The sequence below is a fragment of the Psammomys obesus genome, unplaced genomic scaffold (genome assembly GCF_907164565.1).
Source record: "Psammomys obesus unplaced genomic scaffold, mPsaObe1.curated_primary_1811, whole genome shotgun sequence".
Lineage (NCBI taxonomy): Eukaryota > Metazoa > Chordata > Mammalia > Rodentia > Muridae > Psammomys > Psammomys obesus.
In genome coordinates, this window is record NW_026596152.1 from 8,211,735 (window position 1) to 8,283,540 (window position 71,806).

Genomic DNA, 71,806 nt, shown 5'->3' on the forward strand with positions numbered 1-71,806 from the left:
TTTTAAAAGAAATTTGGCTCTGGTGGTTTTTCATGTTTTAGCAAACAAGCCAAGAAGCAAAATTGGCAAATTATTAAACCGCTTTAATAATATGGCTAAGACTCCAGGCTTTGGTTCCTATTTTAACACACCGGTTAATCGGGCAAGTTCCCTCTTCTGGGCTTGCTTCTTCTTCCGTCTCACGCAGACCAGTGATCCAACACAAAAACTAGTGACCAGCCACCCAGGGCGCTAAAGGTGGGGAGGCTTTATGTGTTGAGGGAAACCAGAAGATTCATAGGAAGATGGCATTCGAATAAGAACAGAAAAATGGTTCCCTGTCGAGGCTTTTAGTTTGCTGGCTCTTTGGGTTTTGAGCATCTGCAGGGATCTCATCTGAAAATGAACCTACTACTTCCTCCTTCCTCCCCCCGAGGTCACTCTGAGGGACGGAGCATGAGCCACAGAAGAGCAGATTACTGCCCTCGATTCCCCGTCCTGCTGGCTCGCCTGCATCCCCGGGAGACCTGGCAGGGTAAAGCTGCCAAGTCAGCCCGCACCACTTAGCAAAATTCCGCGAAAAGGCTGCGCGGCGGTGCCGGCCCCGGCTTTCCGAAGAGAAGGCTCAGCGGAGAGCCGACACATCCCGGAGCCTCCAGAGGGAAAGGCTGGGAGGGGGGACGCGAGGACGCCGGGTCACGTGGGCTGGGCGGGCGCGCGCCCGGGCCCCGCGGGAGGAGGTGCGCAGGAGGGGGCGGGGCCGGGGCCTCCCGTGAAGCCCCGCGCGCCGAAGGACCGGAACTCTAAGCGGGTGGCTTGTTGATAACATGGCGGCAGCAGCTGCCCGGGCATCCCGAGGAGGCGGCGGCGCCCACACCCGGAAGAAGGGGCTGTTTTCGGGCTAGTGCAGCGGTTCCTGCGGACCCGGAAGTCCCGGCCAGCTGCTGAATGAGGGGAGCCGGGCCCTCCCCGCGACAGTCCCCCCGCGCCCTCCGCCCCGACCCGGGCCCCGCCATGTCCTTCTTCCGGCGGAAAGGTAGCCGAGGGGTCGCCGGCGGGGGGCGAGCCGGGCCTCGGGCGGCGGTGGGGCGGCCAGCCTGCAGGGGCTTGGTCAGGGCGGTCGCCAGGTTCTCGGGGAGCCGCTCGGCCTCCGCGCCGACACCCGCGGAGCGCTGTGCTGCCCCGGACTCCGCAGGGTGAAAGGTGGCCTCCTCGTGCGAGGTCGGAGGAGCATTGTCGCGCTGGGCTAAAGTGCTTGCTTAAACCCATAGAAGTTAACACTTGTTTGCTGAAGGATGGCTTTTCTGGTGTGTTTGGTTTCCAGGGGTTTGTATGTGAGTGTTATCTGGGTGCACGCGCGCGCTGTGGATCGAGATCAAGGAAATCCCTTTACTTATAGGAAGTCTGACTTTTCCGAATTTTGAGGGGCTTATACCTGAAACCACGTGACACTTGTTTCTTTAAGTAGCGCTGTTTTCTAGTTTCCTCTCTGGGGAGCAGGGGTGGAGAGCGGAAGGGGCCCCACTGTCATTCCCAAAATAAAATTTCTTACTACTGAAGTTCCGTATTCAGAAGACTGCTGCTTTTGATGATTTAGCAAGTTTACTAATTATTGGAACCGTTGCTGTTTTTATTAATGAGCTACTTAGATTTCTGATGTTCAGTTTTTAAAAAGCTTCCTCAGTTTTAAAGTAAGAGGCAGGGTGATTTTGATCCTGGAGAAGGTTGTTGCATTTCATTAAATATACATACACAAATTGAACAAGTGTATCTCTTTAGATGGTGTTGGTTTTATCTGTCCATTCTTGTTGCTTCAGAGAAGATGTACCAAACATTTTTTTCTTTCTTTTTTAAACATTACACTAAATCAGACTTCATTCACATGATAGCTTTTTTCATAAACTCTGTAACCTGGAACAGCCAGCCAGTTAACCCACTTTTCTCCCAGCTGAGAATCAGGTGATTCCTAAAGGCCTCATAGGACTGAAGCCCACGGTTGATGCTAGATGATGGATGAATGAAACTGGTAAATGGGAGGAAGCTTTATCATTAGAGTATCTTAATTCGTCTGGAGTTGGTAACTGTACCTAGCTTGACAACGTCGGGGTGTTTTGTTTTGTTTTGTTTTTTTTTTAAGGGGACTAATTTAATGTTATACAACAACAGACTGTTGTCTGTTTATTGAACACTGTCAAGTGTCCGGTCGGCCAGACGCTGTCCTAGGGTGTCATTGAACAGTCATCGGGACAGAGTCTCTACCTATGGAGCTCATTGATGCTGTAGGCAGATAATAAATAAGCAAAAAATAAAATTAAAAGTATGTATATGCTCACAAACTGAAAGATGCGCAATGAAGGAGTACTTGATGAGGAGAAACCTATTTTGGTTGGGTGTTACGTACTCAGTATATAACCTTGAAACATAAGGCTAGTGGTAGAATGTAACTGTAGAGAGGTCAGAAAAGACACTGTAGGTACCAGGAATAAGGAGCTGGTGCCTTTTAGGAAAGGCAAGGCAGCAGCTGTGACTGAGGCTCCGAGAGGTAGGGGGGCAGACACCACATTATCGAGAGTTTTAGTCCAAATAGAGAATATATTGTAAAACTTTTGAAGAGGATGTCCTGATAGTAAAAGAGTGGTTTGGTTATTTGCTTAGAAAGCTCATTCTGGAGCTGCATGGCTCAGCAGAAAGAGGGTCTTGCTGTGGAGCCTAACTCACCACCTGAGTTGGAGCCCCTGGACCGCAGTGGTGGAGGGGGAGAGGGAGACTCCCGCAAATTGTCCCCAGACCTCCACACATGTGCTGTGTTGTGTCCATGCTCACAAAATAAATACTTGCACTTAAGAAAAAAAAAAGACTATTCCACATGAATTTTGGAGACTGGATGTGGCAAGAAAAGCTAGAAACAACCATTTTGGGGAGCAGGAGGTGAGACAGTCTGGCTTTGTAGTCCTGATCCTAGCATTTACAGGGTACCCTCAAACTTGTGGCCATTCTTCTGCCTCTTTTAGTATTTGAATAACAGGTACCAACTATCTTCTAAAAAAGTCTTGCAAAGATCCTCATCATTATTTAACTTTTCTTTCTTGGTAAAGGTTTATTATGTTACAATTTATTTAAAATGGTAAATCTAGAAGCAGAAAAAGGAGCCAGTCGTGGTGGCACATGCCTTTAATCCCAACACCCAGGGAGGTAGAGGCAGACAGATTGCTATGAGTTTGAGGCCAGCCTAGTGTACAAAGTTAGTCCAGGACAGCCAAGGTTACACAGAGAAACCCTGTCTTGAAAAAACAAAAAACAGACTCAGAGATTAAGAACACTGGCTGCTCTTCCAGAGGGCCTGAGTTCAATTCCCAGCAATCACATGATGGTTCACAACCATCTATACAGGGATCTGATGCCCTCTTCTGGCCTGCAGGTGTACATGCAGATAGAACACTCACCTACAATAAATAAATACATAAATCTTAAAAAAAGAAAAACAAGACAACAATAAAGCAGGAAGAGGTGGCTGCAGGGTGGTCAGCCCTTAAGAGTGTATGTTGCCCTTGCACAGGGCCCGGTTCTCTAAATCCACATGGCAGCTTATAACATATCTGTGACTCCGGGTCAAGGGAATTCTGTACCCTCCTCTGGCCTCCTTGGGCTTGTTAAGAGTTTATTTTGTATCTGAGTATTTATTTGGTTTTTGAGTTTTCAAGTCATTAACCTGACATGTAGCCATAACTGGCCTTCAATGTACAGCAGTCCTGTTTCAGTCTTCTGAGCACTGGGATTGCAGGAATTTAGCGCAGCCTGGCCTGTCTTCCAGTATACCTGCCCTGGGAGGGATGGAGTTACAAGATGCTCATGTGTCTTTAAGAGTATCTCCTCTTAGATCTCTGTCATCTTATTTCTACTTTCACCTAGAAATGTCTCATAGGAATTAACACTGAATTTTTTTATTTTATTTCATGTGTATGGGTGTTTTGCCTGTGTGTATGTATGTGCACTATGTGTATGCCTTTGCCTGAGGAGCCAGAAGAGGGCATCCAGTCCTCTAGAATTGGAATAACAGATGGTTGTGAGCCACCATATGGGTGCTGAGAATTTATTGTAACTACGTAAGTCCTATATATATATGTATTTTTCTTTACCCATTTTTCTATTTATTTAATTTTTGCTTACAAATATTAATGTTGACGATCATTTAATTAGGTATCTTTTTATGCAGCTATGCAAGAGTATCACCAGGCTGAGATAATAAATGCAAAGTGGTTAGAACAATTACCGTGGCCATGCTTTCTCTGTTCTCCTCTGTGCTATTTTAACTGTTGCCAGCTTTCTCTTTCTGAAATGTTATTATTAATAGGCACGGTTGTACACTGGGAAGCCAAGATACAGCTCCCAGAGCATAAACTATCACACCTGGCCACTTGGCCTTATGCTTCTAACCAGCTGAATAGTTCATGACTCTGAAACTCCGAAGACACAAGCAGAATGGGGAGTGCCTTCATCAATGCAGTGACCTCAACCTCCAAGGGCTGCTCAAAGATCCTGCCTGCATTTGCCGGACCTACCCAAGAGCAGCAAATGTGTGAACTAATTTCAGCCCACCCCAGGACACTCAGAAACTGCATTTGGGCTGGAGCCCTTTTCTTCTAGAAACTTGTTTTTAAAAATCTTCACATTAAAATGGTGTGAGTTTGTATATGTGTGGGGGGTGGCTGGGTACAGGTGCCCTGAGTGCAGAAGAGTGTCAGATCTCCTGGAACTAGAGTTAGAGTCAGTTGCAAGCCTCTCCACATGAGTGGTGGGATCCTAACTGGGTTTTTGTTTTTTTGAGACAGGGTTTCTCTGTGTAGCCCTGGCTGTCTGGAACTCTGTAGACCAGACTGGCCTGGAACTCAGAGACTCACCTGCCTCTGCCCAAGTGCTGGGATTGGAGGTGAGCACCATGACAGGCAGTAGTGTGTACTCTTAACTGCTGAGCCTTCTTTTCAGTCTGTTTTCTTTAAATGCCATTCTTTATCCTAAGATCAGATTTTTTTCTCTCTAAGTCATTTCAGATTTTGTTTTATTCACATGTGGTGCTTTCTATTTAGAGATTTTTATATTTGTGTTTCTGTGTACACAAGTGTAATTGGCATGTAAGATAAAGGCAACATTGTGGAGTCGGTTCCCTTCTCCCACCTTAATATGGGCTCTGTAGATCAAATTCAGGTTAATCAAACTTATGTGGTAAATACTTCATGGAATTTGATTAAGCCATCTCTCTAGTCTTTGGAGTTTATTTCTCTATCTCAGAGACAAGATATAGACCATTCATCAAATCTCCCACACCACCTAATTTTTGGGTTTATTTTTAGATTTAAGTATGTATATGAGTGTTTTGCTTACATGTATGTATGTGTATCATGTGTGTGCCTGGTGTCCTAGGAGGTCAGAAGAGGAGGTTGGGTCCTCTGCAACTGTAGCTGTGATGGCTGTGAGCCACGTTGTGGGTGCTGGAAAGCAAACCTGGTCTTCTGAAGAACAGCACATTATCTTGACCACTAAGCCATCTCAACAGCACAGTCACCACCAGCTTTTGAAACAAGGTCTTATTGAAACAGACATGTCTGAGTGTTTGATAGTGTAAACAGGCCTCTGAGGTCATCTCGACTTAAAGTAGTTATAATTTGGGACTAATGGAATGGCTCAGCAGGTCAAAGTGCTTGCCGGGCAACTCTGACAACTTGAGTTCAGAATCTGGAAAGTGAAAGGAGTCCCTTACTAGTAAAGGAGAAAGGACTCACAAACATTGTGCTCCACACATGTATACTGACATAGACACACACACAATGTGTCAAGTAAAATAAAACTTTGAGATAAAAAAATGTGTATGAGTGTTTGCCTGCATTTGTGTTTATGCACCTTGTAAATGCTGTGGCCCTGGAGACCGGAAGAGACTCGATCGCCTGTAACTGGAGTTCCAGTCAGTTGTGAGCCACCATGTGATGCTAGAAATCACACCTGGGTCCTCTGGAAGAGCAGCTAGTACTCCACCACTGAGCCATCTCTCCAACCCCAAATGAAGATTTAAAAGATACTTATACTCTGGCCCTTTTCAGAATAAGTTTGTAGCCTTTAATATAGGTATAGATGTATAGATGCAGATATAGAATAAGAGGCAGATGTGGAATTTTTTCTTTCAGCTGTTAACCAGTTATTTCATAAGCAAGGTGATAGCAAAATACTGCTGCTTTCTCCATCCTTAGAAAATTAGCTCCCTCTTCACATTTAAGCTGAAATTCAATTAACATCTCAGAGGACTTCCATAGTCTCCCTGCCTAAACTGAGGTGACTGCTTCAATCAGTGTTGTCAAAAGGGTGATGACACTGGCTGAATTTAGGTTGTGTGCTGGGAGAGATCCCTTAGAGACCTGCTGACTTATGGTATACGGAGTAGGAGAGATAGCTTCAAGGATGGAGTGAAGTGTTATTCCTAGAGAGTAAATACTAAAAACCTGAGGCTAGGTCTTCATGTGCCAAGTTAAGTTTCAAGTCAACCTGTCAGAGATAAAAAAAAAAAAAAAAAGTGGACCAACACTTAGCTACACCAGTCTGGACTTAGATAAGGAGCAAAGCTGTAAAGTTGAAAGTTAGAAATACACAGGTGACGTTAAAAATGGTATTGGCCCTGACTATCACGAGGTACCTGGTCTCCACCACTTTCCTACCTGTTTTACCTTTTCACGAGCCCGCAGCAACAGCAAGCAGTGGGCTCCAACCTCTGAGATCAACTTCTCAACGGAAATGACAGGACAGAAAGAATCATGGTGACTAAAAATTGGTGGTGCATGTCTACACATACAAACACATACTCTTAAGAAGCTAGTTTTATGGGGTACTTCTGTGTGAGAGTATACGGATTGTCGCGATAGACTTGAAGATAGTATTGAAAAGAGAAATGAGAATCTTGTAATTCCATCCCCTCCAGAGCACAGGCTTCACTGTCTATCAGAAGAGACATAGGCCACAGTGGGGGTACAATTGCAGCACTTGGAAGGCTGAGGTAGGAGGACTCCTGTCAGATACTGGTCACTCAGTCACACAGTCCTGACAGCAGTGGCTACGTTCCTGTTTTGGTGCCTACATGCTTGGAAGTAAATTTGCTGAAGGCAAGGGCGCGTTCTGGCGCAGGCGAGTTGGCACACGGGAGATTCAGGTTGTTGGGTTGATGTTAGGGAGCTACTTGAGAGCTAGCTATTTTTTGCTGCTGACATTTCAACTTTAATACTATTTCAGAACATAGAGACATGGGCACATTCTGAGATTTCTTACTTTGATAAGCCACTCAAGATGAGTTCAAGGAAATTTAATGTTAAGACAAAACACAAGAAAAGTAAAGATTAAAAATAACCTCTTGTCAGGTCTTATAATAGAATCCACACTTGCCTAGAGCAGCTTTGCAGCTTTCTTGCTGTTGTGAGCTTATCTGCTATAGAATTTTCACTGTTTTGTGTAATAAAGGAAAGATTATGTAATCATTTTAGAGACAACTTGTTAGACCTTAAGCTTAGGAATTGAGGTTGTAAGTTTGGGATGTTTGTGCCCAAAGCTAGGGAGGGCATACAAAAGAAGTAAGATGTTACATATAACCAAGAGGTCTTTTTCTTTTTTGTGGGCAGCATAGGGGTGACTCGTGGTATTAACATTCATCCTAAATTCATTTCAAGTGCCTTTTGCAAGTATTTTATTTTTCATCAGCAACCCTCTTAAGTTTTATTAATGACCTGTTTTACTACTTGAGGAAATTAACATTCAGTGAAATAAAATAACTTGTCCAAGATTACATGGCTGATAAGTAGCAAGAGGCAGAACTTGAATATAGATGTTTTGAAGGTTGGCTCTTCAGAAGCCCTCCCAAAGGATTGCTGTTCAAAGGTTATTTTCTCAGAGAATTTTTTTGAGAACTGACTCCTCCCCCAGGGCACAGAATTCGTTGTTCTGGAACTCAGAATACTCATTCTGTTAGATTCAAGTGTCTCTGATGTTGACAGTGTATAGAATGGATCTCTTTCACTGCAGAAGTTGGTCATGATGCCCTTTTGTGTTCTAGTGAAAGGTAAAGAGCAAGAGAAGACCTCAGACATCAAGTCCATTAAAGGTGAGTGATTCTCCTTTGTATTCAGGGTGATGCCTGGGCTTTGTGGTTGTAAGTGCTCTGATTTTCATTTCCTCTTTTGTGATGACAGTGATCATTCTCCGTTATTATTAATTGTGATTTATGTCTCTTCTTAACATGTATATTTTAACAGGCTTTTACTGAGCATTTGCTGGCTGTCCTAAAATGAACTGGTTCTTTTTTATTAATCACACGTTTGATTGGTCCCTAACAGTCATTAGTTGGCTTTTTCCAGTAAAACAAACACTGAGCTGTGACAGCTAGAGAGACTCCCATTTACAAGGCTGGTTTCTGTCTGTTCAGAAATGTGAATGAGTACAGTATTCACTGTATTACTTAGGATCAGTGGCCTTCATTTAGCTTATTTATGGTACATGGTAGACATTAACACACTGTTCTTATTTATGGGTTCAAGTGTGCTTTTTTTGGTTATCATCTCTTTTTTTTTGTTATCTTTTATTCAGTGTCTAGTGTTCTGAGATTAGAATGAGAACACTTACAGTGGAATGTTATTTACATAGCCAGTACACAGAACATTCATTGTATAACATTGTAAAACTATGCAGACTGCCACGTAGATTGTTCTTTGCTAGTATTTTATGAAACATGGCCGGAATTGAGTGTTTACTGGCTGCTTAATTCGCCAGAGAGTTTAATTATAACATTTGCAAGATTAGAGGAAAAAAAAAATGCCTGCATAGTCTTACTGTAAACTTGATACTGGTAATTTAAGGTAAGTTTAAACTTCTCTCTTTAAGACAGGTGTTACTGGTATTTGGTAAAGGTCCTGAGCGGAGGCTTATGAAGATCTAACTGGTGGAAGGAAGGGACTAGAACTCCATGCCATTGAACTGCAGTCACTCAAAACTGATACTAGTAGCTTAACTTTGGAAAGTCATGGAACTTTCTTCAGATTCTTGTACAGTGAGGAGATTGTCCTTGTTATCTAGTGGGTTTATAATTCTCTAAACTAAAATCGAGATTTAAAAATTTCATGCTAGGAGGGTAAGGTGAAACAGGCCTTTAATCATAGCACTTAGGAGACAGAGGCAGGCAGAGCCCTTTGAGTTTGAAGCCACTCTGGCCTACATAGTACATACCAGGACCGCCAGTGCTACATAGTTAGACCCTGTCTCAGAAAAACCAAGTAAATAAATTGTCCCACAATAATAAATCCACAAATAATATATAAAGTAAAATAAATTTCATACTCATAATCTCTGCTTAGCAGTTAAGATCTTGACCGAAATATTAAAAGAAACAGTTCTTCAAGAGGTTTACACTGTGAGGGTCCTTGAGAGGCTCAGTGGGTAAAACAGCTTGTGGCAGGAGAGAACTAATTCCTGATTCCTTTTATTTCCACAAACACTCCCTGCCATGTGTGTACCCACACGTTTGCATGTATGAACATGCACACATATGCACATAACACAAACATACGTAAGGGTGAAAGTAAAAGTTGCAGTCTGATAAACAGGACCTACTTAGATGTACACCAGCAAAAATAGTAATGGCCACCATTTATAAAGTACTTTTTAAATTGTTGGTATTTTAAAAAGTTGGCTGTAACAGAAACTGTGAAAGACTTGGATATTGCCTTTATGGGGTTCATGGATTGGTAGGAGAGAGGAAAATTTGCTAAATAATTTTACAGGTAGCTTGAACATGTGATGGGAATAAAGGGATCAAGACAAAATTGAAAGTCAAGCAGGTAAAATGAATTGAGGTTTGTTATTGATTAAATCTGAGACATGAGAGACATGGACGTAATGATTTCAACTTGCTACCTTTCTGGCTTGCCTCACAGAAACCAGCTGGGAAATTCCATGTTCAGTTGTGGTATATTGAGTGGGAAGTGCTTTTGAGTCATTCATTTGCATATGTTTCACACCTAGGAATTTTAGGGTCTGAGGTTTTAACCAAAGGTATGAGACTCTAGGCGACCTGGGCTGGAATTCTGCCTGTTGAAGTGCCTCTTTCCGAGTTCATAGACTTGGACAAAGTATTTAACGTTTCTGTGTGTTCACCTTTACCTATAAAATTGAGGAAATGCCAGTCTTGAAAATTTGTTCAGAGACCCAAACATAAGTGAAAACCCGTGGTCAAAGCACTGGAGCACCTGGTGTTCTAGTGGTAGTGATTACTGCCCAGAGTTAACATACTGAGCTGAAGTGAAATATTGCAAGGAGCCCAGAACAGTTAAGGTCAGCAGACAAAGGGAACAATTCATGGAAATGATAAGGCTTGAGGATTTGAATGAGAGAGAAGGGTTGTTTGTGTGTGTGTGTGTGTGTGTGTGTGTGTGTGTGTGTGTGTGTATTAGTTTTTGTCCTTGCTGGCCTTTAAATTTTTTTGAATAGATATATGAAGCAAAGGGGCCTTCAGATAAGAAGGGAAGTTTTTACCAAAGGATTGAAATGAGGTTATACAGAGCCATAAAGGCCAGTAAAGAGGCCCTGGTCACTGAGTCGCTGCCAAGGACTCAGCTGCCTCTCCCTCCAGCCCAGTCGCTTCCTGATGCTCCTCTGTCCACCCCCACCCCCACCCCTGCCCTCTTCTGCAGCCGCTTTCAGCAGGCATTTCCACTGAGGAGAAGGATTGTATCAAATTCCTGCTGTCCAGAACCTTCAAATAAAGGTGATGACCTACTTCCGGCTGGCTCTGAGGATTACATATCCATGTAAGAATTCCACTGGCAGGAGGACCCTTACTACTCATTACTGCTCATTATTAATGATAAAAAGAAACTAGTGAGGCATTTAAGAAACTTTCCTTTGTTACCTACTGTTGCACTGAAATTGAGCATCCAGAATATGGAGAAGTAGTTTAGCTACAAAGCATATACCAGTTCCTGATAGAGATTGGACTAGCTAAGATGATGACCTGAAGGTTCCTGCGTTTAAGTGCTTATTGCTCTCTGAGGCTTAAGTAAGGATTTTCTTACAGTGAGCGAAATTTCCCTTCTGTCCCTTGTCACAATTTAAAAAAATACTCATATCTTGTGTAATATATCTTACAAATCTGTCCATTTGGGGGTCCACTTACTTTCAACTTGTACTAGCGTAACTCCTTCATACAATAAGCTGAAAAGAGCCATGACCCTAAAGAAAAGAAAACAACAGAAAAAAAAGTTGAATCAGAGAAAATAGGGAGCCACTGTGGGCCTTTTAATAGACTACTGACACCATAAGGTTTGTTTGTTTGTTTGTTTTTTGTTTTGTTTTATTATTTTTGAAGGGGTAGTCTGGAAGGATTTTAAGGTGGAGACTCAAATTCTTTTGTACTATAGAAAAAGAGTTTACTCTTGAAAATAAATAAGAAAGTAAAGAAACAAAAAAAATTAGCTAAAGAGTAAGACCAAGTTTTTGAGCTTTGTAGACTGGTGGATTTGAACAGACAGGGAAGTTAGAAAGAATTGGTTTAGAAGAGGTGATATTTTATGTTTGGACAAATATGGCTCAAGGAGGCAAAGCCAGAGTAGGAATTCCCAGCAATAAATAAGAAAAGAAGTAAGAGCAGAGCCCAGATAAAGGACAGGTGAGAGATCGGGTCAGGGGCTCACCAGTTGCTCTGCAGAGGCTCCCCCTAGCTGTTGCCTGCTTCTGTTGGTTTTGTAGATATAATGGGGTATGATTTGTATTATTTTTTTAAATATTTATTTATTTAATTTATGTATATAAACACTCTGTTTTCATGCACACCAGAAGGGGAAATCAGATTCAATTGCAGATGGTTGTGAGCCACCATGTGGTTGCTGGGAATTGAACTCAGGACCTCTGGAAGAGCAGCCAGTGCTCTTAACTGCTGAGCCATCTCTCCAGCCCCCGATTTGTATTATTTATTTGGGGCAGGGAGAAGAGCTTTAGCTTAAAGTTTGAAAACTGTTACTCTAGAAGAATAAATGTACTTTCTAGAAGAAAACATCCTTGTTAACATCTCTTGTTAAATTCTCTTGTTAACATCCTTAACAAGAGAAGTCAGGGAAAGTCTGATAGTGGACATCTAAGAGATAGGTTTTAGAGTGACAGGGACAGACTCAAGATGAATTAGGGAGTGTAGTTCCATGGAGACCAAAGAAAGAGACTGTGAAGAAGGAACAGGTGGATTCGAGGCATGCATTCTAACAGGGTACTGAGTGTTTTCTCTGCATGTATATGTGTGCATTGTGCATATAGAGGCCAGAGAGGGTATGGGGCTAGTGCTAAGATGGTTGTGAGCCAGCATGTGGGTGCTGGGAACCTGGATCTTCTCCAAGAGCAATAAGTGCTAACTGGTATACCACCTCCTCAGCCCCTAAAAGTACTACACAAATGAATTCATAGCGTTTTTATTATGATGGACATCTAACTAAGATATAATTAGAAAGCTGGGCATGGTGGCACATGCTTTAATCCCAGTACTCAGAGAGGCAGAGGCAAGGCAGGCAGATCGCCATGAGTTCAAGGCCAGCCTGGTCTACAAAGCGAGTCCAGGACAGCCTAGGCTACACAGAGAAACTGTCATGAAAAACAACCACTCACATAGAATTTTCTATGTAGCTATTGTCTGTATTAGAAAACTAGCCAGGGATGGTGAGACAGCTCAGTGGCTAAAATTGCTACCTGTGCAAGCCTGGAGATCCCAGGTTTGATCCCCTGGGACCTACATAAAGTTGGAGGAAAGAATCAGTTCTACAGAGTTGACTTCTGCTCTCTATGTGTATACTGTGGCATATGTACTCATATACATACTTGCAAATGAACGTTTTTAAATCTAAAGCTGGCCCTGTGCATACCCATAATCCCTACATTCTTGAGCCTAAAGCAAGGAGGATTGTGAGTTTGAGGATAGCCTGGCCTACGTAGTCAGACCATGTCTCAAAAATAACAGCTAAACAGCAAAACTGTTGTTTATAAACTTGCTAAAATGGCTTTACTTTCTTCAATTTAATATGAAATAAAAACTAAGACAACTTAGTTTTAAGTTAAGGGAGTAAAGGCATGGGACACTATGTCCTGCCTAAGAGTATTTATTTTTAAGTTTCTTAAACTTCAGTCATCATTGTCTTTTATTAGGTGGAGAAACTTTGTTGTTCAGTTAAAAAAGTATTATAATGAATATTTTTCTGATTTTTTTTTTTTCATGAACTTATCCTAAATTTCAGTTTTGTTGTGAAGTAAGCAAAGATTAAGAAATTGAAAAGGACCGCATTTCATAATGCTTTCTAGATTTTTATACTTCACCCTTTTGGGAGACAAGTTTTGCCCTGTTGTCCAGACTAACCTGGAACCTGACTTGCTTCCTGACTTGGCTCCCTGTTGTGATTGCAGTTGTGGAGTACCAGACTCAGCTCAGCTTTGCTCAAAGTGTTCAGAGAAAGATCTCTCTAAGTTATATTTTGGTGCAGTGCTTTGAGAGTTATAAATAATAGAGTATCTTCTTTCCATTTTGCTACTGCTTGGTAACCTCTAACTATTTATTTGGTTTTTGGAGGTGGGCTATGAAGCCCTGGCCATCCTGGAGCACTGTCAGTAGGCCAAGCTGGCCTTGAACTCACGGAGATCCACCTGCCTCTGCCTCCTAGTTGCTGAGATTAAAGGCATGTGCCTATTTTATTTATTTAATGTGTATGGGTGTTTGGTCTGCTTGTGTGTCTGTCAGTGTGCAACTTGTGTGTCTGTGCATCATGTTAGTTTCTCGTCCCCACAGACTCCAGAAAAGGGCACCAGATCACTGGAACTGGTGTTGCAGATGTTTGTGAGTCTTTATGGGGTTCTGGGCGTGAACTTGGGTGTTTTGGAAGAACAGCTACTGAGCTAGCTCTTTAGGCCCTTAACTAATATTTGAGTGTTGCTTAGGTATTAGAAAAGTTAAATTTTTAAAGTTTTCTTAAAGCCTGCCATGGGTTTTAAGTCATCAATTGTGTTTAACTTTAAATATATATTTTTTTCAAATTTTATAGCTTCAATAGCTGTACATTCCCCACAAAAAAGCACTAAAAATCATGCCTTGCTGGAAGCTGCAGGACCAAGTCATGTTGCAATCAATGCCATTTCTGCCAACATGGACTCCTTTTCAAGTAGCAGGACAGCAACACTTAAGAAACAGCCAAGCCACATGGAGGCTGCTCATTTTGGGGACCTAGGTAAGTGACTGCCACTTCTTGTTATCTCCTAATCAAGGACAGACATGATAAAACACGTAAAGTTTCAGTGATAGGATACTGAACTGTATGTCATTGAAAGACCTATTTTGAAAAAAATACATTAAAAAAAGCTGCAAGTGTAATGAGGAAGTGCTGTATTGTGTTCATGTAAGTAAGTAATAGGCAGGACCAATAAAAAAAATGAACAGTTTATAGGAGAGATGCATTTGACCACTTAATAAGATTGCACACAAAAAGATTGCTCCGTCATTAGTTCTCAGGGACATACAAATTGAAATACTGAGTTAAAATACTGAAATACGAACAGAGTTTGCTAATTTGAATATTAAGTGGGGCTGAGGGAAGTGGCCACTGCTAGTTGTAAATGAAGACCATTTTGGAAAGCAGTCAGGTTGGTAGTGTGGTCTGATTGTGCTGTTAGAAAAGCTGGTGGGCTGTCTTTAGATAGGAAATTGTTAGCATATGGCTGATTCATTTGAGTCTGTCTTTTAGGAAGATCCTGTCTGGACTATCAAACTCAAGAGACCAAATCAAGTCTTTCAAAGACCCTTGAGCAAGTCTTGCGTGATCCTGTTGTCCTCCCATATTTCCTTCAGTTTATGGAACTTCGGAGAATGGAGCACCTGGTGAAATTTTGGTTAGATGCTGAAAGTTTTCACTCTACAACATGGTCCCGAATAAGAGCACACAGTCTAAACACAGTGAAACAGAGTTCACTGGCTGAGCCTGTCTCTCCATCTAAAAAACATGAAACTACAGTGTCATTTGTAACTGAGTCTCTTGACAGGAGGTTGGGGGATTCCAGCTCGGCCTCGCTGCTTATGGCTCAGTCAGAAGGAATTGACCTGAGTAGTAGAACTCAGAATCACTTGCTGCTTTCCCAGGAATGCCACAGTGCCCATTCTTTCCATCTTGAAATGGCCAGAACAGGAACTCATCAAATTTCCATGGACACCCCAGAATCCTCTTCCAGACTTCCAGTAGCCAGTAGAAATAGTTCCTCTTCTCCATTGCGAGAAATATCAGGAAAACTAATGAAAAGTAAGTATGTGCTGCCTGTGTCTCATCACAACACAGAACAACTCCTCCTCCTCCTCCTCCTCTTCTTCCTCCACCTCCTCCTCCTCCTCCTCCTCCTCCTCCTCCTCCTCTTCTTCTTCTTCTTCTTCCTCTTCTTTTTTCTTCCTCCTCCTCTTCCTCCCTTTTTTTTTCAGGACAGAGTCTTTCTGTGTAGCCTTGGCTGTCCTGAACTCCCTTTGTAGACTAGGCTGGCCTTGAACTCTTAGAGATTCACCTGCCTCTGCCTCTCACTCCCTGAGTGCACCAGTGCCGGCTTAGGGTAACTCACTTTTAACTCTTTGTGTATGTGTGTATTTTTAGGAAGCTTCTAGGTAGTAGTATTCCATAGGACTTTTTCAACAGGCCTTTAGTGGAGCTCATCCCTCCCTATCCCCTTTTCTGCCTTTCCCTCCTTAACTCACCCAGTTTAACCCTTCCTGTTATGCCTCTTAAAACACTGTATTCCATCTCTTCTCCCCTAAAAGCACCTATTCCTCATGGCTCCTTATTCATTTTCTGACATTTGCATATTCCAGATGAAATACACATATATGCAGATTGAACGCTAATAACCACAAATCACAGAAAGCCTGCATGCGCTGTTTTCTTTCTCAGTCTGGGTCACCTCACTGAGAATGATTGTTTCCTCCTCCATTTACTGGCAAATTTCACTTTTCTTATTAGCTGAATAATCTTTTCTTATGTAGATGTACACATCTTCATGCTTCATTCAGCAGTTAGATCTATAGAACATTCCACCCAAAAAATACATGTTCTTCCAAGCAGCCTATGGAACTTTCTCTAAAATAAACCATAAAGTAGGACACAAAACAAGTCTCAACAAATGTAAGAAAATTGACTCACATCTTGTATTCTATCTGATCTCCATGGGATAAAGCTGAATATCAACAATAGAAATTCTAGAAAGTATACAAATTGAACAGCACTGAGTCAAAGTACAGCGAAATGAGAAATTCAGAAGAAAGTTTTTATTAAGACCAGCCTGTTTGGAAGCCAGGGAGAGCTCTGTTAAACAGAGAAACCCTGTCTCAAAAAAAACAATAAACAAACAAACAAATAACCTCTGGAAATGAAAATACAGCATGCCAACATCTAGGAGGAACAGTGAAGCCAGTGCCAAGAGGGAAGCTTAGCCACCGTGTGTGATACTTTGTTCTAACTTAATGATGCACAGGAAGGTCTCAGAAAAATAAGAACCCTCAATAGCCCAAACAAGTAGACAGGAAGAGATCAAAATCAGGCGTGAGAGGTGCAGAGAAGGTTAAGGGTTATACCGAAGTCAGGGCTGAAGTCAGTAAAAGAAATACAAAGAGTCAGTGAAACAAAGTTGGTTCTTAGGGCAAATTAACTAGAAGAGAGAGAAGATCCAAATTAATAAAATTAGAGATGAAAAGGGAAACATTACAACAGACATTGAGGAAATTCAGAGAACCTTAAAGATATACTTTAAATATCTATTCCTCTGAACTGGAGAACTAAAATAAACCGTGATGATCTACCTACCAAAGTTCAATTATGATGAAGCAAACCGTTTGCTTTCATCTTTCTAACAAGTGCTTGACAATACAAACTAAGGAAGAGATGGTCTGTTCTAGACTCAGTTTCATTGGGTTAAGACCATGCTTCCTCCTTGACTCTGTGTTTAAATGTCTCAAACATTATAAATGTAGATTTATAAAGATTTTTGAGCTTCTACGGTTATATTACTGTATAGATACTTTAGGCAGAGACTCCAGAGAGGAGACACAGAGAACATGTTTGCATCATTGTACCTAAGAAGCTTAGTAGCTCAGACAGTGGAAGAAATAAGTGACACAAGGTTTTTCTGTGCTGTGACCACACAGTGAAAGGATAGCTTTCCGGTGGAAGTTGACTTGTAATGGTACCTGGCTGTTAGGAATGCAGTTCATTTCAGTGATCCAAATTGCATTTTGATTTTGAAGTTGCCCTCTTCTTCCCTTGCAGGCATAGAACAAGATGCAGTGAATACTTTTACCAAATATATATCTCCAGATGCTGCTAAACCAATACCAATTACAGAAGCCATGAGAAATGACATCATAGGTAAGTCATGCTTGAAATCATAGGGAAAAGAACTGGCTAGTTTGGTTATTGAATAGGTGATTTTTTTTTTTCTTTAATTGTCATTATTATTGGGGTTTTTAATTTGTTTTGTTTTGTTTGTTTTTTTCAGACAGGGTCTCACTAGATAGCCATGGCTAGCCTGGAACTCTGTGAAGAGAAGGCTGGCCTTGTAGAGCTCCATTTGCCTCTGTCTCCTGAGTGTTGGGCTTAAAGGCGTGTGTCCCCAAATGTAGCCCCCCCAATTTTTTTTTTTTTTTTTTACTATTCTTATGTCTATATACATGTGCATGCATGAATTGATGTAAGTCACAAGTGCAAGAGCTCAGACTCAAAGCATCAGGCTCCTGGAACTGGAGTTACTGGCAGTTGGGTATGGTTATGTAGGTGCTGGGTACCAAACCCAGGTTCTCTGCCAGAGCAGCAAGTAGTCTTAACTTCTCAACCATCTCTCCGGCCCTAAGAAGATTGTGCAGTGTCCATGTGTGCATATGTGTGTGTATGCGTGCGTGCCTGCTTGAGTATGCACCATGTGCATGCAGGAACCTGCAAAGGTCAGAAGAGAGCATTTGATCCCCTGGAATTGGGGTTGTCGGCAATTGTGAGCCTCAGTGCGGGTGCTGGTAACTAAACCTATGTCGTCTGCAAGACCAGTAAGTACCATCTCTCTAGCCCTTCAAGGTAATTTTCTTTTATCTGATTTTAGCTCACTTTCTCTCTTGTATGTTGACCCAGATTCTTGGAGAGGGACCAGTAGTAGCAAGCACAACAGTAACATTTTTATTGACTACTCTGTATGTCCCAGACAGTATTCTGAGGACTTTCCATGTATGAATGTATTTAATAAGAATCTCTTGTGATAAATACAGTTGCTATTTTGTAAATGAGGAAGCTTGAGAATAGAAAAGTTAGGTTCTTTCAAGGATATGGCATGGAGGGTTTGTTTGTGCTTTGTTTCATTTTTGTTTTTGTGGACGGTCTCACTGTGTAGCTCTAGTAGGCCAGTAGTTGTTACGTAGACCGGGCTAAACTCAACAATCTGTCTTACTCTACCTTCTGAGGGCTGAGATTAAAGGTGTGAACCACCGTGCTCTCTGTGACAGTATTTTCATTGTGTAAGTTGACATTAGCCTTCTCTTAATGACCTCACATCCCTGTTCCCCCACCCCCCAAAAAAGACTAGACTATAAAAATCAAGTGTTTCAGAGTTGTTGAGAAAAACACTTCGAAAATGTATTTCTATCATACATATGTATGCTTAGATAAAACTGTGTCAATAACTGGATTCTCTCTGGCTCAAACTTTTAAAATGAGAAGAGGCTCTGGAGAAAGGACTAAGTGGTTAAGAGCTCTTCCTGTTCTACCAAAAGACCCCATTTCAGTTCTCAGTACCCTGTAACTCCAACTCCAGGGCCCTGTATCTTCTTTTGGCCTCTGAGGTTACCTGCACACATGTGAAACACACACCCCCACAAAAATAAAAATAATTTAAAATGAAAACTGTGGGGCTGGAGAGATGGCTCAATACTTAAGAACACTGCTCTTACCTGGGCATGGTGACACACACTCTTAATCCCTGCACTGGGGAGGTAGACGCAGGTGGATCTCTGTGAGTTCCAGGCCAGCTAGGGTTGCTACACAGAGAAACCCTGTCTTGAAAAACAAAAACCAAAGGGGGGAAAAAAAATAAAAGCACTGCTCCTCTTTCAGAGGACCTGAGTTTGATCCCAAGCACCCACACAGTGGCTCACAGTTGTAGGGGCTCTGGTGCCCTCTCTGGCCTCTTGGGCACCAGGCATGCATGTAGTACACAAAAATAAATGCAGACAAAACACCTAGTCACATAAAAGAAATTATTAAAAAAAAAAGTTGGGGGAAGATCTCTGTGTGCCTGTGAACAGCTCTGAGAGCAGTGTTGGGGCGGTGAAGACAGATTAAAATACAGTTTCAGGGAGAGAAAGATGTTAAATGATGCTGGTGGTTAACTAAGATGGACACTAAGAATTCAAAGGATTTGGCAGCCCTGTATACACTCCTCATCTTAGTGATAGTAGACTGTAGATAAAATTTAATTTTAAGCCAGGTGCAGTGGTGCACAAGAAACCCTGTCTCGGGGAAAATTAAAACAAAACAACAACAAAACACCTTAATTTTGAGAGTCTTTACAGAGCTGGATATGGTGGCACAGACCCTTAATCCCAGTACTCAGGATGCAGAGGCAAGCGGATCTCTCTGTTCAAGGCCAGCCTGGTCTACATAGTGAGTTCTAAGACAGCCGGAGCTAAATAGTGAGATCTTCATCTCAAAAGGAAAAAGAAAATATTTAAAGAAAATTGGAAGAGTGGAGCAGCAAGTATTGAAAATTCTTCTGAGCCATAATGGTGTGACAAGTGTGTTAAGTCAAGGGGCTTCGTTTTTAGAGTAAATGTACTGCAACCACTAGAGTTTGTTATCACATTTAAACCAGAGCGTGTGCTTAGTGTTCCTCAGGCGGCTAATGGAAATGAGATAGTAGTGGAACAAAAGTTGATGGAAAAGCCTTGCAGAGGCAAAAAGGATGGAATTTCAGAGCTGCAATAGAAGGTTGCTCAGATAGGACCAAGAATGGTTCATCTGGGCTGAGTGTGGGTGGCTTAGTGGTAAAGAGTACTTGATGCTCTTACGGAGGACAGAAGTTCAGTTCTCACTCAGCATTCACGTGCCTGTTCACAACTGTCTGTGACTCCAGTTGCAAGGCCTCTTCTGTCTCCTTGAGCGCCCGTCATGCACACGGTGTGTCTATAGACATGCAGGCAAGATATTCATACACATAAAATAATTAAGAAAGAAAGGTTCTTCTGTAGTGATGGGGACAAATGCACCCTGTGGGGGTGAAGGGGGACGTAATCTCGTTCTCTGGCCTTTTCAGTGCAGTAGGAAGTGAAGTTCTCAGCAGAGAGAATAGAAGAGGTGTTACATGCATGAGGGGGAAACATTTAGTTTCTCTTGCTATGATTTCACAATTGTGAGACTGGTCTGTGACCCCCAGGCACGTGGGGCTTTCTCCATCGACAACCAGTGAAGCAAATAATTCTCTAGTAGATGCTCCTTATATGTCTTTGTTGTCAATTCAGTTCTGTCACTGGCTTCCTAGAAATAGCCTCAGATTTTACAGATTGAGTGCTTGGTCCCACAGGACTTCCCGCTTCTAAGAAGGTTGGGGCTTCTTACTCACCCTCCTTGGTTTGATTAGTTTGCTGGAGCAGCTTGTAGAATCTAGGGGAATATTTATATTTTCTAATTTATTATAAGGGATATTTAGGAGGGATACAGGTCCATGGTTAACGGAAGGCTATGGACAAGGCAGGTAGGAGAAGGAACATGGAGCTTCATGCTTTTCCACATGTACACCACGTCTGTATGATCATTAATGTGAAACTCCTCTTTCTTAGCCCCGTATGTTAATGAAAGTTCATTCTGTGAGCATAGCTGAGTATGATTATTGGCTGTTAGTCATTACCCTGCCTTCAGTCCCCTTCACTGAAAATCCTAGCTGTCTCACAGGCCGTGGTCATAAACTCCAGGCATTCTGGTCATCAGGCCCCTTTCTGACTGCTTTCTAAGTGTTCATGACTCCTGGTTATCTCATAAGCATATTTTAAAGATTCATAACTCCAGAGACTCCAAGAAGTTTAAAAGCTGACTGCTAGGAAATTGGTAAAAACCACACACACATCCATATTTCAGCAGAGTATTGTCTGGAGAGGGTGAATAAAGGATCAGGATGACTGACCCTTGAGTTTCCTGTAGCCTCTTTAAAGATGGACTGGGCAGAACTGACCGCTATGGGTGTTTGAGAGTTTTTCTGGTGATATTTATTAGTCAGAGCTCTTTATAACTCTCACTTCTAAAATTTTAAGTCTGTAATTCATTAGGTCACAGTCTCTTAAATAAAATGGTTGATGAAACATATTTTGTTTTTCCAGAAGCAGGGGTAGGTGGATCTCTATGAATTTGGTCTACAAACAATTACAGACCAGCCAGGGCTACATATGCCTATCTCCAAAAAAAGAGCTAATATAGAAACTGCCATAATGCCCTGTAGAAGATACACTAGTGTATACTCCTGTTAGTAGTGTCATCAGTTTTTCTCTGCCCTAGCTAGCATAGGCATATCCTATTAAATAATTATTATATATGTGTATATATTACATATTATCTTTATGTATAATTGCTGAAGCATTTCATATATATGTGTATATGTATTTGTTATATCTATAATCACTGTAGCAGTTTTGCGCTGATTTCTTTTGCTTCATTTGATAACTCAAAAGTTTATGTATCTCTTCATAATAGTCATTTTATGGGTTTTTGTTTTTTAAATAGAAGAAAGTAGGTTGGTGTCTAGGTACTACCCACCTCTGTTCTTTTGGAATTATCTGTCTTGTCCTTGGTTTAGTTGTTATTTGGGATGCGAGCCATTAGTTAATGGTAATCTTTTTAATTGTCATAAAGTCCTGACTTTTTGGTTTTTCGAGACAGGGTTTCTGTATGTAGCCTTTAGAGAACTCAGTCTGTAGACTAGGCTTTGAACCCAGAGATCCACCTGCTTCTCCTTTCCAAGTGCTAGGATCAAAGGCATGCGCCACCACTGTCCAGCCATGTCCTGACTTTTAAACAAGATTTTATTAATTTAAATTTTGTGTGTGTGTGTATGTCTGTATGAGAGGTGTGCATGTGAGTTCACGTACCTGTGGAGTCAGAAGAGGTCATCATGGCCCCTGTGGCTGGAATTATATCTCTCTGACATGGGAACCAAATTTGAGTCCTCTGGAAGAGCAGTATGTGCTGTCAACCACTGATCCACCTCTTGTCTTATGCCCATTTATTTTATTTGCCTTTTCATTTTGTTTTTGGAGCAATTTAATGTATGCTTGCCTTGTTCAATGTTTTGGTGTGTTTTCCATATGCATCAAAAGATTTTTTTCTTTCCCAAGATATTACCTGTATTTTCTTCTCATTCTTTTATTTACACGGCTATTTAGTTATTTATTTGGGGGTGGTACATATGCCAAAGTAAAGGTTTGATGACTGTGGGAATCGGTTCTCTTTTTCTACCAAATGCATGTGGTTATTGAACTTGTGTCACATCATCAGGTTTGGAGCAAGTGTAACTGAGCCATCTTGCCAGCCCTTTTAGTTCCATTGGAAACCTCGTGTATGCCTTAACTATTACTTCCCAATTTGATTTAAAGTGGGTATAGCTTGAATTTAGTAGAAATTCAACTGCTATTTCTTTCACAGCAAAAATTTGTGGAGAAGATGGCCAGGTGGATCCCAACTGTTTCGTTCTGGCACAGGCTGTAGTCTTTAGTGCAATGGAGCAAGAGTAAGTCCATATTCTCACGTTAGCATTCCTGGGGATTCTGGCTCCTGGTTGGAAAATAGACTTCGCTCAACTAACACTGCACTTCTGAAGATTTAAGTCACTGGATAAAGTCATTTGGGGTGATTGAGACTGTAGTATATGATGAAGAATTTGTTAATTTAGTAATGCATGTCTTCAGACAGGCATCTCATTTGTTTTTTGCCTTCAGGTTATGCTCTATAACTAAATAATAATAACGTACTGTCTCCAGACTTCAGATCATTGTTGTGTGCCTTTAGAAAGCTATGTATTCATTCTTTCGCTCAGTATTTATTACGTGTTTTATACAGGGCCACAGATACTTATGGTATCTGCCTTGAAGGAAGTCACAGCTTAATAAAAGAAACAGGCCGTGTCCTTTGGTTACTGTAATATGAGGTAGCATTTGGCAACTATCAGGAGAAAGCCACAGACTCATTGAGCTGAAAAGAATCAGGAACAACACCTTGGGAAATAAGGTAGCCTTAAGCTAGGCCTTTAAGATTTTGTGGGAATAAAGCCAGGCTGTGGTGGTGCATGCACGCCTTAAATCCCAGCACTGGGGAGGCAGAGGCCAGTGTGATCTACAGTGGAAGTGCCAGGGCAGCCAGGGCTACACAGGGAAACCTGTCTCAAAAAACCATTAAAAAAACAAGAAAGATTTACTAGGAATAGTTTTGGAAAGAGTATTTTTTTTTTCTCCAGTTGTGCTCTTTCCTTGGTCTTTTCCTCAAATATTTTCTTTTTGTCCACATGCAGGCACTTTAGTGAGTTTCTGCGAAGTCACCATTTCTGTAAATACCAGATTGAAGTGCTGACCAGTGGGACTGTTTACCTGGCTGACATTCTCTTCTGTGAGTCAGCCCTCTTTTATTTCTCAGAGGTAAATTTTGCATTTTCTTTTATATTCTGCTAGAGCACTCCTGGGGCTCTGTCTAAACAAAATGACGTAGAAGAGATGACATTTCCAAAACAATTGTTTTAGTTTGTACTTAATGGCAAGGGTACTTTAAATTAATGGCATATTTATCAGATTAAAGAAAAAGCTCAGTGTAAAATAGCCCTAATTTCAAAAAAAGCACTTTAGTTATGCTAAAAGAAAATACATTATAAAAAAATATTTTGAACTGTTTTATATTTTAAAGCCGTAGAATTGGAGGCTGGAAATATCTCAGCTGGCAGTGTTCGCCTAATATGCACAAAGCTCCGGGTTCAGTCCCTAGCACTTCATGAAACTGAGCTTGGTGGTGCAAACCTGTAATTCCAGCACTCTTGTCATTCATTCTTTGCTATATAATGACTTTGAGGACAACCTGGGCTAGTCAAGGCCCTTCCTCAGAAATAAATAAATTGGAGCTTGGGAGATAGCTCAGTAAATAAAATGCTTGCTGCTGTTATGCCCAGTTCTCAAACCCCAAAAGACCAGGAATGAATAGACTCTGCTGTAAATACATGAGGCTTTTTTTATTACAAGTTACAAGCTGCAGCTTGGGCTCACACCCCCCATGGATGAAGCAATGAAAGCCTGAGAGCCTAGAGCCCCGTGCTCAGGTTAGTTGGGTGATTTAAAGATTCTGGTTCTTCCTAGCATGCCCAAAGCAGGGGTGATTCCTGCCTGGCAAGCATCTATTGGTTGAAATGCAAAGGGGATGTTACATTTTGAATTGATTGGCTATAGGAAAGTCCCCAAACCATTAATGATCTGGTGTCCCTCCCTAGGGGGATGGGCCAGTTCCCTAGCAACTGTGTCTCTAGTGGGTGGGGAAAGAATGCAATAAGGCCAGATCTTCCCCTTAGGGCATTGCTGGACTTCTCCACCCACCCAGCCAGCCTTAGTTCAGGCCTTAAACTTCAAAATCATAGCCACCGAGTTTTAATTTTTTGGTCTCTCACTGCACAAGCATGAGGATGTGAGTTTAGATCCAGAGAACCCGTGTGAAAAGCTGAGCATGGCAGCATACTTTGGCATGCTCAACATTGGGAAGTGGAGACAGGGGACTCCACGGAGCCTTGGCTCTTTGGTCTGTCAGTTGTTGAGCTTGCATTGCACTCAGTGAGAGAACCATGTCTCACAGAGTAAGGTAGTGGGCAATAAAGGAACATATCTGATGTCAGTCTCTGAGCTTTCATATGCTCTCACGTGAACCCAGGTACCCTCACATACACATGTATACATACTAAATAAAAGGGAATAAAGAAAGCCATAGAGCTGACTAGTTCGTTCCATTGCTGTAATTGCAGGCCAGATTTCAGTAGAAAAAAAGAAAAGTAAAATTTTCTTTCCTATGTTCACCATTTTTATTTTAGCTACTTGATAGAATTTTTCAGTATAATATTTGAAGCAAACTATAAATATGTTAATCTCTTTGAGATATATGTGGTATTTTTTATTCATTTTATTGAAGTCTTTAAAAAGTTTTCATTAGCATATAATCATAGATAATAATGAGCTTCATTATGGCATTCGTAGATGTTATATATTTTAATTATATTCACACAAATACCTTGTCATCAATCCCCCCAATTCCCTTCCTTTTCCCAAATGCCCCCACAAGTTGTTTCTTTCTCTTTTGTGTATGAGTGTGTACTTGTCCCCAGTGAGTTTCATTAGGGTTTTTTACAGAAGCATGGACACCTTACCATTGACTTCACCACTGAAGAAAATGTGTCTCCCTCCGCTATTCATCACTAACATTGTGTAAATCTTTGGGGGATCTTTATGGCCCGGTGAGCCCTTTTTTCTACAACAAGGTTGTTGAAAGGGCCAGTCTGTAGAGACTTTGTAAATAATCACAGCAGCTGTGAGTTCAATAGGGAAACAGCCACGTTGTACCTGGAATTCAGTGTTCCATGATCACTCATCCTTCCTCCAGCTATAAAAGTCTTTCTGACTCTTCCTCCATGATATTCCTTGAGCCTTGGAGGAGTGATGCAGAGGGCCCATTTATAAATTTTTAGCATATTCAACAGTTATTTATGGGGTGTGTGTAATCACCATTGAGCATTGGAAAAAGAAGCTTTTCAGCCAGGCATGGTGTTTCATGCCTTTAATCCCGGCCCTGGAAAGGCAGAGGCAGGAGGATCTTTTTGAGTTCCAGGCCAGCCAAAGCTACAGAGTGAGAACCTGCTTTAAAACAACTCTCATCGAAACTAACAAAAGCTCTGTTCTGTGTGTATGAATATGTTACTTAGAAGGCAGCTTGACAGGTACATCGTATTTGTTCAGCAAAACAATAGCAATAAACCCACTAGGGTTTATGACCTTCTTAGCCATGAACTTTTGACTGGGTTTTAAGTACCAAATGTGGATTTCTTTCCTTGAAGTGTGTTTCCAATACCATCAGAAAAAAGCTGACTTGCTGCATAACAGACATTATTGTACCGGTGGGCACATTCTGCCTGGCTGGTCAGGAGTGTTATGGACAGAGTTGATAGTCAAGTAAGACTGTAACACTTCCCTCCCAGCACATTGCATAGAAGGGCTCGCCAGTAGGGAAGACGCTTCCATTCCACTTGAGCTTGATCTCTCTATACCATGTGACCAGAGGGACTCCTTCCGCAGTGCAGTCTTCCCATCTGGTTCTGGTGGGCAAACGGCTGCAGTTGTTGTTTTGAGGGCCTCGGGGCCTCTCTGCTCAACAGCGTATAGATACTGCGTATAGGTACTGTGGCACCTAGATTTGGTTTAATAACCTATTCCTTCTGGGAGCAGCATCATCCCTCCACAGCAGGTGAGGCATACAGCTTTATAGAACTGCTTATTAGGCTTTAGCAAATGAAATTTTTCGTGTTGTAAAACTAAAAATGACCATTGCCAGGTAGTGGTGCCGCACACCTTTGATCTCAGCACTCAAAAGGCAGATCTCTGTGTTCAAGGCAAGCCCGGTCTACAGAGAGAGTTCCAGGACAGTCAGGGCTACACAGAGAAACCCTATCTCGAAAAAACCAAAATAAACGACAAAAACAAATGACTATTATAAAGATTGCTATGGTGGGTTCTAGTTTAACCATCTCCAGAATCACTTGGCAAAACAGATGCTTGAATTGTGCCTTTTTGCAAAAGTGATAAACACGTAGTAGAGTTGCTTTTCATTTTTTCTTCTTTTGACAATGGTTGAAAACAGTATTTGTTCAGCTTTTCCTCATGGAGTATCCACGTATCCCTATGGAATGGTAGTTGTGACTAGGTGTGAAAGAATTAATTCAGTTAGTTCGCTGTCATTATTGGTGAGGCAGTATGAGTCCAGATTTGTCTAATTTTTATTCCAGTGCACTGAAATTTGCATCTCCATGTACACAGTGTGGGTTTTGTTGTCCTTGTTAACTTTATTCCTGTCTCCCCTTAAAGAATATTTAAAACTTGTCTACCTCAAGTTTGTATGTGTTGCTGAAGGGTGTGGAGTAAAGGGATCCTTTTTACTTAAGTGCTAACAACGTGAATTATACGTGGTGAGAGAGCTGCTTCTTGTCTCACTCTTCTGTGTTTTTCTTCCTAGTACATGGAAAAAGAAGATGCAGTGAATATCTTACAGTTCTGGTTAGCAGCGGATAATTTCCAGTCTCAGCTTGCTGCCAAAAAGGGCCAGTATGATGGACAGGAGGCACAGAATGATGCCATGATTTTATATGACAAGTGAGTTTGCTGGGTCACTATGTCAGCAGGTGTTTTGAGCATTCACTATACACAGTGATAATAACATTGAACAAAGTCCATTTCTACTGTCAAATGAGCCCACAGGACATAAAAGCTGCTTTGCATGTGGGAGATGCAGAGCTCTCCAGTGAGAGAACAGAAGTCCCTGTTGGGGAAATTGAGGGTTTTTATATAGCAAGCAAGACCAGAGTGGTGCTCAGAAGGGCTTCGCAGACAGAAACTTTTTTTGGCTCCTTAAGAGTAAATTGAAGCTTAGGGCCGTGTCTCTGTGTTTGAGTAAGAAGCCCTCTCTTGGGGCTGGATGGCTTAGCTGCTAAGAGCACTGCTGCTCTTCAAGAAGACTGGGGTTCCATGTCCAGCATCCACATGGCAGCTCAGAAGCACTTGTAACTTCATTACAGGAGACTCAGTGTCATCTTCTGGCCTCTTCAGGTACCAAGCTTGCATGTGATGCATAGACATCCATGCAGGCAAGGTGCCCATACACATAAAATAATAATAAAATGCTTAGAATGTCATCTCAAAATAAAAACCAAAAACGAAACAGAAACCCTACCTCAAGAAGAAAGTAGGTGAGCCGTTAGGGAGACTCCCAGCATTGACCTGTGGCCTCTCCCGTGTGCATGCGCGCACTTGCTCACTTGTACGTGTACTCACGTGATCATCCACACGTCCACATATGAAAAGAGGAAGAGAGGAAGATGAATTGAATTTTTCCAGGCAACAAAAGCTTGAAATCAAACATTGTACAACAGCCTTGACACAGTTTTAAAAAGTGGAGAAAGGTGGCATTAAGGGAGCCTGCGATCAAATAGCGTGTAGAGCCCAGCGGAAGAGCCTGTGCTTAGGAGCCAGGACCTAAGGAAAAGCGAAGTGAACTTGGGTTTGAATAATAGAAATGGTATTTGGAGAACATAATTGAAAGTCCACTAAGCTTATTGGAACATATTGGAAAGAGTAGAGATGTATTATACTTTCAGTCTGCGTCGATAATAAACACTAGTTTGTTGTTGTTGTTTTGTTTTGTTTTGTTTTCAGTTTTGTTTTTGTTTTTGTCTTTGGTGCTGAGAATCGAATCCATGGCCTTGTACATGCCCTCTGCTTCTGGGCTACCCCAGCCAATTTCTTATTAGTTTTTTACAATGACAAAAAGTTAGGAAAAAATCTTACTGTAAATAGAACTAAAAGCATCTACTAAGGTAAGTGAGAAGACTGGCCAGCGCTGTCACAGGTATTGTTGCCTGGCAAAATTCAGTTCATTCTTTACATTTGTCTTTGATTTTTTTGTGAGGAAATTTGTTGTTTGTATCCATAGACAAATGTAAAGGTGTGACTTGGGGATTAAAAGAACTTCACAGACTGGAGAGATGACTCAGTAGCTAAGGGTACTTGTTCTTCAGAGGACTCAGTTTTTGTTCCCAATCAGGCAGCTTATACGTGTGTTTCCATCTCTAGGGGATGTGACAGCCTCTTCTGGCTCAAGGGGCACCTATGCATACAGTTAGCACATTCACATAGACAACACACACACACACACACAATCAGATAATAAAAGCAAGACTTCTGTGTGCTGTTAGAATAAGGACAGGAATATCTAGACCAGTGGATGCTAAACACAGGACTACAGATTCATGTTAAGCTGTCTGTGTGATATTCAGCTGGGAGGAATGTCTCAATGGTTAGAGCATTCGTTGGGTTTCCCAAGTTGTATTCCCAGCACCCACATTTTGGTTCACACTATCTATAATACCAGCTCCAGGGGATACAAGGGCTAGGCACGCATGTAATACACAGATATATTTGCAGACAAAACACCCAAACACCTAAGTAAGTTGAATCTTTAAAAAAAAAAAAAAAAATTCCACTAGGGTCTTGTTACAAACTCACTTGCAGTTCTGTGTGTTAGATTCTGATTCAGCAGGTTTGAGGGGGAGACTCAGGAATTCTTTTTTTTTTTTTAAATGTTTTAGATAATTCTGATAGATAATCAGATTAGGAATCTAGTCTGAATTTTCTGTTTTGAAGTTAAGAAACTTAAGTTCATGGAGCACATTTTTTCTCAAAGTCATAGGGCAAGGTGGTGGTAGAAGAGATCTAATTCTTCTGGTTAGCCCAGTGCTCACTGCTGTGGTGGGTTAGTGGGAGGTTTTAGGGGAGGACAGTGATGGCTGTTGAAATGGGAAGAAAGTGAATTTGAAGTTTGTCAGGGGTGCCTGGAAGTTGAACTCATGGAAGAGTACGTGTCAGCTCATTGCTCTCGGCACAGGAAAGGTGCTTTTTGCTGAGAGAACAGTTTCTGAATGCTGGAGCCGCATTCATTGTAGGCTGGGCACAGTAACTGCACAGGGCAGCCCATTTTCATCTTGGGAGTCATTCTCCAAACATCCTGTTGGTGCTGCTGTTTTGTTAAGGTTGTCAGGCTGGACTTTCTAGTGTTCTGCTTGTTCCTTCCTGGTTCCTTTGTACATCCTCACCCCTTTCGTGTTTCTGTCATAGATGGAGACAGCCGCTGCTAGAATGTGGACGTTTTCTTTTCCCCGCTTGTACTGCTTTTGTATATCTATCATCAGAGGACTGAACACGAGTTGCACTGTCCCACTGTGTTCAGACTCTTTTGGGTTCTCAGTAACTACTTTTTCCTCTCTGCTCTAAATCGTCAGCGGGTCCTTTTGAGTTTACTCCAGTTAAAGTCATCTGCGTCACCTGTAGTCCTGTTCGTTTTGGATTCTCAGGTGCTTATTACTCTACTTCGTGGGATGGTGGTACACTCTCACTATTATCTTGTGCACAGATCTTTGGTGATCTTTTTCAGGGAAAATGACCGGGTCTTAGGAAAAAATTCTTAAAAACTTTTTTTTAGGCTCTAGACAGAAAACAGGTACCCACTAAGTACATGTAGCTGGTTGATTTCTTTGCCTCTATGTAACCTGACTCACAATGCAAATAGCAGCAGCTGGCTGGGTAGCAACTAAAGGTGTTTGGAAGACAGGTGAGAAGTTTCAGGCTTCCTTCCTAGAGGAAGTGAGACTCGGTCAGCGGCTACACAATAGCAGTTTTCCTACCTAGTTCTGTAGTTGAAGGTCTGATATAGAGTGTAAATACGGACAGCTGTTTAGGCTTGTGTGTAATTTTGTTTTACTATGACTCTCTTTCTGCCGTAGGTACTTTTCCCTCCAAGCCACACACCCCCTTGGATTTGATGATGTTGTGCGATTAGAGATTGAATCCAATATCTGCAGGGAAGGTGGGCCACTTCCTAACTGTTTCACAACTCCGTTACGTCAGGCTTGGACAACCATGGAGAAGGTAACCAAGATCTCCACATACTAAACTATGAAAAGTTTCACTTGTGGAACTCCGAAAACAGACTGTGACAAAGCAGTGGGAAGTTGAAGCTGCCCAGCAGAGCAGAGACTTTGAATCTCGACATGGTGTGCATCAGCCCCCTTTGTAGGCTGTGGCCAGACCCTTACTGGACTTCATTCATCTAATATCAGAGTTACACAGGATTAAAATGAAGTAATGATGTAATGATTATTAATGACCATCACATTAAAAATATTAACTGTTCTCAGTATCCGAGTGGGTTCCCTAGTATGGGGAACAAGGATTATTTCTGACATGAACTCAGTGACTGGCTCATTGATCTCCCCTTCCCCGATAGGGAGGAGCAGCCTTGCTAGGCCACAGATAAGGACATTGCGACCAGTCCTGAAGATACCTGTTAGGCTAGGGTCGGACTGAAAGGGAGGAGGACCTCCCCTCTCAGTGGACTTGGAATAGGGCAGGGAGGGTGGGATTGGGAGGGAAAGAAGAAGGGGACTACGGGTGGGATACAAGTGAATGACCTGTGATTAAAATTAAAAAATATGTACATCAAAAAAAGTATTAACTGTTACTATATATCAGTATGAGATAAATTAATTTCTAAGTATTTGGCAAATACCTACTGATCATCAAAATTGAAACACTAATTTTATGTATTCTTATCACTTTTTGTGATATCACTAATGACTTAATAATAATGTTACTAATTATGAATAATTTATTCTAATGAATTAGAACAGAATTGTCAGGAGTTTTACTAAAGTCCAGGGCAAACTCATGAGTTTATGTCATGCATATCCAGGTGAAAAGAGATTGATTAAGCGCTATTATAAAGTGCCATACCTTAAAAAACAAAAACGAACAAAAAAAAAAAAAAAAAACAAAAAAACTGAACTTAGATGAGGGGAGGTATCTCAGTCAAACTTGAGTTAGGATCCTCAGTAATTTCTTTTCTTTTTTTCTTTCTTTCTCTTTTTGTTTGTGTGTTTGAGATTTTTTTATTTTATTTTATTTATTTTATTTTTGAGACAGGGTTTCTCTGTGTAGCCCTGGCTGTCTTAGAAGGCACTCTGTAGACCAGGCTGGCCTTGAACTCTTAAGAGATTCACCTGTTTCTGCCTCCCAGAGTCCTGGGATTAAAGGCATTTGCCACCGCTGCCTGGCTGGCCTTCAATAATTTGAGAAACCAGGTATGGACAGGTAGCTTCTGTAATCCTAGCACTGTGGACCTAGAAACAGAAGCATCCAGCACATTGGTCCTCCTTAACAAATAAGGTGGAGAGGTGACTGAGGAAGACACCCAAAATATGTCTCTGAGTTCTACATGCATACACATACGCACAAGAAGAAACTAAATTTAAAAGAGAGTATAAAAGACAGGTTATTAAAAAGCTAGAGATAATGTAATAAAGGATCAGTAACAACCCAAGCTAGTAACTCTTTCATGATTAAAAAAAAAAATCTCTGATTTTAAAGGGAAGTCCAAGTCTTGAGAAATATAAAAAAATATAAACTTTTAATGAGAAAAACAAGATATAGTTGGGTATGGTGACACACAGCCTGCAATCTCAGGTAGGTGGAAAGATTAAATGTTTAAGGCTAGGGGATACTATGAGACCTGAGTTTGATTCCTGGTACTCAAAACTGTCTGAGTGGGACACATTTGTATTACCCATGCGCTCAGGAGGCAGAGACATACCCCTGTGGCTCACCAGCCAGGCAGTAGAGATTAATTGGTGATCCAGACCAGTGAGAGACCAGGTTCCTGAAGGTTATATTCAGTGTGCACTAGCATAGTAAACACAAACGGAAGGGCTGGCAGAGTTCACAGGTCAATTCCCAGAGCACGTGGTGGAAGCAGAGAATTGACCCTTGAAAGTTGTCCTCTTACATGGTGACTTGGCCCGTGGACACCTACTTACACATATAGGCATGCATGTGCGCAGCAATAGATATAATTAAATTGGAAAAGGAGAAGAGTTAAAATTCAAGGCCAGCTTGGGCAACTGAGGGGAGATTCTGTCTCAGAAAAGAAAAATGGGCTGTGGCTATCATGTTGGCGACCCTGGATTCTGGGGAAGGAGGACAAAATAGTTCTTGTTTTTCTGGAAGGATAGGGGAACCATCTAACTGTGGTGGTTTCTCTTAGTTTCGCTCTTAACCCGGCTATCATATAAATAATTGAAACTTTATATTTATTTAATAATAAGCTTCACAATACAATAATTGAGCAAATACTACTCTATTCTAAACCTTCTAAGCTAATTTGCTTTCCTCCCAGTGTACATCCCAGAAAACTTGCACTTTGTAGCTTTCTTGCTTCAGCTTCTCTCTCCTGAGGGTTAAGTGGACCTCTCCCAGGATTGAATCCCCTGGCTGAATCCCCTACTTCCTCTTCCAACTCTTCTTCTAGCTGGCAGGAAGTCTCCCCTGCTAAGTGATTGGCTTTATTGATATATCAGGGGACCATTGGGGAACAGGGTTTATACATTAAGACAGGAGATTCTCAGAACTAGGCTTGCAAACATAATGTGGGATCAGCATCGGAATTGCACAATAATCTTAGTCTACATAGACACGAGCCACCATACCTACCTACCCTGCAGCAACAGGGTTACTGTAGTTATCAGTAGCAGACCCTAGCAGGTGGATGAGCAAAGGATCTGAAGTGAAGCCTTCAACAAATATTTTTGAGTATTTCTATACTAGTTAAACACATGGAGCTTTTAACCTTTGGAACTTAGGTCTACGAGAAGACATTTTAGTTATAGACAGGCATATCAAGCCAGGCATGTTAGCACACCCCTGTCATCCCAGTGCTCAGGGAGGCAGAGGCAGGTGGATCTCTGTGAGTTTGAGATCAGCCTGGTCTGCAAAGTGAGTCCAGGACATCCAAGGCTACACAGAGAAACCCTGTCTCAACAAAACAAGACAGGCATATCAGTTATATTAAGTGCTGTGAAGGAAGTCTGTAATGGAAAGTGAAAACGATAAACATGAGGACTTACTTAGCATCATTAATAATTCTTAAGTGACCATAAAAACATGCTGCCATTAGTTATTTGGAAACAGGTAAGAAAATGAGCATCAGAAAGCTTGTGTGGGTACAGATAATTACTGCCAGTGATATAAATTGATACCATCCCTTTGGTAGGTTCGTTCGCCATGTATTTGAAGGTTGAAATTCAACTTAGCAATCAATCATCTTTCATCTCTGTGTGTGGGTCTGTATACCTGGGTGAAGGTACCCAAGGAGGTCAGAGGTATCTCTCTGGAGCTGGAGCTACAGGTGGTTAGGGGCCATTTGATGTGGGTTCTGGGAACAAAATTCGGGTCATTTTCAAAATCAGTTCAAACTTTTAACCACTGAGCCATCTCTCCAGCCCACACTTCTTGTCAATTCAGAACTAAAATCACTGTGTGGTAAAGACTAGATTATGTTTTCTCACTGTGAAATGTTTAATGGCAGTGAAAACTGTACAAAAGGATAGTAGTATAAGAGGGAGAAGTACCAATATTGCTGTTAATGATAGTCTTGTAGGTAGAGCTACCTAAAGTCAAGTACTAGGTGCATTTGATTTTCACCTCTAAAATGTTGTTCTTCTTTCAGGTCTTTTTGCCTGGTTTTCTGTCCAGCAATCTTTATTATAAATATTTGAATGACCTCATCCATTCAGTTCGGGGAGATGAATTTCTTGGAGGGAATGTTGCACTGGCTGCTCACGGCTCTGCCTGCCTTCCTGAGGAGTCTCACTCAGGTGGTTCCGATGGCGCTGCTGCTCAGGTACTAGCTGGTGGCAGTCTGCATCAGTGGGGAGGGAGGCACAGAGAGCCTTTCCTTCACGTGCTAGCAGCAGATCGTAGTCAGGGGTTTTAAGTAGTAGATACGAAATAATAAACTCTGCTTGCTTATGATTCTAGTCAGGCTGCCAGTGGTTAAGCTCACACTGTACCATAAAGTATCACGCTCTCTCATTAAAGCTGTGCATCTGCTCGACAGCATGGCTTTTTGTTTTAGTGGCCACGTATGTGTGTGTGCATGTGCAAGAGTGGGCAGAGGCCAGAGGCTGTTACTCCCAGAAGTCATTCACCTTAGTGTTGGTGATAGGGTCTCTCCCTGGCCCTGGACTTGCTGTCAGGATAGGCTGGCTGGCCAGCAGTGCCCAGGAATCGTCCAGTCTCCACCTCCCCAGATGCCATGACCTGCATGTCTTTTGGATTGACCTGACTGTGTTGACAGTGACATATACAGAAAAACCTGGACTGGGTGGGCTGTGCACTCCAATGGAGATGCATTAGCAGCCCAGAAATTCAGCGTGTTTGTTATATACAGCTGAAGAAGGAGGTGGGTTTATCATATACATGGAAGAAGCAGCTATGGCTGTTGTCTCTGCATACACCTGTCAACATCCGTGCTTGACCAAGGGAAGGCACTACCCTTCTCATGGTTCTGAGGCGCCAGGCTCCTTGATGTATGTGGTCATGTTCATGTTTACAGTATGCATTCCCCCAGGTGGTAACTCAGGACTTCATCTGGGATGGTAACACTCCACCATGCCCAGGTTGTGTGAGTCCTGGGGGTGGATCTGACATTTTTCTTTCTTTTTTTTTTTTTCTTTCTTCCTTTGGTTTTTGAGACAATGTTTCTCTTTGTAGCCTTGGTTATTCTGAACTGGCCTCAAACGCAAAGAGATCTGCCTGCCTCTTCCTTCCTGAGTGCTGGTTTTTATAGCAAGCGCTTTAATCTCTCCTCAGTCCAGTAATCAACCTCTCAGGAGCTCTTTTTACAACTTGAGAAATTTCAATAATGTAGCAAACATTTTTTTATTAATTAATCTATTTACATCTCCATCATAGGTCCCTCCCTCCTCTCTTCCCAGCCCCACCCTTCCTTTCTTCAGAATAGGGAAGCCCTCCTATCCAGACACCCCAGCTCATCTTCCTGGGGAAGATAAGGACTGAGTTCGTCTTCCTCCCCTGTGGCCTGGTAGCACAGTCCCATCGGGGGAAGTGATGAAAAAGCATTTTATTACTAGCGAACTCAAATTGTTTTCATTTCTTTTGTGCATGAGTGCCGGCACACACACGTCACAGTATGAGTGTGGAAGCCAGAGGCTAACTCGAATTAGTCAGTTCCCGCCTTCCACTCTGGGTTCCAGTGTGGGTCATAGCCTCCATAGGTGACCGCTTTTACCTCATCAGCTGTCTCAGTGTTTGTTTTTCTCACTGCTTTTAGGTTTGTTTCAAACTAGAATGCTGTGTTATGACTTACTCTTTTTGTTTTAATGTTGGATAGCATACCTTACCTGATTCTCCCTAAAATTTATAGGAAGTAGAATATCCCCAAGACAGCAAATCAGAAGGAGGTATTAAGCTAACTGAGGGCCAGAAGATAGTTCAGTCGGAAAAGGCACTTATGCTATGCAAGTTCACGTCACGAAACCCGCAGAAAGGTAGAAGGAAAGAATGTTCTTCCCAGGTTCTCCTCCGGCCTCCAGATGCACACGTGAGACATGGTGCCACCCCACCCCCACCGCATGCAGATATGGACACAGACAGTAATTGTTTAACTGAGCTCTAAAATTTATGTGTTCTGTTGACATTTCAGAGTCCTCTCATTTCTCCCCTCCTTGCAAAGTTGTGTCTTTTAAATTTTGTTTTAGAGACAGGATATTACCATGTAGTCTTGTCTGCCCAGGGCTGTGTAGACCAGGCTGGCCTCAAACTCACAGACCCACTTGACTGCCTCTGAGTGTTAGGATTAAAGGTATGCACCACCATACCCTGCCCCATTCTTTTCTCCTTTTCCATTCCTTCTCAGATAATTAATTAATCTATCAATCTATTTATTTATTTTCTATCAACTGAAGACCAGTTGACAGATATTTTCTTCTTCCCAAGCCCTATTCTCGTGTCCTTTTGTTGGTTGCTGCATCCACTCTGTTTAATCACAATTGCATACATGAGAATGGATTGGAGGGCTATTTGCTTGAGTGAAGGCAATCTGTCAGTGGTTTCCACTGAGAAATAGGACTCCGCGTCTTCCTTCAACCTGCCTGTAACTCGTTTTTGAGGCCCCTTCTCCATCGGCAGTGGCCTGGTGATGGGTCAGGCCCTGCACATAGCCACCGCAGCTGTGGGCTCGGGAGTGCCGCACCCTGGCCATGGGAGGAAGACAACATTTACAGCTTTCTCCCTCATCCTTTAGCTCTTCCATTCTTTTTGTGCCTCTTCTGCAAGCTTTCCTGAGTCATGGAGGGATGATACAGATGTCACATTTGGGCCTGAACCCTCGATGGTCACTTGTTTTCAGGAGGTAGAGCCCTCCCTCGCCGCTCTGTACGTTGAGTTAACTGATTTTAACAAAGGCACACAGCAAGTGTAGAGCCAGTGGTCCCTATCTTAATGACAAAAGCTTATGATTTTCCCATAGTTTTCACTTTGCTATTAAGTAACTTCATACTGAGCCTTGGATAAGTTTCCTTATTTTATAAAGTATAATTTTATTTCTGTAGACATTGTGAATAACCCCCTCTCCCTCTATAAATTTCATATAGCAATCATAGTGCTAACCTGTACCTCCAATGAGGACAGCAGCTATGCTGACAGGGAGGAGGCTAGTGATGAACTTGGCTCAAGGGAGTTGCATTAGAGCTGAACTACCAGATTTGAGTGTTGTGGAGATGCCTCAGTGGTTAAGAACACTCCCTCGTGCGTGGAGGGGACCAGAGTTGATTCCCAGCACATATCAGACAGCTTAACACTGGCTGTAACTCCAGCTCTTGAGGATCTGGTGTCTTCTTCTGGTCTCTGGGTACCCTTACATACCTACACATAAATAAATAAAATAAATCCTTAAGGGAAAATAAAGAAGGGCATGGTGGCATATTCCTTTAATCCCAGCATCCAGGAGGCAGAGGCAGGCGATTTCTGTGAGTTCCAGGACAGCTTGGTCTACATAGTGAGATCCTGTCTTTTTTTTTTTTTTTTAGATTTTTAGTTTTTTGAGACAGGGTTTCTCTGTGTAACAGCTTTGGTTGTTTTGAAACTTGCTTTGTAGACCAGGCTGGCCTCAAACTCACAGAGATCCGCCTGCCTCTGCCTACCAAGTGCTGGGATTAAAGGCAAGTACCCCACTCAGCATGAGGTCCTGTCTTAAACAAATGGGCTGGAGAGATGGCTTTGTGGCTGCTCTTCCCGGAGTTCAGTTCCCAGCACCTGCATTGTGGCACACAATAGTGTGTAGCTCCAGTTCCAGGGCATCCAGCACCCTCTCCTGGCCTATCAGGATGCTAGGTAGCATGTGTACAGATATACATGCAGGCAGATACTGATGTGATTGATAGGTTTTTGACCCATTTTAGATGGTTTTGTATATGGTGTAAGATAAATGGTTAACTTTTTCTTTTACCTTATAGAAATAAAAATAATAAATTATATAATTTATGTAATAATAAATAATTATAATGAATATTATTGTTTATTATTATTATTTGACAAATTCTTGCTATGTAGCTCTGGCTAGCATTAGAACTTGCTATGCAGACCAAGCTGGTCTTGAACTCAGAGACCTAACTGCTCTTCACCATCATGTCCAGTACTTAACCGTATTCTCTTTCCACTAGATATCCAGGTGTCTCAGCAACATTTCCCCAAAACAAAAACTTCCTGTTCTTTTGCCACTGTATTGTCTTAATTAACACCCTTGTCAAAACCAGTTGACCAGGCTAGAGGGGTGACTCAGTGGTTAGGAGCACTGGCTGCTATTCCAAAGCACCAGGGTTCAGTTCTTAGCACCCACATGGTGGCTCAACAGCCACGTGTAACTCTAGTTCCAGGGCGTCCTAAGCCCTCTTCTGATTACCTCTTGCGCTGCATGCATGTGGTGCGTATATACAGGCGAAACAGCCATACCCATAAAACAAAAAGAAGTTAGGTTGATCCACAGTCAGGAAGACACTGCGTGCTTAAGCTCACCTCATTTTCTTCTTTTTTCTTTGTCCAGGACTCCATTCCACTGGAATGGGGCTGCCCATGGCAGGGTGTCTTTTCACCTTATTTAACCTAACCTAGATAATCCCTCCCAGGTTTGCTAGGAGCTTGTTGGTTGGTTTGGAGGTAGTTCTAGATCTTGGCAAGTTTTAGCATCACTGACTGACGACAGTGACTTAATTGTGATACTGTCCCTCTAATATACGCTACTGTTCCTTTCTTAGTTAATTACATATTTTGAGGTTGCTCAGTATATTGCCTGTTCAGTTATTTTATTTAATCTAGACATGAAGCTTATTCTTCCCATTTGGTATTTTAAACAATTCTTCAGTGACTGGTATTAAATATAAGTCATTTTGAATGTGAGCCTATCCATAACAGCATTTCTAAGGTTTGAATTTCTGAGTCATCTCAGTAGCTCTGTAATTCAGAAAATGCTGACCTGCTTTGGCTTTTTTTTTTTTTTTTTTTTTTTTTTTTTTTTTTTTTAGAATGGTAAATGGGAACTGACTGTATTTAGTCACTGTAGGTGGGGTTCTTTATCTTTTTTGTCACATAGCCTCACTGAAAATTGAGAACATTCATTTACCCAGTAAAGACTGGGCTTTTTGTTTATTAGGTAACATATAAATTCCTAGTTGGCTGAGTTTTACGTATTGGAAAAATAGTGTCTGAGGGTAAGATATGTATTGCAACATAGGAAGACGGGCTTGGTGTGCAAATGTGTGTTGTATATTTTGGTCTTGGGCTTTCTTCCTTTCGTAGTAGCTGCAAGAGAGTGTTTCAGAATTGTTGCCATTGTGTTCCTCAGTGAAGGAGTTGGGTAATAACAAGCATATTTGAAACAACTTTATACTATCCTCTCATCTTCCAAACTCAGGGCTGGTTGCTTTTTTAATAACATAGTACTAATTTTTATAATTTCTGTTGTAGTCTAGTGTGAAAAAAGCCAGTATTAAAATTTTGAAAAATTTTGATGAAGCAATAATTGTGGATGCTGCAAGTCTGGATCCAGAAACTTTATATCAACGGACATATGCAGGGTAAGCATAACTTATATGTAGCATAACTTATATGTAAGCCAGGCGTTGTGGCCCACCTTTAATCCCAGCTCTTGAGACCAAGACAAATGGATCTTTGTGAATTCTAGGTCAGACAGGGTTACATAGTGAGATCTTGTCTCAAAAACAAAGCCTGGCTCTGAGACTAGCAAGCCTAGAGAACCAGCGTTCATTCAGTTCTAGAACCATGGTGGAAGCATAGTTTTCTCTGACCTCCAAAGCATGCTGTGGCACATGTATAGCTGTGTTCACACACGTAGCAGGTACAAGTATAAGAACAGTAAATTTACATACACAACACACACACAAAATTAAAGGCAGGCTCTGGAAGGCTTCATTCAGTTCTATCTACTTCTTGGCATTCTGCGCAACCTGTTAGTGACTCAGATTTAACACTGCAACTTACTAAGGGCACAAATGAAGTGATACATGAAAAACACTTAAAACAGTGTCTAATGTCTAGGACGTACATGGTACATATCAACATATTCCCACTGCTGTGTTCCAGATTGATGGATGATATCCTGGTCACGCACTGTGGTCTAGGCTGTCTGCTGTACACATATTCCATCCAGTTCACATTTTACCCTTTTTTCTTTTCTTTTTTTTTTTTTTTTTTAATTTGAAAGGGGTTTTCACTGTGTAGTGTTGACTGTCCTAGAATTAAGTACATAGACCAGGCTCACAGATATCTGCCTGCCTCAGCTTCCCAAATGGGATTAGAGATATGTCCCAGCATGTCTGGCCATTTTAGTGTTTTTAAAGTGTTGATCTTAAAAGCAAAAATACACATAAAATAAAAAAGGTGCTGGCATTACTTATGTGATAGAGCTAATACTTAGGAAACTGAGGTATTTCTTTGTGCTTGAGAATGCACTGGTTATTCTTTTGAGTCTAGAATGGTAAGACAATGGAACTTCACTAGACACAAATAAGTGCCTTCTTGCTTAAGGGTGTTTGATTATATAAACTCTTGTAGATTTCTGTTTGTGTGTGATTACCCTGCCTGAAGTGCAACTCAGTGAACACATAAGCCGATGAGAGTTGATTACTTACCCTGTGCATTTGTGAAGGGATTTAATGCTTCTGTCAGAAATTAACAGTGGCATTTGGATGATTGAGAAGACTAGAAAAAACTTTTGAAAATAGAAAGATTAATCACATTGTCTATGAAAGTGCACATTGGCTGTGCCAACTTTGTAGTAATGGGGTGTGTGTGTGTGTGTGTGTGTGTGTGTGTGTGTGTGTGTGTGTGATTATATGATGTGTATATGTGAGCACACATGTCATGGGTGCAGATGTGTGGAGGGCAGAGTAACACTTTGTTGAGTTGGTTCTGTCGTTTCACCATTATCTGGGTTTGAACTCTGGTTTCCAGGCTTGCTCCTAAAAGCACCTTTACCTACTGGGCCATCTCGCCTGTGTAGCTTTTGAGTAATGTTTAATGATCATAGTGGTCTTTTAAAAATGGTAGACAGAAACCAGTTGTGGTGACATTCACCTTTAATCCCGGCACTGAAGGAGAGAGAGGGAGGAAGATCGCTATGAGTTTGAGGCCAGCCTAGTCTACAAAGTGAATCCAGGACAACCAGGACATTTACACAGAAAAACCCTCTCTTGAAAAACCAAAAATAAATAAATAGAATAATAAATAGACCAGATAAGGTAGACAACGTGCTTGCTGTGCAAGTATGTGGACCTGAGTCTGACCTTCATCACCTACATGAGAGGCCAGGCATCATGGGGAGGGTTGCATATTCCAACTGGAAGGGCAGAAGGATCCCTGGGCTCATTGGCTGTCTAGTCTAACTGAATCAACAAGCTCCAGGTTCAGTCAGGTTTAAAGCCTGGCTCAAAAAGTTTGGTAGATGGGCCAGTGATGTGGCTCGTTGAGTAAAAGCCACCTGAGCTCAGTCTCTGAGACCCACAGGCAGAAGAGAACTGACTTCTGTGAGTCATCCTTCCTTTGTTCTATGTGTAGGTGCTTTGGTGTATGAGCTCCCCCTAACTACATGAGTAAATACATTAGATACAAATTTAAAACAATAATAAATACAGTGGAAAATGATTAAAGAAGACACCTGAAATCAGCCTCTGGCCTATGCATGCACACAACACACACACACACACACACACACACACGCACGCACGCACCTACGCACGCACCTGAACGAATACACACCCATACATCCAAAAAGAGAAAAAGAAAATGGTGGACAATGTCCAAATGAACTCCTTCTTGAAGATAAAATTTACTCTTATGGAATTGCTCATTTTCTTAGACCCTAACTTAAGAAAGTCAATTGGTAGTCAAACATAATGGCTCATGCAGGTATCTCTCTATAGCAAGTTCCAAGGCAGCCTGGACCACATAGAGATCCTGTCTCAAAAAAACAAAACAAAACCCCAAAAAACAAACAACTCCCACCTAGTCTCAGTTGCAAAATGTTCCATTTAATTTTTTGCATATAAAAACATATTAAATAATATATAAAATGGATTAGAAAAGAGAAGTCATCATTTTTTCATTGTCACATTTAATGGTTTCATTGTTAGTTTTAGTTTTATTGTTTTAGCACCTGTAAAGTTTTTTCCAAGGCAAATACATTTGTGTCAGTTGGTGTACTGATGTACATACATGCCATATGAGACTCCTAGAAAGAGCATCTCTAAAATAAGATCACTTTTCCAAAGTAAAATACAGAACCAGGAACACAGTCTTCTCTTCTTTTAACTTGTAACTTTGAAAAAATAGTTGTTGTTTGTTTTTTAAATAAAAAATGAGCTTGTTGCAGTAAATGCACATAGGCTTATTGTCTCCTCTAATCATTTACAAGTGATTATTTTCTCCCCTTCCTGTTGAAGGGGAGGTGTTGTTTTCTCCCCTTCACTGTTAAACTGTCACAACATTTTCCGCTGCTTACTAATACATAATTGCTGTTATGCTCTGTTCTGTTTAGTGGTTTCATTCGTGAGTTTGGGGGAAGGTTTTGGTTAGTTGTTTTAGGTTTTTTTGGTTTGGTTTGGTTTGTTTGTTTGTTTGTTTGTTTGTTTGTTTTTTGAGACAGGGCTTCTCTGGTTAGCCTTGGCTGTCCTGGAACTCACTCTGTAGACCAGGCTGGCCTTGAACTTAACATGGATCCATCTGTCTACCTCTGTCTACCTCTGCCTCCGGGGTGCTGGGATTAAAGGTGTGTGCCACCACTACCCCCCCGGCTGGTTGTTGTAGTTAGGTTTTGTCTTGAGTATCGAGGGCTGAGGCCAGGGCCTCCCTCACCTGTGTTAGCACCCACCGTACGTCAGTGCTGTAGTGTCATCCCAGATTGGTCATGTAGAGCAAGTCACACTTTTTTGTTTCTTCTTCTTGGCTAGTCTGTGTGGATTTTATAACTGTGAATCACCAACTGGTACATTTCATAAACCTTTCTGGGATTTTAAAGGGAATTCCATCAAATTATAAATTCTTTTAGTATCATGAAAAGAGGTTCTATTTCAAAAAACCCTCACTTTGAGTAACTTGAATTGTTATGGATTGTGCTTTCTGCTTTTGAGCTTTAGATGAGCTATTCAACATGTTCTGAATTTTAGAAACGATCTTTGTCTTTTTGTCTTGTTTAGGAAGATGTCTTTTGGGAGAGTCAGTGACTTGGGGCAGTTCATCCGAGAGTCTGAGCCTGAACCTGATGTGAAGAAATCAAAAGGTTGTATGTAGCAGCTTTTTATGTTTTCATATTAAGTTTTTGCTTACCTTAGAGACTAACTCTAAGTGAAGGATTACTTAAGGTTTAAAGTGGTTGTAACTACCTGGTTTTTACTGTGTTTATAGATAGATCTTCCTGTGCGGACTTTGTGTACCATACCGCTACAAAATCTCTTCCTTCATTGACCTTGACCTTGTCATTACAGAAAACACAGCAGTAGAAATATTGTTTTCCTTTTCATGTAAAGGTACACAGCCAGTCTAGGATGGCCTTGTGGCTTATCGTGTGACCCTTTAGTTTATTAAATTTCCTCAGTTACTGAAAATTATCATGAAATGTGTATGGAAAATAATAAGTGGAAATCCAAATCCTTTTTCTAACAGAAGAGTGCCTTGGTCAGGTCTTAAGATTTAGACTAAAGATTTTTCTTTTTCTTTTTCTTTTTCTTTTTTTTTTTTTTTTTTTTTTTGTCTGTGTGGTATATGTACTTAGTTCACTCACCCACACAGGCATGGGGGGAAGCCAGAGGTTGATGCAGGAATCTTTTCCTTAATCACTTCTTCACCTTACTGTTTTAAAACAGGGTCTCTAACAAAACCTGAAACTTGGCTTTCAGCTGGGCTGCCTGACTAATCAAGCCCCATCCCAGCCTGTCTCCACCACTGCCTGCCCCAGCAGTGAGGTTACAGATGTACACTGCTACACCCAACCGTCCATGTGGGTTCTGGGAATCTAAACACAGCAGGCTCTTTGCCCACTGAGCCCTCTCTTTAGCTCCTCAAGTTTGACTGTCTACCCCCTCCTGCGTCCCCCTCCCCTTTTATTCTTTTTGAGACAGGGTCTTACTGTATAGCCCTAGCTGGACTGGAATTCACAGATATCTGTCCGCCTCCGCCTCTGCCCTCTTGAATGCTGAGAGCATGTGTGTACCATCACACCTGGTTGTTCCTTTCAAGTCTTTTTCTCGTAAACATGCATTCTTTGTGACTGAATCCAATTCTAAACAGTTGGTTCTCCCGGGAAAATTTTGGAAACAAATGTGGATCCACTCAGGTGACATCTAGAGCTTGTCCCTATGGTTGGATCAACTGTATTGTATTGAGTAAATGGTACTGATGTTGTGAAAAGGAAATGTCCTGCTCTGTTAGGTTTAAAGTAGGAGCTGTTGCGGTCTTTTGGGGTTTAAAAGCACCGCCTTCCTTGGTGCTTTATCTATGTTTAAATGCAATTTTATAGATATATATTTCTCCTTTTAATGTGTGTGTAATGTTGAGTGTGTGAGTGCGTGTCTGTGCCTCCTCTCCACTCTACCATAGGAGCACTAGGATTGCACACACCAGCACACCTGGTTGTCCGATGGTCCTGGGGTTGGATTCAGGCTCTCACACTGCCACAGCCAGTGCTTCATGCTGGGCCGTCTCCCGGTTTCTTAGTACAGTCATATTTAGATAAATATTTTGATGAGTGATTTGCTCTTTTCAGATAATGCACTTTCAAAGAAAAAGTACAAAAGTTATTGAAGCAATAAAGAACAGAGAGGGTCTGCTTTCTAGTTGACTTTATTTATCCATTTATTTCCTGTTTCATCAGAGGTGTCTAAGTTGTTCTGCCAAAAAGAGTATAGAGAATAAAGAAAAATGTCAAACATTTTTTTTCAGTGCTGGGGATCACACCAAGTTCCTGGTACATGCTAAGCAGTGTTCTGTCCCTGAGCTGTGCCCATAGCCCAAAACGTTTTTGAGTTCTCCTTAGTCTCTGCTCATCCTAATTATTCAACCTCTATATCACCCATTCTAAAAGTGATGAAGTGCCTACTGTGCCTGTGGCCTCAGTACATAGGAGAGAACAGGCACTCTGTTTTCTCTAGCTCTGTAACTCATGTGATAGTGGTGGAGACAGTAAACAGATAAACACAGTTTACACATATGCTTAATAATTAGCTATAAGCCACAGCGAAGTACAAGGTAAGGGACTGTCAGAGAAGTGGGAAGCAGTATTTAAAAGGTAATCTGCAGGAAGGTTAGCTTTGGCTTAGGGTGGGCCAAGGTTCCAGGAAGAGAGAGGTTTCGGTCCAGCGTGGGCTCAGATTAAGGAACAAGTAGAGGACTAAATTGGAGCATACCATACCTTATGATCAAGGGACAAAACCAGTGCTGGTATGTGGAGTAGAATGAGCAGAGAATGGCGGATGGTGGTGACGACAGCTGCAAAGATTGGAGGGTGATGGAGACTCGTGGCATGTTGGATTAGAGATGTGACATGACATGACTTTTATATGAAGGAATCGTTCTGGCAGCCATTTGGAAGTAGATCATAGCAGCCTAAGAGAAGAGGTAGAGAAGCATCTTGCCAGTACCTAAGTTATGAGTGGTGGTGCTTATGAGCTAGGTACGAAGTAGGAGAGCAGTTTGATTTGTGTTATATTAGGTCAGGCAACAGGATTCCATTCATTAAGATAATTACGGTTTTTTGTTTAAACTTGAGTTTTATGTTATGTGTGTGAGGGTTTTTTTGTTTTCTTTTGGTTTTTGCCTGCATGTGTGTATGTGCACCATATGCGTGCCTGATGCCCATGGTGGGCAGAAGAGGGTTCAGGTTTTTTGAAATTGGAATTACAAATGATTGTGAACCACCATGTGGTACTGGGAACTGAGCCCAGATCCTCTGCAAGAGCAACAAGTGCTTGTAACCTCTGATCCAACTCTCCACCCTGTTACCTGAATTTTTAATCAAGACAGTATATGAAATAACGACTAGGAATTTATGCACTTTGAGTAAGCACATCTGTATACTCTGCTTCTTCCTTTGGTTGTCAAGATGGCTCTTTAAGCCACATGTTTGTTTGTTTGTTTTGTTTTTGGTGCATAGAGATTGAATGTGTTACACTCAGAAAATACTTCCGTTATCCTAAGTGCTAGGCACTATGCCAAACACCAGATCAGTTTTTCTCAGAGTTAGTTCCTTTATTAGGCCTCTGACTTGTTAAACATATCAGGCTAATTAATGCCTCCTAGATTTTTCTCATTATGTTACTCAGCTTAATCTCCATGGCATTTCTTCTAAACTGGAAAGTACACATTTTGGTAGGGAACATTTGTATGTAGTGTTGCTTAAGGACCGTCCATTGTCAGCGTGGTGGTGCACTCCTTTAATCCCAGCACGTGCACGCTTCACTGCCTCATCGTCCAGCTCTTCCTCCTGGTACCCTGTCACACTGGAAATCAAATCTTTCCTTCCTACTGTAGCCTATAACCATTCTTTTTTTCACAAGCCAAGCTCTAACTGAGTTACCCTTTGCAGTGCTGGAGTTCCTGTCTTCCCAGGGCCTTTTGTGGTTGCCCCTGCTGTGGTTTATGTACAGTGATTGGCTTCTCCTCATCTCAGCATTGTCTCTTCACACAAGCTTTTCCTGCCCACCGGACTACTGTTGTAGTTTCTTCCTCTTGTGTAACTGCAACAGTAGCACTCAAGGGTGTTGTCTTATCTTTATTTGACAACATATTCCTTGTTTTTAAAACTGTGCCTACCAGATATTAATCAACATTTGTTGATAGATGGCTTTTAAAATTTAATTGGTGATTATTTGAGTGATAAAATTACCAGCTGTATCTTTTTTATTTCAGAACAAAGTCATTTTTTAAGCTTGGTTGCCCTTTTCATGGACATGTATGTTTTCTTATCTGCATAACCTTTTTGTCTGCAGATACTCAAAAGAAGTTCTTCCTTACTGCTTAAACCTAAATCGTGGCTACTTACTGGAAGTTTCAAGCTCATACAGTTCTTAGTTGATGCACCTGTGTATCTGCTTACCCTTCTACAGATGAAGAAACTGGGGCTAAGGAGACTGTGGTTTTAGGAATCACTTAGCACATTAAGGGTTGGGTGTCCTGTCATAAAATAATCTTAACAAAAGCAGCTAAGGGAGAAAGGCTTCCTCTGTCTCGCAGTCAGGGGTGCGTTCTCTCATGGCAGGGAACTTGAAGCGGCTGGCAAGAGTTTTTACAGTTCAGCTTACTCTCCTCAGCCTTCCTTGCTAAAGGCAGCTGGACTGGGTTTTTGTCATTTATTGGCCTGTAATTCTGATTTGGCTTTAGAAACCCTGGTTAGTTTAGAGAAAGTTGCTAAGGCTGGCAAGATGGCTCGGTGGGTAAAGGTGCTTGCCATGTAAACCTGGCAACCTGAGTTCAGTCTCCAGAACTCAGGCCAACTCCACAGAATTGCTCTGGTCTCTCTGATCAAAGCACGTCCATGCCCCTCCCCTCAGTAATAGTGGTAGTAGTAACAATAATAATCACTAAGTTTCTTTATTAAAAAAAGACTTGTGGGTCTCTTAGAGGTTTTTGAGAATGTGAGAACTTTTATTTTAAGGCAAACAAAGTAAATTGAGAAGTTATATTTTAAAAAAAATACTGAGTGGGTTGGAAGATGGCTCAGAAGTTAGGAGCACTTCCTACTCTTGCAGAGAATTTCAGTTCAGTTCCCAGCAGTCAAGGGTTTGACTCAGCCATCAATAGCTCCAACTCCAGGGGATCTGTTGCTTCTGGCCTCTGTGGACACCTGCACTCACATGCATGTACACATACATGCACACACATATACACAATTCAAAAATAATAAAAAATAGCCAGGTGTTGTGGCTCATGCCTTTAATCCCAGCATTCGGGAGGCAGAGGCAGGTGGACCTCTGATTGAGGCCAGCCTGGTCTACAGAGAATGTTCCAGACAGTCAAAGCTACACACAGAGAAACCCTGTCTCAAAACAACAATAGTAATAAATCTTAAAATAATAACAAGAAGGGATAATAAAGATGTGAACATGTGTCCTCCCCTGACACACCTCCTTGGGGGAGTCCTGCTATGCATCATTAAGGACATTAAACTCCTTAACTTGTAGGTATTGAGTTTCAGAGCTGACTGCTGTCCAGAAGTATTTCTTTGGTGGTAAATTTGAAAGAAATGAAGTGAGATAAGATGTTAGCAGGAATTGGAAGGAAGAGTCAAGACTGAAGGTTGAAAGTCAAGAGATTGCATTCTAAAGGTGAAATTTTATGTAACAAGGAAGGTAGCCTGGGAGGTGTTGATTTTTTTTTTTTTATTTTTATTATTTTATTTTTTGAACATCATTGTATTTCGAACAATGAACCCAAAATCCTCGTGCATAATAGGCAAGTATCCTACCACTGAACAGTATTCCCCTCCCTACGTTACAGGGTTTTTTGTTTGTTTGTTTGGCGGTTTTTGGTTTCTCTGTTTAATAGCCCTGGCTATCTTGGACTTGCTTTGTAGACCAGATTAGCTTTAAATTCACAGAGATCTGTCTGCCTCTGCCTCCTGAGTGCTGAGATTAGAGGTGTGTGCCACCACGCCCGGCTTTAGGTTACTTTTTTTAACGTGAATTCTTGGAATGAAAAAAAAAATACGGCATTAAATAAAAGAGAGACAGAAGCAAATAAGGTTGGGTAGGAGGCAATAAGCTTGGTTAGAATATGTTAGATCTTAGATGCCTATAGATCATTTAGAAGTATAAATTTGGCATCAAAAGAGGAGGTTCTTGGATTATTGGTATATAGGAAGTTTAAAGCCATAGGAGGGAATGAAGTGCATCAAAGGGAATGTGTTAATGAAGGAGTTTGACAGTATTACCCTGAAGAAGTGGTAGAAGGAGGCAAATACCTGGGCACTGGAAAGCAGTAGACTGTCAGCAAAGCAGACTGTCCACTGTGTAAGTCCACAGGTGAGCATACATAATAGTGTGTTAAGTAGGTAGTTCAGCAGCCCCATGAGATTTTAATATTTTTATGACCTATTGCCTCTGTTTGGCATAAGTGATGATCAGACTAGTATTTAAAATGTTAAGTGGAAGGTGGAGAGATGACTCAGTGGTTAAATGCTTCCTGTTCTTGTGGAAGACTGTAATCTGTTTTCCAGCATCCACATGGGGCTCAAAACCTCCTATAACTGTAGCTCCAGGGGATCCTGCACTCATGTGCACAGACACATAGTAACAAATAAATGGCTCTTTTGTTGTTTAGTTTTTTGAGACAGGGTCTTTACTTACTCTGTAGCTCTGGCTGTCCTGGAACTCACTATGTAGAACAGGCTAGCCTGGAACTCAAAGAGATCCATCTGGCCTCTGCCTCCAAGTGCTGAGATTAAAGGTGTGTACCACCACCACCTGGCATTTTTTTTTTTAAAGCAAAACCTTCAATAATAAAAATTAGTGGAGGAAAAATATCTAAATTTTGTATTTTTTATGAACGGCGAGTCTAGGCTCATCTCAGTTACTGAACCTTAAGAATTAAACTTGTGGAGCTTGAGAGCTGGATCAGGGAGTAAGGGCATCTGGCCAAACCTGACAACCTTTGTTGTCACGTGGTGGAGGAAAGAACCAGTTCCTCTAAGCTGTCTTCTGATCGATACACTTACACATTTCCACCCACACCCCAGGAAATGAATGAATGAATGAATGAATATTAAATATTTAAAGAAAGGAAGTACTTGAAGGAATTCTTCAGACTGAAGAGAAAAATCCATCTGTCAGTCTCCTGATAAATGGGTAGATTCTTATACCAAACCATTATATTATGAAGGGTTTTTTTATTTGTTTTTCAATGTTTGCTACAAGTTTAACATTAACCTCCTTCATCTGGTGAGAACAGTAGAAGAAATTTTCAGAACTCTGAAACAGCCCTTCAGAAGCATTTTAAAGTTTCACAGAGTTATTATAAATACTGTTATGGAGGCAATATAAACTGTTTTTGTTAATGGTGTTTTTCATGGGCGCACACTGGGAAAGAATATGCAGGACTCAGTGGCTTCTCCTGAAAATATTTGTAATGTAAGATTACGCTTGAAATCCATATTCATTTTGACTTTGTTTACTAGGATTCATGTTCTCACAAGCTATGAAGAAGTGGGTGCAAGGAAATACCGATGAGGTAAGTCTTCAGTATGTTCTTATAGAAGCTGGAGGCCTACGCTTGGCCAAGGAAGCTCACATTCTCTTCCTGTGGCTTCCTAGATGGCAGACCACATCAGTGCTGGCCTTCTTATTCAGGCTGTAACAAGAAAGGCTCCTCTTAGCATTTAATAATCACCTTGTGTTAACAGTAAAAGTATCTTCAGTCCAGAAAAACTGTGGCCACTGAAACATAAATATAGCCTCAGATTTCCACCACCACAGCAGCCAATTAGTGCAGAGACAAATGCTGAGGTTTTGTTGTTGTTGTTTTTTGTTTTTGTTTTTGTTTTTTTGTTTTTTTTTTTTTTTTGTCAGTTCAGTTGGGGAAGCTTATCTTTGGAATAGTTAAGCACGTTGAGAGATGAGAATGTTAAAGAAAAGTCTTTTGACCATCAGACAAAGAAAGTAGTCATGGTGTTGTCTCCTCAGTAGCTGGCCCTGTGAGACAGTGAATGTCGTGTTAATATGTCATAGCCAAAGGTGCCCAGATTCTTTGATGTATGGGAAGGTACTTTTTATTCAAATGATGAGCATATTCAGAAGACTGATTATGTGTATCTTGATCCTCCTAATGAATGGTCATTATCAACAGTTTGAATTACTTCTTTCAGGCCCAAGAAGAGCTAGCTTGGAAGATTGCGAAAATGATAGTGAGTGATGTTATGCAGCAGGCACACTATGATCAACCATTAGAGAAATCTACAAAGGTAAGGACTACCTATGTTCTGACCTAGCCGTTTGTTGTTGTTTATTTGTTTGCCTCTCTGGCCCCCAAATGAGTTTGCTAGCATGTCCCCTATGCCCACTTTTTATATGACTGCTGGGTATTTGACCTCTGAGCCTCTTCATTTCATTTCAGGTTAGCTATCTAGTGCCTGTGTTTATAGGGATTCTCCTGTCTCTACCTTCTATCTTGCCTCGGGCATGCTGGAATTACAGATTTTTGCTGCTGTGTTCTATTTTACGTTGTTGTGTAGATCCAAATGTCTATTCTCATACTTACATGGCAGTATTTTATCCAGTGAGCTGTCTTTCCAGCTTGAACCTGGAACTCATTGGGGTCCTCCTGTGTGCTGTGCCTGGCTTGTTATGTGGATCCTGGAAATAAGAACTCAGACTTTCACATTTACACAGTAACCACTTCACCAACAGAGCCATGTTCCCAGTGTCGAAGTTGGGTGATTTTTCTGAGTCTCTCTGTAGCCCAGACTACCCCTTTTGAATTCATAATACTCTTCCTATGTCAACTTTTCTAAGTAGGAGGGTTATATTTATGAGTCATTACACCCAACTGTATTCATATTCTTTGTGAAAGTTTTCTACTACTCCTGTACTCTGTTTACATTTAAGCAAAAAGAAATCTTGGAAAAATTTATCCGAAAGGGTCTTTTAACAAGGACAGGTCTCAAGCGTGCTAGGTGGGTGTTCTTTCTGACCTATATGTGTCCTGTGACATCCTCAGCAATGTGGATGCTTTTAAATTTGACAAAGTCCAGCATCGATCTTGCCCTGCTGGTTGTTAGCTGGCCTTCTTAGCAGTGTCAAGAACAGAGCTTGTTTAACTGTGAACTTCTCTCTGAGCTGCTTCAGATCGAAGCCCTGCTTCCTCTTTAAAGTGCAGCCTCTTCTCTGTGTGAGGGGGATTATTTTTGTCAAACTTAAACTGGTAAAGAGTGAGCTAAAAGGTCTGATTCTCCATCATCTTTCTGATCAGATGTTTGAAGATAAGGAAATGTTTAAAAGCCCTTTTGGAACCCAGATGTTTAAGATTCAGGCTTTTCATTTGAGTATTGTGTGCTTGTATTTTGTTGCCATTTGCTTTTCGTTTTTAGGATAAGAAAACATGTGCATATGTCTGTGTGGTATAGGGAGAAAGGAGAGAGAAACTGAGCTTACTAGACCTTATCTTTGAGGTGTTGAGGTGTCTTGTACTTCCTGTCTCTCAGAATCAGCAGTGCATTGGTATGTAACAGAACATGAAACCAGGAGAATTGAGAAGGGGAAGAAGGGTGGGAGGGAGTGTGTGTGTGGTGAGAGGAGGAGAAAGAGAGAATTGAATTTGCTAGGCCTCTTGAATCAGGGCCTCCTGAATGCTGTACTGCTTCCCAGCCTGTACCATGTCAAAAAATTAAAAAAGAGAATATTGAGCTGGGGAGATGGCTCAGTGGTTAGAAGTCTGTTCTTCTAGAGGACTTGGGTTCAGTTCTTAGTACCCACGTAGCAGCTCACAACTATCTAACTCTAGTTCCAGGGGATCCTACACCCTTACACAGATATACATGTAGGCAAAACACCAGTGCACATAATTTTTTTTTTTTTTTTTTAAATGAGAACATTGATAGACTCTAAAGATGGCTCAGTTGGTGAAGTGCTTTGGACTTGCGTTTGATCCTGGAACCGAGATGCAGTGGCATAATTGCTGAGCTCCCGGCTAGAGTCCCTGTCTCAAAAAACAAGGCTTTTATACAGTGTGCACACAAGTGCACATGCACACACACACACACACACACACACACACACACACACACACAGAATAGTTTCATTCATTCTCCTAACCATTGTCCAAACAGAAAAATAAAAGTAGGTTCTTAGCTTCTGTAAGCTCCTGTTAACTCAGGGATATCTGAGGATAATTAATACTTTGTGTAACAGGAAGTTTCAGTTGTGCCCTAAGCTCTGGCACACAGGGAGGACTGTGGACATGCTGGGCATTTTTTTCATCTGTGCTGATAATGTGTCACTTATTACAGGAATATACCTTTTTCTTTTGTTTTCTTTTTTTTTGTTTTCCAGCTATGACTCAAAACCAGAGATAAGGAAATCTGATTTTGAAAAATAAGAACTTTTCCCTTTGGTTGGATCCCTCAACACAGCCGATGAAAACGGAGCACTGCATTTCTTTTCACTGCTCGATCACTGTGGTTTCCAAGAAAGAATGGGAGACAGTCCGAGAGCTGCTGTTCAATATAGTCATAGGTGCACATGATGGTAACACAGTGAGTCACAAGATACACAATGGTGAAATCACCACAGTTAGTTTTCCAGTGGCCATAACCCACTGTGAGAGAGTTACCCACTGGAGTAGACAGGGACCACATCCTATGTGAGGCCGAGAAACGTGAGTCGGTGTGCGGTCCACATGCTTGCGACAGAGCCCAGCCTTAGTGTCAGAAAGCATGAAACAGAGGTGCTTTGTTCTTGTCCTCAAATTCACAGGTGAGTCAGTCCTACCTGGAGCACACAGGCAGCTGTGTGGGCCCACAGCTTGTGGAGCAGGTGACAGTTCCTTGTGTAGTCTTCCTTCAGAGGCATTAATTTAGAAAGAAGCTGACAAGTCATGGGCAAGGCTCAGTGATGTCATCCTTCTCTTTGGTGACAGAACATAGTTTTCACATTTCACTCACTCCTGAGATGTTACATCCTTAAAGCCAGTCCCTCCTCTGTTAACAAAAGTGCAAATTTAGTTTACTATGAGCGTCAAGACCCACTCCTCAACAGGAACACTATGCTCCAGATGCTTCATTCCCTTTTCAGAATACACATGGAAAAAACTAAGTATCACTCCAGTTTTTCCCATGTGGTACTTGGGACACATTCTCGGATTTTATTTTTATCTTTTATTTTTAATAAACTGGGGAATGAAGCACTCACTTTAGTGTCTCCCCAAGTCTTCACTGTGAGTGGGAAATGTGCAGTTGCCTTTTCCCTTCCTGTCTTCAGACAGCAGGAGACTCACTCTGCCCTTCTGCTTTGCACCCGTGGCCCAGCCGTTGCTGGGGCCCACCATTTGGCAAGCACACTCCCCCGGCCACAGGGTGCCAGTGCTTCCTTGTGTGTGACAGTTTAGAGAGAAAGGAAGTTTTCTTAGGTGTTAATGCTTTTTGCTCAGAACTTGCAAAAGAATATATGTTTGTGTGTGTATATATATATATTTGTATATATATAAAATTATTAATCACCTCTGTCCTTGGGAAAGTCTTGAATGAATAGAAAATTTATTTCATTGCAATATTAATTGTATAGAGGCACACTGTTCATCAACAGAAGAAGCAAAAAGGCTGTGTAAAAGTTTTTGGTACTATGTACCAACTCTGTTATTCTGAAGTATTCATGTACTTAAACCATATTCTATTTAATTGTGTTTGATTTTAAATATATATATGAATTATATTTAAAATGGTGTCAACTTCCTGCTTTCAGGGCATTTATGACTCTTCTATTGAAATATATTGAATCTTCCTAATACTTCCATTTGCTTTACAAAACCCCGGAACATGACCCACTACTGGACATAGCCTTGTGTTTGGATGTAGTCATAGAGGGGAGGTTTTTATTGGTGTATGTGCTGTGGTGGCTCATTTTGTTCTATTCACAAAGTATTTCTATTCATTTCACACTGCTTCAAACTTTTAAGTGAAAAACAATGTAAAGGTCATAGAGTAAAATGTGATTCTGAGTGATTCCTTTTGCCTCTGCATGTTTTAGAGTAAAAAATTCTGTAATACTCTCAGATATTTAAACTAGTGGGGTTTGTTAAAATATTTTCTAGTGATTTCTTTGTGTGCATTTTGTGTTTCTGAGCTGGAGATGTCAGTGTTTGTAAGCTATGTCTAAGAGGAAAGAGCAAGCCTGAGATTGTTTTGTTTTCTGCTCTCTGCTGTGAGATACAGAAGTAGAGGGACCCAAAACAATTAGACCGGTTGTGTGTTAGGTCCTTGTACTCATTTTAAATCCTCAAAAGATTCACCTAACATTGAGCCCCACTGTGTTCCGGGTTCTATGCAATGGATCCAAAATGATTCCCTGGCAGGGTTTTTAAAATCTAAGAAAGCAGTTGAACTTCATGCCATTGACGTCAGCAGATTGTTAAAAGTCAACCCACTAATGAGAAAGTGACAGCACTGTAATTTGGCTTATAGGAATTTCATCATTCCTATAAAATAGGAACATGAAAGTTGGGTGTCAGCCAAGTCCAGTGAAAAGCAAAGAAACAGGAAACAACTTTTTTTTTTTTCCTGGATGGGTTCCAGTATTTAAGGCTTTATTAATTTATTTATTTTTTTGAGATGTAAATTGTTTATATTACTGGAGCTTTTGACTTGTTCCATAGATATTTTATGAGGAGTTTGCTCTAAACTGTAGAAAATTATAAACTTCATTGCTGTTATTTTCAGCTTTTGAGACAAGGTTTCAGCATCCCAAATTCAGGGATTATAGGCACAGCCTCCATGCCAGCTTCTTTGCTGGTTTGTTTCAGTATCACCAACTGAGCACCTGATGTAGCAACTGACTCCAAAGGCACTGTTGAGACTCACTCAGCACCCTCAGTGGCCTTTTCACCGTCTTCACTCTTCTCTAGCATGCCAGGGATGTGCTAGTTGAAATGCCCGAAGATGATTCTGTAGTTTAAGGCTTTTGCATGAAGGAGAAATACTGATCATCACCTGGAAAACTGTCCTGATGAACAAGCCTGAAAGATAGGAGACTTTGGTGAGCCCAAAGACCTCACTGGGTTCTCCATCGAGTCCTATATCCTTGCCTTGGTCTTCATTCATCCTTAGGGTGTGTTTAGAATGCATCTGGATTTTTTGTTTGTTTATTTTGTGTTTTTTTGAGACAGGGTTTCTCCTTGTAGTCTTGACTGTCCTGGACTCTCTTTGTAGACCAGGCTGGACTCAAACTCACAGAAATACACTTGCCTCTGCCTCCCTGAATGCTGGGATTATAACAGGTGCTACCGCTGGAAATTTTCTTTTTTTTTTTAAACTTAAACCTGCAGTGACTTGTGAGTACATGCAACAGAAAGGACCTTGGTTAAAGTACTACCACAACTCTAAAATGTAGTGACCGTGTGTTTGGCACATGTTTAATGGCTGTGACATTTTGGAGCAGCATTTCTCTGTACTAAGCTTGTCTTTGTCATCTTGTGTGTACTGTCAAGATGCAAAATGTTCAGTCCTCTTAGTGAGAAGTTATTCAGGATGTAGAAAGGCCCCTGGCATGTTGCAGGATGATCACCATCAAAACTCGTGCTTCCTAGGCCAGGACCTCTTCAGAGTTCCCCATACTCTACCTAAGAATGAGCTCAATCCCCACTCTTAGCTGCATACCACACCCAGAAATAGAAGGCATTTCAACTAGTGTGTGCCCCATACACTCTTGAAGAGGGAGAAGTGGTGACTCAGGAGACCTGTAGGTGTCTACCCACTAGGTAGCACCTCTACCCACTAGGCCACACCTCCACACCTTCATGTAGCCTTAAAATAGTAAGTAAGCTACTTGCTAAAACCTTTCATGGCTACCACTTGAGGGGTCACATTAATAGTTGCCCTCCCCTCCGAGTCCTTTACAGGTGGACTCTGAGGAACTGCCTCTTTGCTTGGGCAGGGGTGGGAGTGGCTCAGAGTAGGAGGAATGGTACTGTAGGCTCTGGACAGGTGGGGAGGCCATAAAGGGCATTTAAAGGTATTGGGGTGAGCAAAGGCACCAAGGGTATCTGTTCAGGGAGGGCCTGCCTAGGTACAGGAAGGCCAGCATTCTTGCCTTGGTGACTTACGCATGCATCTCTGGTTGGTTGCAAAATGACCTGCTTTGATATAACTAAGGATGCCGTATAACTGAACAGGAACTTAAGCCCCTTGTTTAACGGTGACACAGCAACACCGAAGGAAACTGAAGCTCAGGTAGAAGATCCGAAGTGATCTTGGAGTGGGTTAAAGAGCTGTTTCCCAAGGATGAATGAGAAGAGAGGATTCCAACAACAGCTTTTCAGATTTCCAAGACCACTTGAATGTGCCTTCAGGCTGGTCCCTAAATGATCCCAAACTGACCTCTGCATGAATCATAGTAAGAATCCTCCCTCTTTCAGTTTTGAAAGAGGTCAGCCACCAGGTGTGCTGACGCCTATAATCCCAGAACATAGGACGCTGAGGCAGAAGGATCACAAGTTTGAGGCCAGCGTAGACAAGACCCAATCTCAAAACTGAAAACAGCTGCTGCAGAGATTGCTTAGTAGTAAGAGTGCATACTTCTCTTGTCATGTCAGGTGGCTCACAGCCCCTCTAAGTCAAGATGCAGGGGTCCCTCACATCTGTGCCCCTACATTCACATACACAAACCCACATGAAGATACACATACCTACACATAATTTAAAAAGAAAGTAGTTTGTAGCTGAAAGAAACACCTGACCAAGATTTGGCCCTTCCGACTGGTGGAGTTCCAAGTGGTAGCCTCCAGTGTTCAGCAGGAGTACCCAAGTTTCTTTTTTTCCTTTTTTGCTTGCTTTGGCAAAGAGCAGCCTTTGTTCCTTCTAATTAGCTGCTGGTTTGGTGAGTGTTTTTGTAAGTACTATTTATGGTGATAGGGGAGAAAATAAGATGAACTTCTAGGACCCTTAGAGTTCGGATTCTACCAAAAGGGAAGCAGAAGTTGAAAGTTGCATCTAAAGCACACTGGTTCTCGATGTTTTCCGGTGGTAGAATGCCTGCTTGGCGTCTGTGGTGCTCTGGGTTTTACCCCAAGCTCTAGTAAACAAAATGTACTAGGTTGTTTTTGTTTTGTTTGAACTTGGGTGGCCTTTTGGACCCATGATTTAATTCCTCTAGCACCCAGAGCCCTGTTGGGAGTCACCACTCTTCCACACCTTCCCACTTTCACCATTCCACAGGGACTAGCCACTATACCATCCATTTACTTACCAAACAGCTATAAATTGGGGCATTTGGTCATATATTGAACAGGGTATAAACAGCTTGTCTGATCAGGAAGACTTGCTTCTAAACAGGACAAAGAATAGAGAGTGTAGGTATGACCTTGACCTCAAGGCTCTTTGCAGAGCTTTGGGACATGTTCTTTCTTAGAGTCTAGAAACATGAAGACTAATATAAGTTGACCACAGGCACATGATCGAAAACATGATCTTGGAAAAACCTAGCTGGGAATCCATAAAATGGATGGCCTTTGTGAATCATCTTCGGTGATAACAATAAACAGCATAGTTGACCACTTGCCGTGTGCTAAGCGTTGTCTCTGAACGTTATGATAGTTAGAAGGTAAGTACTTTTTTCTCTCTAATGATAATGAGTGAAGCTGAAGCTGGAAGGCTAATGGCATCTCCAGGATCGCACAGATCACAAGCTTGGCAAGCGTCCTTCCCACTGTTACAACAGATGCCACTACTTAACACTGACTAGTATAGCAGATGTTCAAAGGGTTGAGAAAAATTTAGGCAGTGGTAGCACATCCTTTTAATCCCAGCACTTGGGAGGTAGAGGCATATGGATATCTGAGTTTGAGGACAACCTGGTCTACACAGAGAAACCCTGTCTCGAGAAGAAAAAAAGAAAGGAAAACTTAAGCTGGGTGTGGTATCTGTAATCCCAGCTCTTAGAAGGTAGAAACTGAAAGATCTAGAGTTAAAGGTCATTCTCAGCTGTGCAGCAAGGGCAGGCTGGGTTGTGACATCCCTGTCTTAAGAGCTGAGGGAAGGAAGGAAGGAAGGAATGCCTTAATCTCCCCTTATCTCCCAGAACAGTACAAACACATTTCTGTAGTGCTGATGGCCAAACTCGGGCCTTTGGACTTGCATGCAAGCATTCTCCCAACTTGACTGCATTCCCAGCCTGAAAAGCAACTATTCTTAAATTTTAATGTGCACGTGAAATCTCCAGGGAGCCTTAACACACAGGCTGCCTATTCTAGCAAACCTCCAGGGTTTCTGATTAGGTAGGTCTGGGTGGGACCACAGTGCTGAGAATCGTTTCCTTAAAAATCGTCCCTGCAGCTAGGGAAATAAGTATTTTTTTTTTTTTTTTTTTTGTTCTGGTTATTGAAAGTGCCATGCTACACTGAAGTGTGATTTAATTCCTACCCTTGACTCCCTGAGAAGTTAGTATCTAGATGTTTATCAAAGCTGAGAACATCCAAACACCACTCAGTCTTTTCCTGTTTCAGCCCCTTGGTTCTGGCTGCCCTCTGATGTCCTTCCCAGGCTTCCTTCTCCTGTTCTCCTTTGATGACCATCCTTCTGTCTCACTCTCCTTTGCCCCACTCTGTTCCTCTCCAATTCTTGATCTGGCACATACCTCTTCAGGGCTCTTCAGGTTTTGAGCAGTTCAGCAGTACCCTGGACAGGCTTCCTGCCTTGCCTTCCTTGCAATCTAAGGAGTATTGACCGTTCAGTGTAGTATGTTTTGAAAGAGAGAGGAGCTGTTGGGGGTAGATGAGGTGGATTCCTTCACATTTCCCTCCCCCCACCCAAAGTTTTGGATGGACCACTCCCAGCTTTTTTCACAGCTTCGTTTGCTCCTCAGGAAATATCACAGTCGATGGGCATGGTGGCACACATCTTTAATCCCAGCACTCGGGAGGGGGCCAGGTGGGTCTCGGTGAGTTTGAGGCCAGCCTCTTCAACCAGCCCAGGACAGCCAGGGCTTTGTTAACACACAGAAACCCTGTCTCAAAAACCAAGAAAAGAAAAGAAAAACAAATACCACAATCCATAACTGCCCAGCAGCTGGTCCCACCGCTCTCACAGCCCTCTAACTAACATCATTCCCTGATGCCGTGCTGCCTCGCACATGTGGAACCCACACTAGCCTCAGCAAGGCACGTTTTGTGTAGTTGTGGCTTTTTCGTACTGGAATGGATTGGGAGGGGGTGCTGCTTTTCTGTAAAGGCAGGATAGCGGGGTTTGTCATCATTTCAGGGCAGCACCCCCCCCCCCCCCGCTCTACTACAGGAGTGCATTTGCAAACCAACCTTTCAAAGAACTATTTCAAAAGCAATAAGCAAGTGGTTCTGTGGTGTGGATCACTAAAACACCCTCGGGGCAAGGGAAGGCTGAGGAGGGCAGTTCTAATGCGACAGCTGGTTCAGACCCCATGGAGGAGTGTCAGATGTGTCTGTAAAGCACTGTATCTCAGACACCTTAGATGCAAGGAGAGACCTGCTTCAAGAAACTAGCCGTGGGCATCATGAAGACGTTGATTCCTAAGATGCTTGTGGCGAACTTGAAGAAAATTGATATTTACAATGTGAGAATGGGGAAAAGCAATATTTTGTATTATTGTATTATATATTGTTATTTTAAAATAAGCATGTATAATTAAATAAATTAGATATTATAAATAGACATCTGGCTGTTTGCTTGCTATTTCTGGAAGTTTACGTACTCATAAAGTTGACATTTATGTTTACTTTTTAAATCTTTTCCAAACTGACCAAAGATCTTTATTTAAGTTGTAACATTCGTTTTCATTATAACACTAGGTACACAGGCCAGAGGTGGTCGCGCACACCTTTGATCCCAGCCCTTGGGGTGCATAGTTAGGGGGATTTCTGTGAGTTCAAGGCCAGCCTGGTCCAAATGTAGGTTCCAGGACAGGTCAGGACTACATAGTGAGACCCCGTCTTGGAGAAAAACAAAACAAAATACTATGTAAGTTAATCAAGTGAAAGCTAATAACATGAGGAAAGACATTAGAACTATCTGAATATTCAGATTTTAAAGCTAGAGATAGTCCTGGATGTTTTCTTTGTAGCTCTTTTAAAAACAAGCTCCAGTAGAGGCTAAATTATGCATATATCAAGTGTGGTGTTCTAGTTACAGTGTATGGCCTAGCTTATTATTTAATGTGATTCTTACATGTATTCTGTTATTATTATGCTGTATTTGTTAGACTGGCTAGAGCTTGTGGTGGAAGCACTCAGATGTATAAACAAGAAGGAGCAGTGGAAAAAAACATCTTTTTTCTGAGCATTTGTCCATACGGGGGTATACTTAATTAGCTTTTTTTTTTCTTTGTAATAATGATGACCACTTGTGCTTTGCTAAGGCTACATTCTCTATTACCAAAAAAAATATTTTAGTTACTACTATTTTTCGAAAACATATGGATTGGGTTGACTTTTCTTTTATATATTTTTTAATTTGAAATTTTAATTAGCATACACAGCATTGGGTTTGATTAAGCTTTTTTAAGCATAATTTTTCTCCTCCTATTCCTTTTTTCTCCCTTCTTCCCTCTTTCTCTCTCACACACACTTTTAAATTTTTTATTTTATTTTAACATTTAAAAACAAGTTCTCTTTTTGACTTCTAGGCTAGCCCTGAATGCCATAGACTTAAGCAGTCCACTTGCCTTAATTTTTCCAGGAGGTGTCACTACAGGAGGTAGACACTACCACTTTCTGGCTCAAAAGATTGAGGGGATGGAAAAAGTCCAAGTTCTGTATTAATATTGAAGACAATCTCTAAACTAACTGGATAGCTTCTCTTGTTAATTCTCATAGCTACTGCCTTTACACAGGTAATGTTTACGTTTGAAAATGTTCTTCCACTGCTAGTGTGGTGGTACTTACCTGTAATCCCAGCATTCCGTAGGCGAAAAGTGATGAAAGATTTGTGACCAAAGATTTGGGCTACATGGAAAGGTCTTACCCAAAGGAGATGCTGATGCTGAGGCGTTCACAGCACATCTTTTGTGGATTCTAAGCATCCCTCAGACTCTTCCTGGAGGTCTGTGAGACCATAATGGCTTTTCACAATAAGCTAGTATGGATTGTTTGTCAGAGCCATCAAACGCATGTTTTCTAACATGTTGATGAAAGGGAAGCCTGCATACAGACCGCTTCTGCATGCTGAACCATTGCCCTGTGTCCAAGGAGTCCTCTTGGTATTACTCGGCTGATGTCACAGAATCTACTTACAAGACAGCTACAGACCAGCTATTCAAACTTGGCATTTAAAAGACATTTTCTTGAAAATGAAGGAAAACCTGCCACATCAGGGGAAACTACAGTGGCATTATTTATTGTAAAGGTGGAAAATTGACTTTCCAAGTAAACCCACTGACTTTGGAAAACTTGTGTTCACCACAGTGAACTTAGTTTTTTATAACTTTTGAAATAGTTCTGTTCTGATCTGGTTTACAAATACGATTTTTAAATGTTATATAAAATAATTTATCAAATTTTGGGAAGTCTGCATAACTAGTGTACCACAACCTTCTTAGTGAGCAGTGTGTGGTACAGAAAACCATGCATACGTAAGTTCTATTCAAAGTACAAAGTAGATTTGGGTAGAGTGTGAACACTATTGGTTCGGTTTGAGGTTCCCGTAGATTTGGGTAGACTGTAAAACATGTATGAGTTAGGTTCAGGGTTCCCCAGTAGATTTGGGTAGAGTGTGTAAAGAGGATTGGTTTGGTTCAGGGTCCTATATTATAACTAATGTTAAGAAACCACTACTTGACAAATTATAGTGTACTATCAAAGAATAGTCATGGTATTTAAAAGGAAGTTATGAAAAAGAAATAGAGAATGAGTCCAGTGTGGAATACCTGTTATCCCAACACTTGAGGATGGGGCAGGAGCTCAGGAATTCAAGGTCGTCGCCAGCGATGTATTATGTGTGTAGATAGCCCTGTCTGGTGTGGGGCCCAAAAACACACACACTAAGAAGACATCTATTTTTTTAAATTTAGAATGTTGGTGAGAAAGACCATTTCTCCAAGCCAGCAAGTCCTTCAGGTTGAAATGTGTTAAGTGAGAGTGAGCCAGTCAGAAGTAGGCTAGAGAATAAAAATAAGGACTATCATGAACTCAGGTGTTTTACATCTTTAAAAGTAGAATGAGACCAGTGGAAAGTACAGGTTAAGATATTGTTTGCCGTGGTACAGGCAATGCCTCCATTGTCACGGTCAGCAGAAGCCGGTAGCCCTAAACGCCGGCCGCTACTCTGGAAGCTTTGCTTCCTCTGTAGCCTTTGGAGGCTGAGGGTATGTGCTGACCTGCTCTCAGCACCCTGGTCTGCTGGACAGTGTTCACTCACCTGACAAGCACTAGGATTTTACTTTTAGTCTTGTTTTTTTGGTGAAAAGTGACAGAGTCACTGTGTAGCCTAAACCTGCGGTGGTTTGAATAGGGATGACCCCCACACACACACATAGATTCTTATGTTTGGGTGCTTGACCATAGGGTGTGGCGTTATTAGGAGGTGTGGCCTTACTGGAGGAGCTGTGACCTTGTTAGAGGAAGTGTGTCACTGTGGAGGTCTTAAAATCTCCAGCTATACCCAGTGTGAAATGATCCAGCCTCCTCCTGCTGCCTTCGGATCAAGATGCTCCTCCAGCACCATGTCTGCCTGCACGCTGCCATGCTTTCTGCCATGATAATGGACTTAAACCTCTGAAACTGTAAGCCATCCCCAATGGAGTTGTCTTGGTCATGCTCTCTTCACAGCACCTCAAAGTCCTGGTTGTCCCGATTCTGCCTCCCAAGTGCTGAAATTGCAGGTGTGTGCCAGCAGGCCTGACTCAGCAGTATCTAGGCTAGAACAAAGCTTCTAAGCCTGTCTCTGCGGGGAGCTTATTCTGTATTGAAGGTAGCAGGCCGGAAACAAGAGAAGGGTTACAGTAGAGGGCCCACTTGATCTTAACCCAAATGCCAAGAAGGGCAGAATGAAATAAATGGATGTGAGCCAGTTTACGTACTAAGGACAAAGCTAAATCTGGGATGGGGGATGGGAAGTATAAAAGTGGGAGTTTGATTTTAGAACAGGTGACCAGGACTAGCTTTGCTGACAAGTTGACATCTTCCATCAAGGTGAGCCTTGGAAGAAGTGACATTGTGCTCTCTCCAAACAGAGGACACCTTGGTTCAAAGGAATGGTTCATGCAAAGGTCTCCAGAGAGGAACCCACTTATAGCTCAGAGGTGGAGCCAAGCGGACTAGAAGGAAAGTGATGGAGACAGGGCAAACAGGCCAGATACTGTAGGGTCTCAGCTTCGACTCCCCGCCCCCCCCCCCCCCCCCCCCCCCCCCCCCGATCAAAGGAGATTTGTAGGGTTTTTGTTTTGTTTTAAGCAGCAACCTAATCCGGATTACTGGGGGGAAGTCTTTTGAAATGCAATCTTAAATGGAAAGCAAACCTGAGCTGGAGGGTAGATCAGAGGTAGAACCCTCGCTAGTGTATACAGTGTTGCCGGTGCATGCTCCAGCACTGGGAAGGGTAGAGAAATTCTACTGCCCCGCCCCTGCCCCAAGCAGCCTTCAAGTTCTGAATCTACCAACACAGACACACAGAGAGAGTGAGCATAGACACATACACACCTATCCACAGAGAGAGGAGAGAATGCTACATTGGTTGTGCTCCATGAACACGCTAGCACCCCTAGTAGCCTGACTCCATAGTCTATGGATTGTGACAAAAGCCAGTTAAGAGAGCTCCCCACTTGTAGTTTGCCGAGGTGTTTTGCTTTTTGGTTTTTATCCAATGAATAGATAACTGGGTTTTCAAACACTTCTGGTTTACCTTTTCAACGGTTGAATGTTCTCTCACGAATCAATAAGTTGGACCTCTGGAGCTTGTCTGTGTACCACGGCCTCTGGGTCCTGCTATGACCTGCTCTTGTCAGAGAAACCTGGAGCCACCATCCTCTCCAGTGCCCCTCCCCCCATGTCTGAAGGACTACCTCACAGCAGGGTTCAAGTTGCCTCAACTATTCTGCCACAGAACTACACTCCACCTCGCCCCACTTCATCATAAGGTAACCCTCTCCATTTTCCCCCCCTGCTCGTTGCCTGTAGGTTTTGCTACTTGGGAGGCTGGTCACACCCTGTCCTTATGGAGAAGTAGGATGTCCGCAGGGTATTGTGTGGCTGACCTCCGGCAGGGATGGGACCCAGTCCCCAAGAAGCAGAAGAGACTGCTTTGCAACCTTCGGTGAAGATAGAGCACTCACTTCCTCTTGAGTAGGGTTAAGACACTGAATCAGCTGTGGGAAGAAAAGGGGAACTGTTTCTCCATGTTGGCAGTTACACAACTATAAATAAATCCTCATTAGCCACTGGCTCTGCACTAGGAGAAATGCAGATTATACATGCAGAGAAAATAAGATTATAGCCGGGCATGGTGGTCTACAAAGAAAGTCCAGCACAGCCAGGAGCCAGGGCTATATATAGAAACCCTGTCTCGAAAAACCAAAAGAAGAGGAAGAAGAAGAAGAAAAGAAGAAGAAAGAAGATTGGCTTGGTGACAGACACCTTTGATCCCAGCACTCAGGAGGTAGAGAGGCAGGGGGACCTCTGTAAGTTTAAGGCTACCTGGTCTACATAGCAAGTTCCAGGACAGAGCCAAGGCTATATAGTGAGATCTTGCCTCAACACAGAGGCACACACACACACACACACACACACACACACACACACACACACACGGCGGGGTTAGGGAGCACAAAGCAACAGAAAAGAAAATAGGATTGTTCAAAAGCCTCTGTGTTTGTGGGTGTTTGTTCTTGATTTACTTTCAGTTTGTTTCTCTAAGACAATGTCTCACTCTTAGTGTATGCTACCCTCAAACTTGTTTGCTTTAGTCTCCCAAGTTCTGGGGTGACAGGCATGCCCGCCAGATCAGCAGCATCTTTTTAAAAAAGCATTATTGGGACTTACAGATTCTATCACCAGGATTTTCTCAGGTCATCAGACTTTCCTCTCTGCCACTGGCAGCCTCTGCATTATCTCTTTCTAAAGGTGACACAGAGGCCCAGAGAGGAAAGGAAAAGCTAAGACTTCCCCCACCTCAGTAATTGTTGCTGCCACACAGGAGAATCTCAGTGAAAACGGACTGGCATGTTCTCCCGGCTTGGTCACGAAGTATATAATGGTGGGCACTGCGGTTCAGTCCGCCCAGGGTCCTGCCAGGAGCCAGGAGCTTCACCAGCTGCTTCTTTCACACCCTCATCTCAGATACTGACCCAGTGAAAAAAAGCAGCTTATCTGTCTATACTGTAGGAAAATATATCTGACTTCCTAAAGCCCCTGGTACCTTCTTGGACCTCCAGAATTCCTCAATATCCAAGTTGAAAACCATTGTGCTAGCCAAGTGTGGTGGTGATTGTAGCTGAAGCCGAATGACTAAAAGGAAGGTTGAGTTGTTCCATCAGCTTACTAATCCGTGCTTTTGTGCACCTGTGGGCAAGTGTGTATGTATGTATGTATGTATGTATATGGGTGGGTGGTGTATGTATATTTGTGTATGTATATGGGTATATGTGGTATGTATATGTGTATTTGTGTGTGTGGTATGTGTGTGTGTGTTATTTGCATGTATATGCGTATATATGTGCATCTGTTTATCTGTGTATGTGTGGTATGTGTATGTGATATGTGTATGTGTGGTATGTGCATGTGTGTTGTATATGTGTGTATGTGTGGTAAGCATGTGTGATACTGGGGATGGAGTCTAAGGTTTCCTACTTCCTAAACATGAGTTCAAGCACTAAGCTTCAGTCTAGGCCAGCCAAGGTTTGGTAAGTGTAAATAACTGGCTTCTTAATGCTGTTCGTTAAATCTAAGTATTGTAAATTTTACACATCATCCTTTTTTTTTTTTTTGCCACATTAATTTTATGATTATGTTAGACAGTGGAGGTGCATGCCTTTAATCCCAGAGGCAGAGGCAGGAGGATCTCTATGAGTTTGAGGTCTATAAAGTGAGTTTCAGGACATTCAGGGATGTTAAACAGAGAAACCTGTCTTTTAAAAAATTATGATTAAAATAACAAATTTTGGGGTTGTTGAGATGGGGTCTTGCTACATAGCTCTGGATACCCTGGACTTTATAATCCCCCTGCCTCAGTCTCCTAAGTACTGGGATTACAAGTGTATATAACCACATCAAGCTCTACTTAACGTGTGTGTGTGTGTGTGTGTGTGTGTGTGTGTGTGTGTGTGTCTGTCTGTCTATCTGTCTGTCTATCTGAAGCAGAAACAGGTGGATCTCTGGGAGTTTGAGGCCTGCCTGCTTCACATAGAGAGATCCTCCCCCCCCCAAAAAAAAAGGAAGAAAGAAAAAAACAAAATAAACATTTAATAGACATGTGAATAAACATGTGAACTAATCAACATGGTGGAAAATTACAGCCTGCCCTGGAAGTTTTCAAGTTGGCACAATAGGCTCAGATATGTGCTGTCCGGACTCCCCTTATGGAGCTGCTACACATTTGGGCTGCAAGTACCGGCCTTCAGCACCAGGCAGCAGCCACACCCAACCATTAGGAGAAGGGCTCAGTGCTGGACAACTGAGTTTGTTTTGTTTTTCAAAGCAGGGTTACTGTGTAGCCTTGTCTGTCCTAGAACTAGATCTGTAGCCCAGGCTGGCCTTGAACTCAGAGATCCACCTGCCTCTTCCAAGTGCTGGGATTAAAGGAGTGAGCCACCCTCACCCCCAGATGTTTTATTTTTTTTAAACAATAACATGCTTATTTTTTACTTAAAATGTTATTTTTTCTTTCTTTTCTCCTTACAAATAGCGTTTCTTTTAAATGACACTGGTATGATGTCTCTTGAAACCTATATCCCAAGCCAAAATGTACAAATAAAATTAAAATGGAGAGTGTTCTACTGTAGACATTCTTTCAGACAGGGTGTGCGCTTCTGTGTGTTGGGTGGGGTCGGTATGTGCGTGTGAGCACGATGCCTCACAAGTCCAGAAGAGCACATTAGCTCTCCAGAGCTGGAGTTGTTGGTGCTTGGACCAAACTCAGGTCCTCCGCAAGAGCAGTATATGTTCGTTTTTGTTTGTTTGTTTGTTTGTTTTATTCTTCAGCTCAGACAGCGAGAATGATGTATTATTGTACACGAGTTACACTTGGCCACAAGCGAACAGAACTAGTCCAGAATGACAAAGGTCCAGGGCAGAAGGCAAGCGGTATTGTTTCGGTTGTAGGGAAGGCAGCCAGTTTCTCAGGTGGTCTCGGCGAGAGACTGTTCCAGAGGTCACTGGAGACGGTATTGCCTACAGGGGCTAACAGTCCCAGGCCGACAGCTTGCACCAGCGTCCTGGACTTCAGCATCCTTCACTTCTGCAGCCTTCGTGGTGCCCAAGTCTATTTACTTGGACCTCGGCCTCATCTTCTCTTGCGCTTCAGCCTGCGCATTCGCTTCTTCCGCCACTTCGCTCTCATAGCGCAGGAGTTTCAAAGAAGACGGCGCTAACGCCGAGCGCAGCCTATGTTCTTAACGACCATTCCCAGCCCCCTGATGATAAGACTTAACTTTCAAATGCTTTCTTACCCTCTGTACCTCCACTTCAAGTGAGGGCATCTCAAAACCCTCCTCCGTGATGATGATGAACACAGAAACCCTCAACTGGCCAATGTAAAATAAGAGATTTCGGAATGTTCTGCCCGGAATGGAACACACACGTCATACCCTCCATCAAAGACTCAGAATCACTGCAGAAGAGGACAGGGGGCTGTGAGGACCCAGCAGGGCCGCTGCATACATAAAGACCTGTGCAAGCCCAAGCGAGACCAAATCCTGACATGGAGAGGGGAGGTGGGCACAGAGTCCTACTTCTAGCAGAGGAACAACTGGTGGCTGACAGCTGCTGGTTGGCTGTAAGGGGACGACATGAAGGGTGGATCTGGAAGAGGTGGGGCAGGGAGGCTAATATGATCAGAACACATGGTATTAAAAGCTCAAACTAAGAAAAACAGAGAAAATATTTTCCCTTCAGTGAAACCCTCTTTGGAGTGAGTTTGTAGTCTCTGCTATCATGTTATTCAACTCTTCTTTGGGTTAAGACTTTCAGGTTTTAAAAGTAGCTTCACTTTGAGGAAAATCCATTTTTCCATGGTTTGTTTCTCTGGCATCTTCCATCGCCCACTGAAGTTATATCCGCGGAGTGAAGCAGCTGTAATAGAACTCCAGGGCCAATTAGAAGGCCATTTTAAACACACTGGAGTGGATCTTAGCGGTCACCACAAACACGGAAATGTACAGTCTCAAAAAAGAGAGGCCTCTCTGTGCACGCATGGAATGTTTCAAAGGAGAGGGAAGTACAAAGGAGGCTGTGGTCTGACCGCCAACCATCAGCGCAGTGAAAACAGAAAGGATAATGACTACTGAGCACTAGAACTCAGATGACCACATGTATAGAGTGCCAGCCTTGAGTTCCATTTTGAATATCATGTGACAAATAAACATTTTTAAACTGAAAACAGGATTGAACAGTTGAGTGATAGCACCACCACATAGACACATTTGTTCCTGACAAACTAACCACATCTTTCCCCCGTTATCCCCAGTTTTTTAAAAAGATTTATTTATGTATACGAGTGTTCTGTCTTCCTGTATATCTGCATGACAGAAGAGAGCATCAGACCCTGTTATAGATGCTGTGGGACACCATACGATTGCTGGGAAGAGCAGCCAGTGCTCTTAACCTCTGGGCCCTCTTTCCAGTCCCTATCCCCAGTTCTTTTAAAGGATCATTAGCAATTCTCTGACCTTCAGAGACTGGAACTCTCTGTCTTTGAGGGTGGAGTTTGGGGTTTCTGGAGGCATGCTGTCATTTCCTGTCCTGTCCTATGACCCGAATGTAATGTAAGCACCTTCTTATCTGAGTCTTGGTGGAAGTTTTTCCCTCCTAGCCAGGCTTGTTGAAAGGGGCTTCACATAGGGGTCTCTGCATAGCTCAGGTCTCAGGTGAGCAAACTTTCATTCTGGGCCTTGCAGATCCATCTTTCATTTTCTTCTTTGTCTCATTAATTTTTGTTTAGAAATTTTGATACTTCAAATAGTTTATTTGGGAAATATGCTCTTTTAAATATATCAACGATATTTGTTTGCAAATATTTTTTTTTGTTTGCAAACATTTAAGCCGTTATGAAAACATTGTCATGTCTTATGAAACAGATACTTTTTGAACTAACAAATATGGCAACAGTAAAAATAAGCCACTCATACTATGAGAACAAATCCTTAAATCATTCATTTATGCTTTGGGGTTTTTTGTTATTGTCTATTTGAGACAGGATTTCTCTATGTAGTCCTGGAACTCACTGTGTAGACCAGGCTGAGACCAGAGATCTACCTGTCTCTGCCTCTCTTGAGTGCTGGGACTAAAGGTGTGTGCTTCCGTACTGGGCTTCATTAGGGATTTGCCCCAGGGTCCTCCTGTGCATACTGAGTAGAAAAGTCATACCCTACAGATACAATGCCCAACATTGTATCTGAAGTTTTTTTTTTTTTTTTTATTAATATCATTTGTTTATGCTGGGCATAGCAGTTCTCAACTGTAATTCCAGCAGTGGGAGGACGGGCACCAGAGTATCTTATGGACCAGGCTGGCCTTGAACTCATTCCTGATCCTTTTGCCTCAGCCTCCCAAATGCTGGAATTACACCAGCATTTGGTGGGAGAGAGAAACAGACTTAGGTGAGCTAAGGTTATCAATAACTGGCCGCATTCTTTTTTTTTTTTTTTCCTTTCATTTTACACATTTTGTGTGTGTGAGTATATGTATGTGTGTGGGCATGTGACCTCCATATGCATGTGGGGGTCAAAGAGCAACTCAAAGAAGTCAGTTCAGTCCTTTCCTTCCTCCTTGCAGTTTCAAGGACATTGAATTGGGGCCAGCAGGCTTGGCCTGGAGCACCCGCACCTTCTGAGCTGCCTCTCGGCCTGGGCTGCCTTCTTTTATCTTCATCACAATCAGCCTTTGTCAGGTGCTGCCTCCGTAGTCCTAATCAAACAGTCCCTTGGTAAAGTTCCTCCTGCTTTTACCACCCTTCCCCCTTTCATCATGAGCCTCAAAGTCAAACCCTATGTGTCAGCTTTGCGTTCGTGGCTGTGGATAGAGGTGTGACGGTGTGACGTAGCTTCACATTCGGAACTCTGAGGCAGCTTGTTAACGCTTTTGAAATGTCCTAACGTGGGAGTGTAACTTTAGTGACATTCTATACAAGCATCTTTAAAGACAACTATGTTGAAGGACTGGTCCCCAGCTGGGTCTACTCATTGAAAGGATGGTAAGACCTCTGACCTAATCAATTGCTTGGCCTGTCAATGACTTTACAACTTGAAGGTATTAAGTTATAGGAACTCGATGGCTGGAGCAAGGAGGTCCCTTGAGGCACAGCACAGATGTGAGAATTGTCCCTAGCCCCTTCCTCTCTGTGTACTTCTCAATGCACAGAGTAGGAAGCTTTGCTTCACACACATGCCTCCACCAGAATGCTCTGCCTCCTCCGGAAACAACAGAGCCACCCAACCACCGGCTGGAGCCTCAGGAACCAGAAGCCAAACGTAAATCTCTGTCCTTCGAAGTTGTTTGATGGGTTTTTGTCACAGGGAGTTTGGAGGATCTTTGATAGGACTTTCATGGGGTTGTGAACTGTAGCCCGAGACAAAACCAGACAAAGACCTGTATACGAAAGGCATTAGGTGGCCAGCAGGAAGGCCATGTGCTGCTCCTGCCGAGTATTGAGACCAGAGGAAACAC

At 42.1% G+C, this 71,806-nt stretch overlaps 1 protein-coding gene across 3 annotated transcripts; it reads left to right on the forward strand.

Moving 5' to 3' along the window:
* Positions 1 to 800: 800 nt before the first annotated feature.
* Akap10 (A-kinase anchoring protein 10) lies at positions 801 to 54,687 on the forward strand. 3 transcript variants are annotated; one of them, XM_055594180.1, is made up of 15 exons: positions 801 to 1,015; positions 8,063 to 8,110; positions 14,070 to 14,252; positions 14,766 to 15,314; positions 17,319 to 17,417; positions 22,719 to 22,803; positions 23,581 to 23,704; positions 27,318 to 27,454; positions 30,637 to 30,781; positions 34,413 to 34,586; positions 39,728 to 39,837; positions 43,474 to 43,556; positions 50,442 to 50,494; positions 51,129 to 51,224; positions 53,311 to 54,687. In XM_055594180.1, the coding sequence occupies exons 1-15, from the start codon at positions 928 to 930 to the stop codon at positions 53,314 to 53,316; spliced, it is 1,980 nt and encodes a 659-aa protein (XP_055450155.1). In that variant the 5' UTR covers positions 801 to 927; the 3' UTR covers positions 53,317 to 54,687. The 3 variants fall into 3 exon arrangements, with proteins under 3 accessions (XP_055450155.1, XP_055450154.1, XP_055450156.1); XM_055594179.1 differs by lacking the exon at positions 53,311 to 54,687 and adding an exon at positions 52,350 to 52,492; XM_055594181.1 differs by lacking the exons at positions 801 to 1,015; positions 8,063 to 8,110; positions 53,311 to 54,687 and adding exons at positions 10,740 to 10,808; positions 52,350 to 52,492.
* Positions 54,688 to 71,806: the final 17,119 nt, after the last annotated feature.

Bases quoted from the DNA above. Each gene is read 5' to 3' on its own strand.
- Akap10 (XM_055594179.1), top strand. From the start codon at position 928: ATGAGGGGAGCCGGGCCCTCCCCGCGACAGTCCCCCCGCGCCCTCCGC. The intron at 43,557-50,441 runs GTTGTATGTAGC...TTTGTTTACTAG, and splicing joins TGATGTGAAGAAATCAAAAG to GATTCATGTTCTCACAAGCT. The intron at 51,225-52,349 runs GTAAGGACTACC...TTTCGTTTTTAG, and splicing joins CATTAGAGAAATCTACAAAG to GATAAGAAAACATGTGCATA.